This window comes from Miniopterus schreibersii, assembly GCF_964146895.1.
Source record: "Miniopterus schreibersii genome assembly, chromosome: 19".
NCBI lineage: Eukaryota > Metazoa > Chordata > Mammalia > Chiroptera > Miniopteridae > Miniopterus > Miniopterus schreibersii.
The window spans coordinates 15,214,462-15,286,550 of NC_138119.1; positions in this window are offsets into that span (position 1 = coordinate 15,214,462).

Consider the following 72,089-nt stretch of genomic DNA (forward strand, 5'->3'; position numbering starts at 1 on the left):
CCAGGGCTTTCAGTGCTACGTCTAAGTTGTCACACCCTGCCAGAAAGCCTCCCTAGCATGTCAGTGAGTGGTTAAAGCTTTCTGGGCCCAGCTCAGTGCTTCACCACAAGATAAGATTTCTGCAGGCAGAACTTTGTCTTCAAGGTTTATGTTTTGCTTAAAACTTCAGCTCCAAAGGCTTCGGTTTGGGTCAGATTCTATTGCCGTGCATTTCCCTTCACCATTCAGGGCTGGCCAATCCCCCTTTCTGAAATTCTGGGTTTCTGCTCCTTTCACTTCTCAACCTTAAGTGTGTTGATACTGATCCATATACCCTCTCTCTCTTCCAGAACACTTTTGAATAAAATTGTAAAGAGGGATCCAAGCTGCTTTTTCATTCCACATTCCAAGGCATTCGTGAGAGGGAGAATGACTTCTGTGCAGCCAACCCCCCCCCCCCCCCCCCCCGGGGCTTGCAGAGACCGGCCTCCCAGGAGCAGCCATTGGCTTTCCAAATTCTGCTAAAGCTGACTGACAAAGCATGGGAAAGTCAGAAATCTGCTCTGTAAACAGTCCAACAGTAGGTGTTGTGCTTCTTCTAATGTCTATCATGCTAAGCAGCCCGTTTAAAATACATCTTTCTTTTCCTCTAGACTAAAACTCTCTTAAAGGAACAGTGACCACAGTTTTCACTCCGCTCTGTGCCTTCGTAGGCTGTCAATGTGTTTTGTTGAATTGAATTTAAATCCAACTTCTTAAACTCATCAGATTTAATTTGGCCTTTTAACACAGCCTAATTAATTGATGGCCCTTCCCTTTGAAGTTTCTATTTTAGGGTACTCTTTGTATTTTTCAAGCTTGAAACTTTTAAAAACAGGAGGTTGAAGAGTTCCATCCATAGCCAAAGTGATTGAAATGTCTTAATTCTAAGGTAAAAGTGTACATCTGAAGGCCGGGTAGAGACTTGTGTTTGGTTTTTCAGGATAAATTTGCCTTGTAAAAGATGACCTAGGATAATGAAGAAAAGCTTCCATCTATCCTTATTGAAAAGAAAACCTCTGGGCTTAATGAAACACAAGATGTCTCCCTTGCACGAGATATCATGCAGCTGGATAGAATTCTCTGCCTTTTTTTTTTTTTAATCGAAAAATGCCTTGTCTCTTTCTCATCCCTGAAGCACGGGTAGCTGCCAATTTATTCAGAATCTGTAGGCATGTGGTAAAGCTCTGGTTTGATTGCCTTGGTCAGGCTGGATAGAAGCAGACCCAAGCATTGCTCTGCTAGGCATAGTTTCTCTATCACTACCTATTCACTCTGCAAGGCCAATCACCTTGAAAATTACCTTCTAGTTTCCCATCACTCACATTACCTTAGCTAGTCAGTGTCTTAGCTACTTGGAATTTACATGGACTATTTATTAAATTCAATCACACCCATGGGCCCTGGGATCCATGAACATTAAATACATTTATAGTTGATCATCTGGCTAAGTTCTTTCCTGAGAGGAAAAGAAAGAGTAGAAAAGCTACCTTCTAGGAGTTTCCAGATTGCAAAAATACAGCTCTTGTCAGCAGTCCATGATAGTCATTGAACAGGGCTCTGCCTGGCCTTGAATGAGATGAAGAAACTTGGAGAAAAGTGTTCACCCTTGGTTACCAAAAAGTTGTGTGACTTCGCACTTAATTTTTTTTGTCAAGATGAAGCATAAACAGAGTAATTTTGGAGTTGATTAGATTTCTGATCCTATAGGATTTTTAGGTCTGCATTCGTACACACAATGGCAATGCTTTGTTAATAAGAGATTCTTGACTATACCACTTGCTACAAACAGTTTTTTCAAGGGTAAGTGGACTGTCCCAAGTAGACAAAGATTTATTTGAACCAGTTTGGTTATTCACAATAAAAGAAAAGTTTACTGTCTGCATATCTTTTATCTGTGGGCAACTTTAAAACACTTAAGATAGCTTGTGAACATGTCTAACACAACACCTTTCAACTCAAAAACTCAAATAATATGTGAGAACTTATTAATGGTGATGAAGCCCAACTAAGGGTTTTAAAATAAGTAAATGAGGCATGAAATTATAAAATTGTACAAGTAGTTTACAAGCACACATATCATTACCTAAATACCATCCACCTACACGTACTCCTTACAGGTGCTCCTACAGCCTCTTAAACAGGAGCAAGAGAAGCTTTATACTGTGGAAACACAACAGGAGCCCAGCCTGAGAACTGGTACAGTAGAAGCAGAAAGGCATCATTCAGCAGGATGTCGTATTCTTCCTTTGCCTTGCATTGGATGGTGTGTTATTTTTCTTATATTATTGTGGCCCCATCAACTAGATTATGTAGCACATGAGCAGGGATGACACTTAATACCCTTTTTAAGGCAAAAAGTGAAATATATTATCTCATGTAACGAATGCTAAAGCCAGGGATTTGAATTCTAGCAATCTGTCTCCCCTCCATCTTTATCTCTTCTTTTCTCTATCTTTCTTTCCTGCATGCCAGTCTCATTCTCTTGGTCTGACTCTAAACATGGTTGCTGCAGCTCTCGGGCTCACATCTCAGCTTTGAACAAGAACAGAGCTGAATCAAACACTGATTTTTGTATTTATAGTAAAAATGCAACATGACTCTCAATTGTCCCCCTAAGAGTGGTTGCATCTCGAAAGGCTTTAATTCATAGATGAAATGTCAACATGAAAATCTAGAGTATTTAAAAATATATACAAAAGATATTTTTTGGTCGACATAGTCAAAAATATATAAATTTCAGGAATAATATAGTAATGAGGCAAATGGAAATCACATATACTTCAGGTAGAAATGTACAGTTATGCAACCACTGGGGATAACAGGTTTCCTATAAAATTAAACATACGTCTACCATAAAATCCAACTTTTCCATCCTAGGTATTTATTCAAGAGAAATAAAAGCATGAACTCACAGAATATAGTTATACCAATACTCATTGAAATTGTATATGTAATAGCTCAAAATCGGCAACAACCCAAATGTCCATCAACAGGTGAATGGATAAACAAATTGTAGTATATTCATACAATGGAATACTATTAAGCAATGAAAAGGAATGAACTATTGATACATACTACAACATGGGTGACTCTCAAAATAATTATACTTAGTGAAGGAAGTCAAATAGAAAAGTATGGCTCTACTTATTTGAAAGTTTAGAAGGCAAATTAATCTATAGTGACAGAAAGCAGATCAATGGTTGCCAGGAGGAGATGGGGTGGGGAGTAGTAGGGAAAGATTATAAAGATCTGTACATTGGAAACTACAACACATTGTGAAGAGAAAGTTAAAAAGACAAATAAAATGGAGATATATACCATTTTCATGGATTAGAAGACTCAATATTAAGATGTCAATTCTTTCCGAGTTAATCTATAGATTTAATGCAAAACTAGTCAAAATAGCTTTATTTTTGTAGGAATGGAAGAGCTGGTTCTAACATTTATATGAAAAGGCAAAGGATCTAAAATTGTCCCTAATAAAATTTGAAACAGAAAAATCAAGTTGTAGGACTTACACTACCAGTTTTTAAGCCTCTAAAGCTAGATTTATCCAGATAGAATGGTGTTGGCAAAAAGATAGAGATATAGATCAATGGAATAGAACTGAGAGTCCAGCAATAGACAAATACATATTGGGTCGATGTTTTATGACAAAGGTGCTAGCTAAGGTATTTCAATGGGAAAGGATATTTTTTATCAACAAGTGGTGCTGAAGCAATGAGATACAATGAAAAAGATTAAACGTGACGATTATTTTCATCATGTAGAAAAATTAACTCAAAATTGATTGTGGACCTAAATTTAAGTGCTAAAATTATAACCCTTCTGAAAGAACATTTGAGAAAATCTTTATAACCTTCAGCTAAATAAAGATATCCAAGAATGAATAAAAAAAAATCTGCAAATAATAAAAAACAAGTGATATATTAGAACCCATCAAAATTAAAAAGGTTTGCTCTTTTAAAAAAAAAACAGTATTTAGAAAATGAGAAGGCAAGTCTAGGGGAAAATATTGCCAAAAGATGTATCTGATAAAGAACCTAAACAATATACATACAAATACTTACAACTCAATAATGAAAAGACAAGCAACATAAAAAATAAGCATAATATTTTAGCAGATCAGTCATCAAAGTATATATGTAGGTGACAAATAAACAGAAAAAGATGCTCAAGGTTATTATTCATTAGGGTAATGCAAATAAAACCACAATAAGATATGAATACACACCCAATAGTATGGCAAAAATTTTAAAAACTGACCATACCAAATGTTGGCAAGGATATGGAGCAACTACAGCTCATATACATTGCTGGTAAATGCAAAATTGTACAATCACTTTTGCATGTTTAACTATACAAATAACATACATACACTTACCAGATATCCCACAAAATTTACTCTTTGCTTTTATTCAAGAGAAATAAAAACATAACCCACCCAAAGACTTGTACTCAAATGTTTATAGAAGATTTATTTATAATAGTCCCAAGCTGGAAACAACCCAAATTTCCATCAACTAGAAATATTTTTAATCAGCCCCAATGCTGAAAAGCAAACAAACATGTTCAGACCTGATTGGAAAGCCTACAATCCCATGTTTTTCTGAGTTTATAATCATAGCCAAATGTCTTAATTGTCAATTAAAAAGTTTTTATTTTTACTAAAATTTAGAAGACTCCTGTAGGACCCATTAGTGCCACTCTTACAATAACAAGGCTGCTGTCATGGGTTTTACTCTTCTCAGTAACTGCCATACACACACCATAATGCTAAAAGCAGTTTTAAGAACGACCTCCAAACAAATGCACTCTCCATTTAGTTTGTTATAACCGAGCTTTCCTATGTTTCCCTCTACGTGTCCTTTCAAGTGGACACCCACTCCCTGGACTCTACAGAGAAACCCCAGCCTATTTGACAAGGTTTGAGTAACCAGTACCTCATGTCTTTGTTTGTGCACCGTAGCTCAGCAGCATTTTCTGAATCATCTTGCTGAGAAGCCAACTAGAAGAAAACATGAGAACCAGTTAGGAAGCAAACTTTTCCTTTGATGTGTGTTAGTATGAAAACCTAGTATCTGATGTGGGCAGATTTCCATCTTTTCACTCACACACACACACACACACACGCACACACATGCACACACACAAAAACTGCCTTTAATACTTGAGAAAAAAACTTTCATCTTTAGCTGATCCAATGATGGGAAGCTGTTTGGCATGGATTTAATAAAACCCTCGTATAAAACTAGCAGAGTGCCAGAGCTTCCATATAGAGTGTAACTTGAGCAGTTATCCTGATCCTTGAAGAGCCATCCAGCCTTCCAGAAAGAGGCCAGTAAAAAGTGGGGGGGAGTAAGGCTAAATTGGGAATGCCAAAGGCCAAGCTTGTAAATATGCCTTCAAAAATTTTACTTCGGATTTCAGTTTTCACATACACCCACTGAAGATGGGGCTGCTCGATGTCATAGTGAATTCTTGGGATATCCAGAACTGCTTTTTTTTTTTAAATGGTACATTTAGGCTCTAAGAGGATGAAAACTAGTAACACATGAAAAAGTGACAGAGCAATTTAACTTAATCATTGGTATTAACTAAATCCAAAAGAAGCATGCATAATTCAAGTCCTTAAATAATCCAAAATTTTAATTTTGCCCAAACAATTCACACCATTTTCCATGTAGTCTTTTAGAGGAAATGTTTTCTCTTTAATTTAAAAGTGTCCAGCAGAAGGGAGAAAGAAAAACATTAATTTCTTAGAAAATATACATACTTGGAAATTTGCTTTTGAACAGTTGAATATTGGATTCATGTTCACGAAAGGGAAGCAAAAATATTAACTAATCCACTTTGGGTTATTAGGCATAAAATTGTCTCTAAATCGCAACACACAGCCTTTGCCTTTCTCTCTGTGCTCTACATTTGATCTAGAGGAAGACCACTGCACTCTACTTTGGAAAAGTTCTTTGCATCCCACACAACCCTTGTTCCAATCTCCCTTCACAGAAAAAGCACCACCAACTGGAGAGATCATTGTCATACCTCACCCCAGAGGAAAGGTGGTCTAATAATAGCTTGCTGACCAGCAGGGTTTGCTCCAGTCAATACCTCAGTTATTTAGAGTCCTTCAGAGATTAGAAGATGTTCAGGAGAAGGCATTCAAGAAATCGGAAGACATCCAGGGTATAAGACATAGCAGATGACTCAGTACATCAGAGTGCCAAGGAAATGAAGCAAGGTTCAACCAGGTCAAAGGAGAGACTTGGCTTTCAGTTACCTAGTGAGAAATGACTGTGTCAAATTAACAAAAGGGGAAGGATTCTCAATCACATATACTTTATCTACCAGAGATTTCCATTGCCACTAAGGCTTAATAGATATTAACAGCCAAGGTGTGTGTTTACTCCAAGCAGAAATACACTGAAATGCCCATTCCAGTCTTGCAGAAGCAAAGGTAAAAAATAACTCATTGTTCCTGTTTCTAGAGCTATGTCCTAAATCTCATCATCAGAGGGCTGGAGAAGATGAGTATTTTGGTTTTTAGCAAAAACCTAATTTATAAATTTCCTTTATTTCCTTGGATCCACAAAGCTCTGGCTGGTTAGACTTTAAAGCACAAGAAAAATATACCTTTTATAATGTGTCTGTACCAAGTTAAATATGCTCAGGGAAACAACACTAATTCATCTTGGTAGGAAAGCTCCTTTGAATTAATGTAATACCTGAATTAAATTTTTCACAAGTGGGGTTGTATAACTTTTCTACACTTAAATTAATTGGAGTTAGGCTAACAATATGCTGCTTCCTAAAGTGGCACTCAGGGGACCTATTTAGTGAATGTAGAAAATTATTTTAATTATACATACCAATTATTTATATTTAGATTGCAGCTGTAATTTGTTTGGAAAAATTTTTTTCATTAAATTGCTTTAAAATTCTATCTACAATCTTTAAAAAGCCATGAATGTATTTGACAAGCTCTTTCTTCTCACCCCATGGAACTTAAACCATGTAGGTTCCTATCCAATGAATCATCAATTACAATTTAAGTCATTCTAAATTTTTCTGAAATGACAACTATCATGATTATGAAGAATTAGGCTTGGCCAAAGAGAACGCAGACTCCAAAATGGACTGTCTCAGGCAAATCTGTGTTCTGTTTGATTTCCTGAAGTCACGGGAGCATTCCCAGGAACCCTCTGAGCTTTCTCAATTAAGGGAGCAGTAATGCCCCAAATCATCTTGAGTACCTGGGTCCAGATACGTTTGGGCCTAAGAGAGAATAATCTTTATGGATCTAATGTATCTCAAAGGTGTAAGGTGCTCTCTGTTATTGTTCGTTTGTTTTATTTTTTGTTTTTTAACTCTGTGTATGCACAGCACACATGCATACACACAAACCTAAAAGAGTTATCATCTCCTTGTTATTTTCTCCTCAACACTAGGATGAAACGTCTGATGGCTTACACGAAGAGGTGGCTATTATGAAACTTGTGGTACAGATGTATGGTTTCTTCAAACCGTACAGTTTGACTAACACGTGGTGAGAAGCTACTTAGCATATGATGAGATGCTTTGAGATGGCCATATAGGCTGGATTATTTCCAAATATTCTAGTAGAGGTAAGAGTGTGAAGTTTCAGGGTAGCCCAATTTAAAGAACCATTTCACTCTGGCCTTGAAGCCACTTGAGGAGAGTACAGTCTACCAGCTACCCTGCAATTGTTCCTAGTGTTCATTCAACCTGTGTTCACAGAATTCTCCCATCCAATGCATCTTTGATAGGACTTGAAGGAAAGAGAGGGAAGAGAAAAAAGGGGATTTCTGTAATACTTTCAACATAAAGATAAATTTTAAAAAAGAGAAACTCTCTTCTTTCTTGGACTAAGCCTGGGGCCAAGTGGGCTTGGAGCTTGCCATCTCATGGAACATAAGAATGAAGCAACCACTTTAAAAATGTAGAGTTGAAATATGTAGAGCAATTAATGTCTATTGGCATCTGTCAAGCCCCTGGCTGGTTCTACCCCTAACTTCTTTGGTTAGGAGAACCAAAGCATTAGCTTCCACTCACCCCTTTGCTTTTTTTTTTTGGTTAAAGCCAGATTTAGTTATGTTTTCCATCATTGCACAAGAAGGAGCTGATGCAGATGGATAATATCTGAATCGTCAAGATCCATTCCAAAATTGAAGTTCCCAATGTTCTGGGGATAATTACATTATAAATTGGGTGTGGTGTGTCTCATGGCAAAATTGAAATCTGAAAAAAATAAAATAAAATAACAAAGAACATCGATCAAGTGTGTGGAGAATTATTTTTAAACCTACAGTGCTCCATCATTGGCACTATTTTATAAGATAAGTGGAAGGATAGATAAATAGGTAGGGACTTATGTAGAGATGTTGGGTGATGCTGATATTACTGAGATATTTGTAGCCCTTGGAGAGATGGCTTAAAAGGTATAAACTCTCCCTGCCGGAATGAAACATGGAATATTGTCTTAAAGCCATTGGAATGGAAGGTATTGTGAATGTCCTCACTCATGTCTAACTCACATGTTTTTCCTTTCTACATTGTAAGGGCATACTCTAACAGTACAATCTCCTAATAAGAGGTGCTAAGTATCACTTTGGCTGATAGATTGCTTTTAGCATTTGTAGGTGCAGTGAAATTTAAAACTACACAAAGAAAATCTGTAGTGGGTGGTGACCTTTCAGGGATGGTGTTGAAATCTGGTTCATGATTAAAGCAGGGTGTGGTTAAGAGGGGCAGGGATGGAAAATTCTCTTTTGGCAACTTGGTAGAGATGTGGGGTTAAACTGTCAAAACAGCTACAAAAATCCGTTGCCAGAAGAGAATAATAAAAACTCTAACAACAGCTTTAAGCTGTGCCAGGCACTGTGTTCAGGGCGTTATGCGTGATCTCATTTCATTCTAAAAACAATGTTGATTTCATGCTGCTATGAACCTATTACAGATGAGGAGGTGAAAGCAGGGAAGTTAGATAATTTGTCCGAAGTGTCACAGACAAACCAGTGGTGAAGGCTAGGTTTGAAACCAGCGCTGTCAAATTCCTTGCCTCATGCTCTTACCAACTCAATGTTAGCTCATCACTGTTACCACTCCTCTAATCCAGAGCAGATTCATAAACACCTCTCTGCTCCCCACATGCACAGGACTTTTCTCCCCCTTGATGATTCTCAGGTCAAAATTCTTTGTTTGAAAATCAACATGCATGAAATATTGACTCACAACCATGAAAATGTGTCTTAGTTTTTGGAAATTTCCTTCTTCTCTGGATTATCACAACAAAAATATTTTTTTCTCACCTGATTTTGTATTAAAGAAAAAACCTCAATACCATCTAATTTTTTAAAGCATAAAATCTCAATGTTCTTTCCTAGCTCTGTCAAGGAAATTTTTTTGCAGCAGTGAAGATTTCCAAAGCCTCCAAAACCTAAAGAAGGTAAAAATAGGATCTGTCCTGGCTTAGCATTCATCTTTAAATGTGTTTGGAGATCACTGGTCTGTTGCTCAAAGTCTCCTGATACCATTACTGTTTAAGAGGGTAGCTTTCTGGAAGAGTCGCCCTCCTAGCTGCTGTGAGATGGGTTAAGTGCTGCTTGACCCTGGCTGAGGAATGACAAATGCGTGTGTTCATGAGGATCTCACACAGACACTCAGGGGTCTATTTCTACCTCTAACAGGAAAGCATTCTTAGTCTAGGCAAATAATGATTAATATTGAGTTGTCAAGAGAGAAGTGAACATCTTGGACAATTGGAATCAATTTCATTACTATATTTTTCCTGTTATTTGTTAATTTTTATAAAGCATCTTTAAACATTGGGGTCCTTTCTACATTAAAATTGAGGCACAGAAGGTTACCATTTCTCAGAATTAAAAATTTATATCTTTCAAACATATTAAGTTTAAAATAGATATAAACTTATTGTTGCCAATCACAGTTATTACACCCAAGTAACTTATTTTTCCATTCATATATCTTCTCACTTTAGGGCAAGAAGTAAGTATTTTCTCAAGACTAGTATGTGCTTTGAGCATAAGACTTTTGGAAAGACACTTCTCTCAAACATCCAAATATCCCAAAAGGAAAGTAAGAAGCAGCTTTTAAAAACCTGAACATGAAGGTGGTTAGAAGGAACTTTGAGGAAGGTAGCTCTGATGTTGGGAGTGTAGAATGCAGTTTTACTCTGGCCAGCAGAAGCCTCTGTGAAGAGAGAAGAGAGAGGCCCCTGCACAAGGTCCTCAGGCCAGCCAAATGTCTGAAGAGAGACCATCTTTCTGGTGGTCTCCCACCAGGTGAAGAGCATGCAGCCTGCCTCTAAGAATCGTGACTAGAGAACATTCCTTCTCCCAACTGGCCACAGCTGTCACGTTGGTAAGCAAGAGAACTTAATTTGTCATTCAACTGTGGTCACATTCTGTAGAGCAATAACTACCCAGGGAGCTATCACCATGCTCTGAATGAAGGCAGTGAAAAGTCTCTCACTGTTGCCATGGTTATCCTCCTGTCAGAACAATGGGAATCCAATCACTATTGTTAAATAGTGCTAGACTGGGTGGTCTCTACCCTCTGGAGTTATTTTCATGTTTCCTTTTAAAGGCTCCATCAAAACTTTCTAAAAGATGTGTTAGATTTAAGAAGGGAAATAGATAATAGGTTAATCTCACTAATATGAGATTTATACTTTGACACACCCTTCATAAAATTCCTTCTTCAGGTGAAAGATATAGCTGGGAGTATATAGTATAGAGAAGTCAAACCCAACCTGAAAATGTTGATAAGTACAGATAAAATAAAGAGTGAAGGTTTTTAGTTTCATCACTTCATTTGTCTTAAAAAATTAAAAGAGAAAAGGAGACATGCCAGGAAATGACCAGCTTCACAATGATAGAATGTTGTATTCTAGACAGCCTTTCAGATACTGAGAACAACAGTTCTCTGACCCATGGTAGACACCCAAATGATTGCCTGTCTATCTGACACGAATCATCAACATTCATTCAACAAGTTCGTATTTTAGTATTGTGTACTGGTGGATAATTACTTACACTGCAAATAGGATTTTCAAATGAAAAATCTGGACATAAGTCATTAATTGAGGTTCTCTTTAGGGAAAGGAATGATGAAAAAGAAACATTGGAAGTCCCATTACATGGCCTTAAATATATGGATACATGTTCCAGTCAATGCATTTAAAAGGAAAAAAAACAAATCTGCTCTAGAATTCTGTTCTTTGCATTCTGGAACTTTTCAGGAGCTTCACCTTATCCAGGCTTGGTGATAGACTAAATTGCTCCCCTTTAGTGTGGACAGTTCTCAAAGGCTTGGAGAAGGAGCATGAGCATGAGGGTCTGTGATAAGCCAAGGGGCAGTTAGTTGAGTTGAGTCCTTTTCATGAAAATGAAAATATGTATTTGGCTATGCAAAGTTTCTGATGGACACACAGGGCTATTTGGAATACCGATAAAGTAGGCAGAGCCTCCACCTCAAACTCAAAATAAGACTCTTCAAACTCCAAAAATATTTGGTTAAACATGCTAATAAAGACTCTGCATTTTGAGATTTGGGTCTTCCAGGCCATCAACAACAGTGAGTGAGTGCCCACTGGGTACAGTGTACTAGTGAGTTCAGGATTCTATGGGGAGATACAAGGAAAGCAAATGATCTAGTTCATGTCCCCTGAGAGCTTATGGCCCGACAGAAAAAGGATTACCACATAACTGCTTACAAGAAATGCTAAACTAGGGCAGGCTTTCAGCCAAACTGCTAAAAAACATTCCCAAAGCTATGTGATCAGCATGCTTGTTGGCTTTCCTTTCAAGGATCCCTCCCTGCCTGCTTTGTGTCTTACACCAAATCTCATGTGGCAAATCTCAGGAGCTAAGTATTCTAGGACGCCTCCCACAGGACATACCAATGTACTCCCAGAGCATGGCCAAGAGCTTATGTGTTCTTTACTTGGTGTTTATGGTACCTCCCAGACTAGTAGAAAAGTCATTATTATGTTACCATTGTAAGGATGTCCTGGCTGAAGAAAGTCAAATGCAGTGGATATTAACTGGTTTCTGAGCCTAGAAACCAGTACAGCAGCGCTGATGGCTCCTCTTTCTAACTATTTCAGATGACCACAGCCATGTCAGTGTCAGCTGAAATGGCAGATAGTCCTGTTTTCTTTTTTTTTTTAAGCATCCAATTTATTTACTGGTTATCTTAGTCAAGTTAACTTGGACTAAGGAAAATCAAGATGACAGTGACTGTGCAAAAAGGAAACTTGTGGCTCCAGAACAAATATCAGAATCTTAAATTTGGGAGGGACATAATAATCATTTGGACCATCCTAAGTGGGGCCATCCTAAGGCTATTGAGACTTTTCTCCTATCATCCATCTGTCTGTCTATCAATCATTTATCTATCATCTATCTATCTATCTATCTATCTATCTATCTATCTATCTATCTATCTATCTACCTACCTACCTACCTACCTATCTACCTATCTATCATCTATCATCTATCTATCATTTGTCTATATATATCTATCAATCATCTATCATCTATCTATCTATCTGCTATCTACCTACCTACATACATATCTATCTTTACATAACCTATATGTGTATATCTGTGTGTGTGTGTATTCCATGTATATACAACTGTGGTACACAGTTACATTGGTGGCTCCCAATAAAGCATGCACACCTATGGTTTTCATGGCCTTGTATAGACCCCACCCACATTGACTTTGGGCTCATTGAGACATAATCAAGCATGATGCAAACACAGGCTTGATAAGCACTTGCATTCTGGGGCTCATCATCTTGGAAGTTTTCTACTGGAGCCTTGAGCCACAAGGTAAAGCAGTCTATCCTGCCTCAGAGACCCCCAAGAGAGGAAGATACCTTGTCAGCCCCAGCTCTAACAGGCATCCAGTGAGGGGTCCCCCTCTGAGAGAAGAAGCAATCTGAAACAGCTCCACCCTCGTCCAGCTAAGACTAGTTAATTCACAAAATCATAACAACAATAAAATATTGTTGTTTTAAGCTACTAAGTTTGGATAAGTGGTGTGTTACACAGTAATAGATAACAAACATCCATGTGTGTGTCTGTGTGTCTGACATCCAGAGAAATTCCTGACTTCTCTCTTATATTTTCGTTTTTATTTGATTAATTATTGCATGTTTGGTAAGTAAAACAAAGTAAACTATACATGTTCATTTTAACATAATTAACAAAAAATTGTAAAGCAAACACCTATGTAACCACTACCCATGTCAAGAACCAAAACATTGACAACACCCAAACTCACTCTGTATGCTCTTTCCTCATCATAACTGCCCCATCAGTAACTATTGCCTTGATTTTTGTGGCATTAATTGCTTAGGTTTTCCTTACAGTTCTGTCACTAGTGTACACATTCTTAAACGTATGGCTTGTTTTGCCTGTTTCAGGTTTCCTACAAATGGAGTAACTCTGACTGCATTCTTTTACAACTTGCTGCATTTGCTGGACTTGTACTTGTGATATTCACCCAAGTTGGTGTCGGGGGCTATAATTCACTCACTCCCACCGCTGCATAGCAGTCCACTGGGTGAACTCACTACAGTTTATTTATCCCTTCCACTCTAAATGGATGATGTTTGGACTGTTTCTTCTCTGGATTAGAAGTGCCCTCAAAGCTGGAACCTTGTCCTACACACTTTAGCCTCCCCATGAAACCATGCCTCCTTCCTAAGGGCTACTATAAAATCCAGGTACAGACAAAGCTATCAGCCTGTAGCCCTGGACACTGTGGAAAGGTTACATTCTGAATCTTAGGGATCTCACTTGTAATCCACTAAGAATGACTAGCTTAAGGTCACAGTAAAAAGTTTAACTATTATACTTAAGTTGAAACTAAAAATAACCACAAGAGTGCAAACATGGTATTAAGCAATGTCAAGATGGTTTAAGGAAAGCAAACTTGGAATAGTCAAGTTACATTCCTGGGTGTATTGTGACTATATAGTAATGTGTCCAGATGGGCATGCTGTAGAAAATGTCCTGTTGATCATGTGCATGAGAATCCTTTGCGAGAGCTTGTTAAAATGCAGATTCCTGAGTCCTATTGTAGACCCACTGGATCATTTGAGACTTGGATCTCAAGATTTTTATGAATGGAGTCACTCTGCAAATTTATTTTAATATTCCTAAATTATTCTATGTGCATTGGAGTTTGAGAACAACTGCCCTAAATGTATAAGGTCTGGCATGCTCAAGGGAAATACTTCTCACTTTACATTTTAAGAAAGCAGTTGCCCTAGGAAACAATATATATATTCCAACATCATTACTGTTTCACAGTCCAAACATTCCTTGTGACTATGCCTTTTGTGTTGCCATAACCGCCTCTAAAACTCAGTGCTGAAAATCTGCACTTTTAACAAGTGGGTTTGAATGTTAGCAATAGTCAGAACCATTTAGAAGCATGTCTGGTGAATGAGGTAAAAGACCAAGCAGGATAACATGGCTTGAGATCCTAAATAGGATCTGACTATGAAGCAAATTAAACTAGTTTTTTTGGGTGGCTCTTATGAAATACAAAGATGAATAAGTCTGACAAAAGGTATGCACATTTTCATAATCACTATATTTCTTTGTAATGAAAAATTGTTAAAATATTACATTTGGCTTGTAGAAACAAATATTCAAAATGGTCTGTTTCTAGACATTCCTGAAAATATAATTATGCATTACTATCGTACCAGAAACATGTACACAAGGACACTGATTTAACATGATGCCTCAAATTTCACCCACATTGATGACTTTCTAGCACAGATGTTTCCAGATCAAGTTCTAACAGTATGAAATCAAGAGAGCAAGAAGCCAGACTGGAAGGGGCCCATGAGGACTGCTTTCTTGATTTTTGAATACTTTCACATTGCTATTGCTGCTCAATCAAATGTAAATCCATTATCTTAAACATCTATTTTCTTTGTCCTGATTTCTGTTTTAAACCCAGGTTCTGCCCTAGATTCTTGGTTTCTGAGTCCTTCTGCCTCCAATAAGCTCAGTTATTTGAGCAACAAACCACAGGCTCACATTCTCTTGGCACTGGGGAGAGAGCAGCAATGGCCAGCCATCAGCAAATCAGTAGATTTCTTAGATTTATGGAATAAATGCCATTGCAACTTTCAAGGACTTTTGAGTTCTAAACAAGTTCACAGAAACAATCTCAATGCTACAAAACCAATCAAAACATCTCAAAACAGTTTTTCCCCAGCTAAATTTTCTTTTGAAAATCTTATTGAATGTCAAATTTTCTAAGCCATAGTTTCGTCATCTGTAAAATATATATTAATCGTGAGATTTCAAGGAGTTTTTGAAGGAAGTAAATAATTCCAGTAAAAACTTAGTGTGTAGCACACTAAATGCTCAGAAATGTTAGTGACTATTACTATTATCGTGTAAAGCAACCAGCACAGTACTTGGCATATGTGGTTGAATAAATGGTAGCTATTAATACTGTCATTTAAAAAAATCTTACTGGTGAAATAGTCAGAAAGATATTTTAATCAAAAATTTAATTGACTTGACCATATATACCCAGCATAGACAGACACAATGCCAAATTCTTAGTTTTTGGACACTGCCTGAAGTATATTTTATTCTAAATAAATATTTAAAAGCATGGATTCTTATGTTGAGTTTTACTTTCTGGTTGGGATTTGTTTATTTGTAAAAAATGTCACTAAATGCTGAGATTTGCTAAGACTTTAGTTAAGTACTTTCCCATCAGGGGAAAGAAATGAAGGAATTAACTGAGGCCTTATGCATTTATTATTATTATTTTTTTACTTTTAATTTATCTTTATTGTTGAGAGGCCTTAGTGCACTTAAATAAATGTTTGCAAGAGCTAAAGAATGCTTAGTTTATTCACAACTAGTAAAAATTACCCAGGGAGCAGAAAGATGACCCAAGCATCCTATGTTCTCAGCCAGACTCACGTTTTAACTTTAACTTGAAGGTCAAAAATAGTTTAGTAAACTTCTCATTTCTGTTTTGTTTTTGTTTTTTTAAATACTGTGCCCTGCTGCACTTCTTAGCTCTAACCAGAGCAGGGGGGAAAAAATGCCAAAATATCATGAGATTGGTGGCTCTCAGGGATACTTCTCGTCAAGCAGGAAGTGCCAGAAATCTTGTAGAATGTCCAATACAAATTTTCTTTTGCAGACTCTAGAGGTTTGCATCTGGATACACATCTGCACTTTCTGGGTGCTGGGCCAAAATGAAACATTCAGTTTATTCATTGCTAATAAACGTGTCAGCAGTTTCTTTGCTCTCACATCTGTTGTGAAAATGTTATCTCTCCTGAAGTGTATTTATTTTGTCTTTAATACCAGCTTTCATGGATTACAAAATAGAGATATGCCCTCACTTAACAAATGCAATAGCATATGCTGGAAAGGGCCCCACAAGAGCAACGAGATAAATTAAAGATGTATATTATATCCTGGATCCTGAAAAGGAAATCAATCTAAAGAATAACGACTGTCAGGAAGGCCATACTAATGTAAACAACTTGCCTGTTAATCAAGTTCATCTAAAAATCTATTCGAGAAGCTCTATGTGTCACAGGAATTCAACTGAAGAGTTTTAAAAATCTATTATCAGTTGTTTCATTATAAAGCCTGTCTTCAGTCAAGTTGATGACTTCCGTTCCCAAGGAAACTACCCCCATGCACTTGCTTCTCTTTCTATATTCTCCAGAATACCTGCCCTGCCCACTTTTCTGACATTGGGGCTGTTAGGAGACCAAATGAGGATTTATTAGGATGTTTTAGAGAGAAAACTGTAAACTATCATATAAATGGTAAATGATTGCCAATATGTCTTCCTTTTTCTATTCTTTTATTTTATTTCATAGTCAAGAGTCCATTTTCACAGGTGCATACCATCCACAGCAATTCCTTGCTTGTGCTCACCAATACTCACCCTCTTAAAATATTTAATCAGTGGGAAAGGTTATCTCTCTCACACAGGTGAGGAACAGCATATTTGGAAATTCATTAGCATGTAGTTTAAAGAAGAAAGTAGGAAAATCCTGACATCAAGTTTGTGGTCAGTGTGATTAGGGCTGTCAGAGGTGTACATGTGTCCTTTTCAGACTCTCCCTCTGAGGTTATGGACATTCCTAATATCACATACCACCCTCTGGAATCCAAAGCCATCTTCTGCCCAATTGGACAATGGCCAATTTGCTATAGTCGAGGAGGGGATGGGGTGGAATTCCCCAACCCTGCCACTCTTTCCCTTCAGCGCTACAAAATAAACCAGGAAACTGTGTACTCATATATGAAGTTTTTTGCTAAAGGGTTAGGTCAATATTGGGGGTAAATATAACATGAATGAACAGTGATTAGTTAATACAAGGGAAAGCAAAGATGGAAATAGAATAAAAATTTTAAAAAGTGCCAAATAGTTGTCTTGTAAAAGTTCAATAAAATCAACTCACTTTTGGCGATATCAGCCAAGGGAAAAAAAGAAAAAAAGGCACAAATAATAATGTTAATAATAAAAATGGGGACATATCTATAGAAGCATCTCAGTTTAAAAAAGAAAATAGAATATAGTTTATACCTAAATGCCAATAAATTTCAGGAGCTAGGTGATATGCACACATTAAAAAAATATATAACTTAATAAAAGTCACTTAGAAGAAATAAAAATCTTCTACTATTAAAGAAGTTAAATCCATGGTTAAAATCTTCCCACAAATAAAGCATCATGTAAAGATACTTTACAAATAAGTCTAATCAAACATTCAAGAAACAGATAATTTTAATCTTACACAAAACTTTTTCAGAGGGGAAAAAAACGGAAAAATGCCCAACTCACTGCTTAAGGTGAGTTGTATCCAAGACATTCTTGAAGAACTTTGTCAAAAGGACTCATCTTACCAGATATTGATCCTTAATGTAAAAGCTCTAATAATTATGAAAGTGTGATATTGGTGCAGGGATAAACACATAGCCAGTGGAATGAAGTAGAGAGACCAAAATAAACTCATCTAAATATGGAAACCTGATATATAACAGAGTTGTCATTGCAGATTAGGAAAGATCAGACTTTTCCGTAGGATATTGATCTATTTAGTTATTCATAAGAAAAAAGTAAGGTTCCATTTCATACTACACACACACACACACACACACACACACACACACACACACACGAAGTCCATGTGGATTAAGAGAACAGTTTTATAATTTCAGGAAAAAAATAGCAGAATATGTTTATCAATTCAGGGAAGAGAAGGATATCTTTTTTTTTTTAATCCTCACCCGAGGATATTTTTTCCATTGATTTTTTTAGAGAGAGGGAAAGGGAGAGGGACAGACAGAGACAGAGAGAAAAACAGCTGTGAGAGAGACACATTGATTGGTTGCCTCCTGCAAAAGCCTGGACTGGGGCTGGGGATCAAATCTGCAACTCAGATACATGCCCTTGATGGGAAATCAAACCTGCGACTCTTCAGTCCGCTGGCTGACACTCTAACCACTGAATAACACTGTCCAGGGTGAGAAGGATTTCTTAAACAAAATACCAAAAATAAAAAAATATATCCTTATAGAGAAAAAAAAGATGGATGTGACTAAATTAAAATTAGGAGTCATAAAAAAATATATAACATCATAATATATATATTATACCTCTGATGGTTTGTGAGTTGTCTTTTTACTTTCCTAATGATGATATATACACATATACATGCACATATATGTGCATGTATATGTGTGTATATATGTATATGTGCATGTATATATGTATATACCATCATTAGGAAAATAAAAGGACAACTCGCAAACCAGCAGAGAATATTTACAATGCATTATTGACAAAAGCTTGAAATCTAGACTATGTAAAGAACTCCTATAAATAAATAAAAGGACAGGCAATCCAATTTTTTTAAGTGGCAAATACATCAACAGGCATATATCAGAGGAGAAAATCGGAACGGCCCATATGTCTATTTTTAAAAGTGTTCAATTTCATTAGTACCTAGGGAAATGTATTAACACCATAAATGAGAATATTTCACACATGGTAATACAAGTTAGAAAAAAATGTTGGAGAAATCCAAGTGTTAGTGACAATGTGGAGCAAATTTGGTACAACCATTTTAGAAAACAACTCAACATTACCTACCTAGTTGTGCTGAAGTTTCTTGTAGCCTATGACCTAGCAATTTTTCTTGTAATTTTATATCCTATAGAAACTCTTTAATAAATAAACCAAGAAATATGCATAAATGTGTTCCTAACAGCAATTTTTGTAAAAGCAAATAACTGGAAATAACCTAAATATCCGTCATCAAAAGTAGAAAAGATGAGTACATGATAGTATTATTATAAAATGGAATTCCTTACAGCAATGAAAATTAATTAAGCAACATGTGTTGATAAGCATTAGTTAAAAATAATAGTGAGCCAGAAAAGCAAGTCACAGAGGCTATATACATGATACCGTGTTTATAAACCTCAACAAAAGCAAAACTAAACATATGTTCAAGGTATAGGCAGAAGTGATAAAATTATAAAGAAAAATAATGGAGTAACAAACATTTTGAAGTAAATAGGAAGGCAGATGCAATCAGGAAGAGCCTATGGGGGCTTCAATGATATTGACAAGATTTTACTTCTTAAGCTAGATGGCATATACACTAGTGTTCATGCTATTAATATTCTTTAAAGCTGCGCAGAGTCCATAAATTCAAGAGCTATAGGAATGAAGAAAGCTGATTGCATACATAATGTCATAACCATTTATTTCAAACATAATAAATACAGGAAGTAAGAGAAGTAAAAAGCATCAAGAATTTAGAATGTATTAATAGAGAGAGGATAATATTTATCTCAGTTCAGGGGAGCTTAGCACAGTATTGTGCATAGGGACTGGATAAACAAAAACATGCCACTCAGTGACCAAGGGCAGCGAAGCAGTGACAAAGTGTCAAGATTATTTTGGCTTCTTGGAGAGCAATTCTGATGTGAAGTCAAAAAGGTATTGGATATGAAGTCCGTATATAAATACCCAAAGAGAGAGCTAAAGAGGATAACTGGACTTAGAAGGTAGAGTGAATGGGCAATGAGTAAGGGTGAAGTAAAAAAAGCCTTAATTCTAGGAGAAATGGACATCACTAAAGGGAATTTAGGAACTCTGCCAGTGGGAAAGCTGCATCAGAACTCTGATGCCCTTTAAGAGTCCACCGCAAACATTTCTATTCATAAGGGATCATATTTTCTATTTATGTGGACCTGGAGTGTATAAAATATGTTCTCAAGATGGCCTTTTATAGGGATGAAGTAAATGGACTAAAGAGTGACATGTGAGCTTCTGCCTCCAGAAGTAAGATGATCCTTTGTAAGGTTTTAAAGGAGAGCACAAAGGCATTTGTTAGATGACCAAAGAAGAAAAAAATGCCTAAATCACAGTCAGAATATCTACATTGAATGTTTATTTTCAAACCAATTATAACTGGGCATGAAGCTTGGCTCAGACGAATAGACATGTGACCTTGGGAAGTCAGGCTTTTCTCAGTGCTCCAATTTTCTCATCTGTAAGAGAGAGGTGGGCCTCCTCTGCTTTCTTCATTTTCTAGTCCTAGCATTGCACAATGCTAAGACTCATAAATTCAGTGATTTAATTCTAATTGAGATTTCTCTGTTCAGACCATTTTCTAGAAGCTAAAAGAGAAAAATGTTCACAAAGACTTTTACTTCTCCAAATTTTCCATCTCCCAGTTTGGCTTGAAGGGACCTGCTCTCTACAGAAGAGCCATGTACTGGCAGCTCACTTGGCAATCACCTTCTTGCTTTGAAGTCCTGTCTACCTCCACACCATCATTGGGCATTGGACACTTTATTTCTAAAATATATTTGTGGAGCTGGCACACTACTTCCTTAGCCTTGAGTGGCCCTTTGTTTAGAAAGTCCCTTTCAAAGTTAAAGGCAGGAGAGGACTTTTTGTTTCAGTAAAGAATGTTTGAAAGTAAGGGTATCACTTTTTTTTCTCTTTCATCACTTGGAAGCTTTGTTTTTATGGCCTTCAAAAATGAAACAATTTTTATCTTAAAAGCAAATATTCTCCTGCTCTTAAAATGCTAGCGTTTGAAAACCAATATATACTGGCAAATAACGTGGGAAATAGACATGCAGAACACTTAATAATGATTGAATACATAAAGCATTTTTCTTCTGTTCTTATGTGACAGCTGGATGAGTTTCAACTTCCTGCTCACTGCACAGGCTCTAAGCTTGCAATTGTGGGGTTTTTCCTTTTCTTCCTCCTCCCCGCCTCCCCATCCCCTTCTAGCCTCCTCCTTCCTCTTTGGGAAAACACAAATGGTTTTGATTACATAATAGCTGCAAACTTTATATCTCCCACTTCAATTCTTACACATCATAAACAGAAGAGTGAACTTCAGACTCCATTAAGGCAAAGGTTGGTCTGGATTGCTGGGAGGCCTTTCATGTTGGTATGGTTAAAAAAAAAAAAAGCTTCTGTAGGAGAAAGGAATGCATTGGGGTTTGGCTAGAGAGTGTACTCTGACTACCAACAATTCATCCTAAAGAGTGACAAGACCCCAATTCTAGCCAAGGCAAGAATGAAGCCTGGAGCCCAGGACCAGAACTGCTCCTGCAGGATTCATTCAACCCAACAAGAGTTTTAATATGTGAGCACCAATAAACACCCAGTGTTAAGCAAGGGTAGTCAGAGCCTGCATAAAAACACCATGATATGTGCACACCCTAGTGATTCTGATTCTCTCTCCTCTAATCTGGTGTTTTCTTTTGCATTTTCTTTTACAAATGAAGTTCTGCTACTGTCATTATACTCAGGCAAACAAGAGTAAGGCATCACTTTCTTTTTACCATCTACAAATATTTATTGAGCACATACTAAATACAAGGCACTGTTCTAGATTCTTGGGCTACAGTGAACAAAACAGACAAGTTTCTCTATTGGAAGTGAGAAAGGCCCTTTTAAAAAGCACTGTAAACAAGTGTATTATACAGTCTTTCAGAAGGTGATGTGTATTGTGGAACAACAGAACAAGGAAGAGGTATATGGGAATGCTGGCTGGGGTGAAAGTTGTGATTTTAAATAGGATGGTCGGTGAAGCTATGTTAAAAAGGGACATATGATCAGAAATTATTTTGACTCTTGGGAGAAAGGAAGCTAGTGATGTTTCCATATTTGAAAAAAAATACATTACTTTGGGTAATGACCTGTTCTGCCAATTTCCTTGGTAAATTTTTATTCTGTGTGGTGATGTGACTCTAAACGATTACTTTTATACTTTACTTCCAATATATTTAACTTATTATAATATAATAATTTTATTCAGCCCCTGCTATGTAATAGGCAGTGTTTTAGGAGCTGAGGATACATCATTAAGGAGGCAGGCAGGATCTCTGAGATAACAAAGGCAAACATATAGAAGAAAGAGAAGATTTCAGATAGTGGTAAGGGTTCTGCAGACATAAATAGACTAATGACTAATAACAGGTGGGTGAAGAGACAGACCTAGATAAGGGTGGTCAGGGCCAGGATCTCTGAGTTAGATCTGACATCTAAATGAGAAGACTATGATGGACAGGAGAAGGACTTTCTCAGCATAAGGAACAGGAGAAAATGCCATTGACCTGTTGTACAAACAGTAGGAAGGCTAGTATGACTATGGCAAGAAGGAGAGAGGCAAGAGATGATATTAGAAAGTATACACTGTTATGAATTGAGTCATGTCTCCACCCCCCAAGAAGATGTTGAAGTCCTAACCTCCAGTGCCTGTGAATGTGTTATTTGGAAATAGGATTTTTGTAGATGATCAAGTTAACATGAGGTCATTAGTGTGGACTTCAACCCAATATATCTGTGTCCTTATAGAACGGGGAAATTTGGACATGGAGACAGATACAAACAGGGAGAACTCCATGTGAAGATGAAGGCAGAGGTTGGGATGGTGCATCTACAAGGCAAGGAACACCAAAGGTTGCCAGCAAATCACCAGAAGTTAGGGGAGGGACATGGAACTGATTCTCTTCCACAGCCATCAATAGTAACCAACCCTGCTGATGTCTTGATTTCAGACTTTTAGTCTCCAGAACTATGAGGCAATAAATTCTTGTTGGTTAAGCCACCCAGTTTGTGGTCCTTTGTTACAGCTGCTGTAGAAAACTAATACAGGCATGGACAGATGCCCTAGATGTTTAGATATTAGTCTATTGCAATGAGAAGATACTGAAAGGCTTTAAGCATGATTTGATGAACATCTTTGAAAAGGTCATATTGATGTTGCCATCTTGTCATGGCACTACACCCAAGGAGAGCTTGATGTTTCCCCCAAAAGAAGCTCAATAGAACTTTACACCATTAGAAAGCAACCATTATATGTAGAGTAGTTTTCTCAATTTTTGAGTGTTAACATTTAGCATTCTTGACTTTTAAAAACATCACTTTAGATATATATATTTTTTAAAGTATGGATATATATTTTAGGGTTGAAAGAAATCCCTTTTGCAGGAGAAGATGTTTGGAATGTGTGCGTTTGCTTATATTTCTATCTTGTTTACTAGCAGAAATGTAGGCTGAGTCAAAGCTTTCACTTATTGACTGAGTAAACTTCATTAGAAAATGAAAACAAGCCTTTAATTCATATATTTAAACATGTTTATAAACACATCTAGATGTATACATATGACATACAAATATATGTGCCTGTGCTCATTGTATTAGCCTCTCTACCTTCTGTGTATAATAAAACTTTTTGTACTAAAAGGTTAATTTTTAAAAAGTACTGTACATTTTAATATAGTTCAAAGTTTTTGGAAAATAATTTAAAACATTAAATTCTATAACTTAGTTTACTGTAGGGCATTGTTATAAATATATCTCCAGCTAAAATTAGATGGTATTATTCTTTATTTACTACTTTATGTCTGGACAGTTCCAATGTATGCATCATTTCAATATACAACTTAGTGATGCATGTGCATTGCAATTATATTACACATTTAAATTATCACCGTATCAGATATCTATTGCTCCCCACCTGAACATCTTTTCAGCCTCACCTCAGATTCCAGCCTTGGAGGCTTCCACTCACTTGAGCTGACAGCATCTCACCTCAAGTGTGACTTGCTTTTGCTTTTTTCCCTAGGGCTTCTCTGATACCTCAGCATGGGATGCCAGCATTATGCCACTTGGCAAGCATCCATGGGCAGCTGACCCTCAAACAATGGCAGAAAAGAGACCATGTGTAAACACTTCTGCTGTCGGCCCCTGGATGTACAAATGTGAGAGTCATTCTATGTGCCTCTCAAAAGATCCCGGTGAGACCATGTCCTGTTTTCCCACAGCGGTGACCAACTTGAGAATACACCTTTGTTTTGAGCTGCACAAAGCAAGAACTCCAGAGCTTTGAAAGGATCCCCCTTGAGTATTCAGCAGAGTACTGATCAGTGCAGGCATGTAAGGAAACATTTTGAGCTAGGGAAAAAACTACCTGAATAGTTTAGTGGTAATAGTACCTGTCAATCACATAGGGCCAGGAGGAATATCTGCTCTTCACCCCTAGAAAGCCTCATAATTACAATGAACTGGGAAGAGTACTCAGGAGGGTCTTGCCTCGGTTGTAGTGAATAATTAGTCCCAGATTAAATTCTCTGGTCCCATCTAACAAATCTGAAATGTGGCATCCAAAACGATCCAACTGTTTCTAAGTAATTCGATTGTACTCCAGAAGAAAGCTCAAGAATATGTATAGGAATACAAAAATATCCGGTACCCCAAAATATAAAATTCAAAATGCCTGTTCCCCAACAAAAAATTACCAGGCATGCAAAGAAGCAGGAAAATACAATACGTAATGAGGAGAGAAAGGAATCTAATGAAATTGACACAGAACTGACACAGATGTTTGAATTAGCAGACAAGGATATAAAAATGGTTATTGGAACTGTATTCCATATGTTCAAAAGTTATGTAGAAACATAAAAGAAATTTTTAAAAATGAATCAAACTTCTAGTGATGAGAACAAAAAAAAATCTGAGATAAAAAATACACTGGATGGGATTACAAGCAGATAGGATCTTGCAGAAGGAAAGATAAGTGAACTTGAAAATAAAGCAATAGAAACTGCCCAAGATAAATCACAGATAGAAAAATGAATTAAAAAAAACACACAAAAAACCGCATCAGTGAGTTGTGGGACACTTTCAATGAGCCTAACGTAAGTGTATCTAAAAGAGATGTTGGGGAGGCAGAAAAAGTACTTGAAGACATAATGGCCATTTTAAAACTTTGGTGAAAACTATAAACCCAAAGATCCAAGAAACTCAATTAATTCCAAGCACAAGATTACTAAAGAAAACAACACCCACAAAGTCCAATCATAATCTCTGTGGAAATAACTTTAACTACGAATTCAATGTCTTTATTAGATCTAGGGCTATTCAGATTATCTATTTCTTCTTGAGCAAACTTTAGTAATCTGTGTCTTTCAAGAAATTGGTCCATTTCACTAAAGTTGTTGATCTGGTGAATTCTGCCAATCATTAAAGAAAAAAATAATACCAATTCTGCACAAACTCTTTCAGAAAATTGAAGAGAGACTACTTTCCAAATTATTATTTGGTTCCAGTATTACTCAAATATCAAACTACAAAAAGACATCATAGGCAAAGAAAATGAGAGACCAATTACATTTATGAGCCAAGATGCAAAAATTTTAAACAATATTTTATCCAAGTAAATGAAACAATACAAAAAAAAGGATAATATATCATTAACAAGTAGAACTTGTTCCATGAATGCAGAGTTGGTTTAACATATAAAATTAATCAGTGTCATTCACTATATTAAACTATAAAAAAACAACCCTACTATCATCTCAATAGATGCAGGAAATGCACTTGACAAAATCCATATCTATTCCTGATCAAAACTCCCAGTAAACCAGCAACAGAAGGAAAATTCTTCAACTTAGTGAAGGGCATCTGTGAAAGACCTGTAACTAACAGCATCCTTAATGGTAAAAGACGAAACGTCTTCCGCCTAAGTTTATGAATAAAACAAAAATGCATGCTCTGCCACTCCTAGTCATCATTATATTGGAGGTTCTAGCCAGTATAATATGGTAAGAAAAATAAATAAATAGCATGCAAATTAGAAAGGAAGAAAAAACCATATTCACAGAAAACATGTTCTCTATATAGACGATCCAATAGAATCTATGAAAAAGCTACCAGAACTAATAAGTGAGTTTAGCAAGATTACAGGATACAAGATCAATAAACAAAAATCGAATTATATTTCTATGTACTGGAAACAAAAAACTAGAAATTTTAAAATTTGAAAAATGCATAATTCATAATAGCATAAAATATTAATTATTTAGGAATACAACTGACAAAAGATTTATAAAACCTGTACGTTAAAAACTACCAAATATTGCTGAGAGAAATGAAAAAAATACCCAAATAAATGAAGAGATATATTGTGTTTGTAGGTAGAAATATTCAATATAGTTAAGATCTCAGTTCTCCCCAAATTGCTCTACAGAATCCCACACATATTTTCATTCATTTTACACTGTAGTTTCAAAGGTTGCTCTAGCTTCAAACCCTCTCCTGTGAGGTGAGGAGCCCAAGAATATAGAGGAGATTGGTTAGCAAATGTCAATAATGTACTTCAAAGGGGCAGGGATATGTAAATTGAAAGTTGTTATTCTTCCTGTAATAGAAGAATTGGTTGAAATGTTGAATTTCCTCTAATGAAAGGTTTTAATACCTTTCATTGGTAAAATGGGTTACTGCCAAAGAAGTCTAAACAACCAGTGATTTGGTGGATGGTAAAGGTTTCTGCAATAACACCTGAACAGCAGGGGTGCAGGTAGTTTTCAAAGTAAAATGGGACTGAAAGCAAAGGGTCATGCACCTTGCAGTAAGGTGAGACATCAGTTATGCCCCATGGGCTGTTCAAAGAGGCACAGCAGATGTAAAGAAGGGGAAGCTGGAATGGAGCCACATAACACATGCCTTCATTTCATTCATGGAGCACAGAGCAGATGGCCCCTTACTTTGATGAATGATCAGAAGAGAAGCCCATGGATGCATAGAGAATAGAAGCATACAAAAGGCTTTTAGGGACCATGTGTCAAGGAGAGCTCCAGATGGGGTGGTTAGCTCCCTCTTCTCACCCTCAGATCAAAATCCAGCAAGAAATCCTAACTGGGAAGGATGGCCAGTAAAGACACAGATGGGATCAAATGGTAGATGGTATGGGATAAACACTCTCCTCTTCATCATGCTTCCATTCCTGGCACACAGATCTAATTCTTTCTACCCTCTTTGTCCCCACCATTTTTTCTCTATGAAAATCCCTACCTTCTGTACAATCTGAACCCAGCTGTCCTTCAGGACTCTGCTCAAATTCTACATCTCTTTAGTTTTCCTAGTCCATAGTGATAGTTTCTTCTTAATTCTTAAATTACTCAGTTTATATCAGCCATTGTTTCTTTGATTAATAATACACGCATTATACAATATTCTTTTTTATAGATTAAGAAACCTCTAGTTTTAAGTAACTTGAGGTCTAAGACCATCTTTTAATTCATTAAACTTCTGCTGAGCACAGTGCCTAGAATATAGCAGATGTTACTATATTCTTTGTGCCAATCAAGGTCATAACATAGATATCTTGGCACAGTTGGTATAAAAATCAGATCTTTAGCTCCTGAGAACAAATTGAAATTTGAGAAACACTGCTCTCTGAGAAAAGCCATATGGAAAGCCTAGACTATTTGGAAATTACCACAATATATATGACAGGTATTTCATGTCCAATTGGCATGACCCATACAAATAAGAGAGCATCTTTGGATAAGATCCTGAAAATAAACAGCTACAATTGGGGGCAACTGGCAGTTCTTGGCCCTCCTATTACTCTTGATACTGTTCTTTTGTTCATTAAGACTTTTTGGGTTACTAGTGACAGAAATCAACTCTAACTGGCTTGTGCTATAAGAGAATTCTTTCATTCACAAAGCTCTGGAGCATATTTGAGCAAGTCATAGAACTGACAGAAGAGCCTCAGGGTCTCTAACCAGAAACCAAAGCCACGGATTCCTCTGACAGTTGCCTCTACTTAACTTTTTTTTTTTTTTAATGTATCTTTATTGATTTTAGAAAGAGGAAGGGAGAGGGAGAGAGAGATAAAAACATCAATGATGAGTGATTGGCTACCTCCTGTAGGCCCCCAACTGGGGATTGAGCCCTCAACCCGGGCATGTGCCCTGACCGGAAATCAAACCCCAATCTCCTGGATCCTAGGTCAAAGCTCAACTGCTGAGTCATGCCTGGCCGGGCACCTCTACTTAACTTTATTCAGCAAGCACATTCTCTCCACATATCTGCTAGCAACCCCAGGTAAAAGTTCTCTAGTCTTGGAAACCTCAGAGAATAGACTAGTCCCAAGGAAAGAGTAAAACTGATGTTCTCAGATCATGTGCCCTTCTTGAGCCAATCACTGTAACCAATGAGATGTAGACCTGGAATACCCATCTGTTCACCCTGTGACCAGGGGACAAAGTTTGTTACAAGAGAGGAGAAACAGAAAGCTCATTGTTCCAAGAAAAATAATAACTTTCACAAGCTAGTAAGGGTGTGGCATTTATCAAAATGTCTTCATCACAATGCCCTCTTTTCAGCCAGGCTGGGAACATTGTATTGTTCACTTCCAGATGTCACTTACACTTTGAGGGCTATCAAATTTCCCAAGATTCTGTGAGCAAAGTGAGTCTCTAAGTTATCTAGGAACCTCTAGAATACAAGTCTATTAAGGAAGAAGATGATGTAATTCTGTTAGTAATTACTGACAATAGTGGCTATCAGGATGGTTCCAGAAAGAAATATATTTCCTTACCTTGTAGCTGCTGGAAGTCCTATAGAGGAGACACACAGATCACAAGAGGATCATTAAGGGAACAAGTGTCATGGAGCGTCATTCCTTTTGAATGTTGCTGTCATATCTGCTGGAGAAAGTGCAAAGATAAATGAAAAGTAGTCTTATTTTTCTTTGTTCTCATTCTCTGAAAAAACATTTTTGCTGCCATCACATTAAAACAGCAATTTTCAACCTGCGCGCTGCAGGACTTTTTAAAACATGCAATACCTGACTAGTCAGGGGCACCGAACTCTCTTCCTTTAGATTGTCAAATAAAAAAATGGCAACAGCCAACACAATAGCCCATGGGTGTAAATGAATCAATTTTATACCTATATTTTGTCAGATTGGCAAAAAATATATTTTTGTGTGTGCTGCAGAATTTTAGTAATTAGTTTGTGTACCTTGAGATGAAAACGGTTGAACATCACTGCATTAAAAGATAGCAAAGATTCTAGAGAAAGTATAAATTTCTTCAAACATATTATTTTTTTATGTTTTTCAAACATAAAATTTATTTTTACAAAGATTAAAAAAACATGCCAAACTGATTGAAGACTCCTGTTGGGAACATTAAAACATTTATGGTGTAGCATTGTAATTTGTATCTGAAAAAATAAGCATTTGACCATGTTAGTTTCTAAGCATATACAACTGTCACTGAAGAAACAATTAAGAAATTCTGTTTTGCATTCCTTTGGAGGCTCACTTTCTGCTTTGGAGAAGTACCCTAGCTATGGTGTATAGCCCCTCCATTGGCTGTTACTCTGCTTCTTGGCTTCTTGGATAGAAACCTCTAGCTCAAACTAAATCATTCCATCTTTAACCATGCTGTAAAGCAAAAGTTTGTCAGCTGAGGTAGTTTCCTAGCTGTTACACACATGTTCAAACAAACAAACAAACAAACAAAATGAATTTTTGTGGATTCATTCTTATCTGAATGGGTCTCCTAAGAACAGATTACTCTGAGTTTCTGCCTTCCTGCTTTGGTGCCTCCTTCCAGGGACTTATCTCTGTGACTCCCTTTATTCTCAGAGTAACCCAGAACTTCCTAAGGTTTCTATTCAGAGTTTTCAACTGTGTTAGTCTCTAAGAAAGTTTAAAGTCTACCCACTACCAGCATCTTTTCCCTCTGTGTCTGCACATCATGAGGCAGATGTAGTGCTAAATCACTACCCTGTTTATCAAACAATGACCCATCCTTGGGACTCTGTGTTGCTCTAAATCACAGTCTATGACAAGCCTCATGTAAATGGCCACATTTTTGTTCATTAGTCAAGATTAATGGAAGGAATGTCTCATTTAAGAAAAGTATTCATACCTAACAGCCTCAAGATTCAGAAGTCATGACTGAAAACTAATTATAAAAAGAATGAAAGGGGCCATAATCCTTAGGCTTTGATTTTTTAAAAATCCCAAAATTCCATGGAGTGTTCTCCAAATTATTAAAAATCCCTTTTAAGGAAGTGAAACTCAAATGAGCTATTTCTGTACTCCTTTCTCATTCCTTCACTGAAAAAAAATTTTTTTTCTTATTATGTGAATAAAACTTCCTCTGGAGTGTTTTCTCCCTCCCTTTATTGAAATATATATGAATCATCATTGTACAACTTCATCAATACTCTCAAAGTAAACACGGTCATGTAATGAGGAACCAGATCCAAAACAAGAAATCATCTCAGCCCTTAAAAACCCTTTGTGTGTCTTTCCAGTAACTATATTCTCTTCCGTGGGAAACAACATTCTGTGTTCTATCATTTGTATTTTGGAAATGTGTATCCCTGTCCAACATATATTCTTTGTGTCTTGCTTCTTTTACTCAACATAATGTTGAGTGAGATTCACCCATGTTGATTCATTCTGTAGTTTGATTATTGTCATTGCTATTTAGTACTTCTTACATCCATAGAATGCAACTTATTTGTCCATTCTGTTATTGATGGACATACGGCTTTTTTCCCCCAGCTTTCACTTGAATAGTTCTACTATATTTCTTCCTGCATTCCCATGCTTCCATCATGATTTCTCTTCTGCATGAAGAACTCCCATTAAAATTACTTTTAGTGAAGTTCTGCTGCTGATGAAGAATCTCAGTATTTGAATGTCTTTATTTTACCTGAACTTTGAAAGACAACTTTACCAGGTACAGAACTTGAGCTAGGAAATTCTTTTCTTCCAGCTATCTGAATTTGATTTCCATTATTTACCAGCTTCCATAATTTTGATTGAGAAGTGAGTTGCTTTCTTACAGTTTCTTTGAAATCAAAGTCCTTTTTATCTGGCTTTAAGATTTTTCTCCTTCTCTTAGGCTTTCAGTAGCTTTATTATGATTTTCCTTGGTGTCACTATATTTTCCTACTTGACATTCATAATACTTCTTGAATCTATGGCTGGATGTTTTTCAGCAGTTTTGAAAAATTATCAGCCATTGTCTCTTCAAATATTGCTTCTGCCCCATCCTCTCTCTTTCTCCTTTTAGAACTACATGTACACATTTGTTATTCTTTCTATGTCCTATGACTGTAATCCTCAGTATTTTCCCTTGTCTCTCTATATTTTATTCTGGATAATTTTTACTGACTTATTTTCCAACTCACTATATCTTGGCTATGTCTAATCTGCTATTAAACCCAACCATTGATTTTTAAAATTTAGTTATTGTATTTTTTATTTTAGAATTACAATTCAATTATTTTTATAGATTTCAGTTTTCTGCTGAAACTTTTCACCTTGTCTCATATTTTCTTGAAATTATTCATCATATCTATTCAAAAGCCCATATCTGATAACTCTAATAAATGTTTTCTATAGGTCTCTTTCATCCCCCCCTCCCCACCCCGTGTTATTTCACTTCACTTTTGATCATTTGGTTTTGCCTACTGGAATGACTGATAATATTTTATTAAATGCTAGTGTTAAGAATAAAATATTTTTAAATAGTTTGAAGTTTTTATGGTGTTACCTTCCCAAATAGAGCATTTACTTTGCTTTGAGTAGATCATTAGTCTAGGCAGATCACTTTATTCTAATCTAGAATTAAACTGACTTTAGAGTTTGTTTCAATCTCTATAAGGGCTGATTCTATTCATCCTTATTCCTAATTTGTAACCCTTTAGGGGTCCCAAATGAAAGCCTGATTATTTACCAGATCCTTAGCATTTTCACAGACTCTAATTCTAATTTTTGCTCCTTCAGTTCCATAAAACTGCTAAAAGCTGCCTTCAGATTCTCAATTTCTTGTCTCCTTTTAAATTGGGAAATAGCTCTATGGGAAAAGCAGCTCCAATGTTAGGCTCATCTCTTTGTTCTATTATTTTGAAGTTACTGGTGCCATACACTTCTCCAATGCCATCACAATTTTTAAAAATTTATCCAGATGTTTAAGTTGTTATTGTAGGACTGTTGGTCAGATAGAAGCTATTTGATCATAGCTGGAAGGGAAAGTTAATACTCCTCTGGAGGTTATCATCTTAACACTGATTATATCTAGACTGAACTGAGCAGTTTCTAGTAGAGTGTTTAACTCACTAACACTAAGGAATGACAAGGTTCAAATTAATACTTAGAAATAATACTTAAGAAAAAAGTCTTTTAAAAGCAACAGTAAATATATGTGAAGTGTTATTCAGACTTCTAATGGGCACTTTCTTTCAAATTTAAACTCTTTACATATTTCACTCTTCTAAATAATGCAATGATAAACATCTGTGGATGTATACTTTTGTGTCATGATTTCCTGAGTAAACTTCTAAAAGCATAATTTCTTGGTCAAAGTTATAGACATTTTTAAAGTTCTGCCACATTTTGGCCTATTGTCTTTAGAAAAATTTGGCTATTACATGGTAATAATTAGACTTAATTTTCTGTGTATCTAAAACTAGGTATTTTCTTTTTAATTTAAGAAGAGACAGGAAAATATTTTTATCCTGGAAAATACTTTTCCCTACCCATCCAGCTATAAATTTTTATAAAGGAAATTTTTATTTTATTCTTCACACACAGCAAAAGATCTCTCTGAGCATGATTCAAAATATATTAAATTTCATCCATAAAGGTCTTTGATTTCTGGCAACATGTTTGAGTTTATATCAAAGAGGAGGTTCCCATGAAATTCACGTTATAGCCTTAAATGCTTCAATAACTGCTAAAGTAAAGGCCTGGTGAGCAAAGGCTAGCAATCAGAAAAGTACTTAGAATTTTGCACATAGTTTGACATTTCCAACATATTTGGGCGGCATGACAGTGCTCATGCTCTTCTGTTGCCACCCACTGGAAAACTCCATTGGAAATGTTTAATAAGAGTCAGTATATGGCTTGGTTCAGTTCACATAGAAAAACCTGGGTTCTGCACTTTAGAATGACAGGACCAAACATCATGTGGCTACCTCTTAAAAAAGCTACAAGAATAGGGGTGGCCTAAGGCACATCAACCAGAGAGGCTGCCTTCAAATTACCAGTCACGTCCATTATGAAGTGCTGAAAGGGGAAAGAAAAACAAATAATAAAGTTACAAAATAAAGTTTATTTTATCAAAATTAAAACTGCTTCCTTCTCTGCACTTCAGAGTAATCTTGAGATGGAACAGTCTGAGGATTACATTGCTATAATCCCTTAGCAGTTAGTTCCACAGCAGGAGGTGCTGCTGCAGACAAAATTATAGGGTTAGGAATGTTCACAATTCAGTGACCTGATTGGCTGACTATTCCTCAGGGCTCTTGAATCAAATATTTATACATCTAAATGGGAGCAAAGAAAGGAAAATGGTTCATAAAGAGAGTCCCAGAGCATGTATTATTGAAATAACAGATGGAATATTATATTTTTGAAACATTCTTTCTATAAAGAAGTCTTTTGAAGTGTGTTTTGGTAGGATAAGCTAAGCCAAGAGTGTTGGAGAGAGAGGGAGAGAGAAAAAACGGTTTTATTTTCAAATATTTGGTGTCAGCAGTGTACAAAGTTAGCACTTCCCCAAAATGGCATGTCTCAAATGCACTGTGGGGCAACGTGTTTGCAAAGTCTCTGCTTTACACAAATGTCCCAGGGGGAGGAAGAAATCATTCAGAAAACACTTGCTCGTTGCTGCTCAGTTTGTGCCTAGTCTCCCACACCTTGTCCTCTGAAATCTTTGCAGAGGGGGTATGGCCTCTCCCCACTGAATTTTTCATGTTTCCTAAACTGATTGGAACCTAAGCTAACACTCAGGGTATTGTCTTATAAAAGCTGCTGGCCACCTCCTACTTGCTGAGATTTTGGTAACAAACAGATTAAGACTGTGGATTTTATGCCACATGGGCAATATTGCTGAGTCATCTAGTTAGGATTTGAAGAATAAAAGTGTAAGCATGCAATACAAGGCAAAAACCAGTAAAGTCAAGCAGAAGGCCAAATGAAAAATTTATCACACTTGCTTTATTTTCCTCTACATGGGAGCCTGTACCCATGACAGAATCAATAGTTCAGAATGATTCTGTTGTCTTTCCAGGAAAAATACCCCATTACTAAGCAGTCAGTTAAAGTGCTCCATGGCCAGTCCAACCTCTCCATCATTTGGTTTTCAGGACATGGTTCAAGACATGCTAATCTCAGCTGTGGACTGGATCTGCTATATGATGATGTGATTTATGCATGACAATTGGCAGCTACTCTGGCCAAGGAAAGAGAATTCACAGGAACCCAATTATTTTAACTTTGTATACAGACATGCATCTGTGACGGGCATCTGAATGTAATTCCTGGTCGATCTATTCTTATGAGGAACAAAAGTAAGAGTATCCTGGGAGAAGGGGTAATGCTAATGATGCAATAAATAAAGGAAGTTCATTCCTGTTGAAGTCCAGGCTATTGATATTTGCTGATCTAGGCACTGGTAAGAGTTTTAGGATTTGATTTTTTGTACAGGCCTTGAGCATCAAACTACAGCAAGTTGGCAAAGGGTAAAAAGCCAGTAACCTATGGCTTCTGAAAAATCAGAGTGCGCAATCAGATAGCAACCTCTGCCAAAAGAAAGAAGTGATAAGAAAAAAAGAGTCAGCAACTCATTTCCACCCACCTGTGGGGCCACCTCAGAGCAAAGTAAGAAATATACTCTGCTCAGGGAGTTGACTCAGAGAGCCTCAGAAGCTCCGGGCTCCAGCCAGCAGCAGAAAGGACTCTTGGCAGAGTTGCTTCCTGCACCTCTTTTGATCATAGGGCTCAGGCTTGGAAAGGTTTTCACCAGTCTTGCGGTTTCCTGGTCGTGCGTCAGTACATTCTGGCTGAAACACTTCACTTCCTCTGGGCCAGCCCCTCCACCAGTGGCTCCCGGCTCCATGGTTCACTCTCTACAGCTTTGAACTAGACTCCAAGGACACTGCTGGCTACAGCAAGAACCTTGAATGAGAGGCCTACAGCTGGATGCAAGCCCTCTCCTCTTTGCAACGGGGATCCTAAGCAGAAAAAAAATAGGCTTAATGGAATCACACCCTAAGTCCCTTGAAGAATTGAAGAGTAGAATATTATGTGTGGTTCTCACACAATCTCTCTTAAGAGATAGTCTGCAATAGAATCACCTGGGCAACTGGTTAAAATACAGAGGTTCCCAGTCCAGTCTCAGACCCTCCAAAACAGAATCTCTGAGTGGAAACTGGGAGTCTGTGTTTTTAAGAATCTCTGTCACAATGCTGACATACAGTCACTGTCTAGTATAATAGACCAAATTTCATAAATTAGGAAACTCAGGCCCAGAAAATCTGAGTAACTTTGCTAAGGTGAAAAAGGCCCTAACCATGAAATGTTCCTGTGTGCTTTGACCCCATGTATCTCTTCAAATAGTACGCATTCTGTGACATATGGCCCTTTTCAAATCCTACTATCCTCAAATCAGGTAGTATTAGAAAAATGTGTAAATTCAGAACGGCTTTCAGAAAAGATAATGCTTTTGTTCATCTGTTTTTGGTGAGGAGGTTTACATCAGGGGGCCTAAGACACTGGCAGTTTGGAAAACTCACATACACGAAAAAGGAATTCCTCAGACACGTTAGTGATAATCACATACAGTCATTCAAAAATTTCAGGGTTACTTCTAGAACAAGGTTTCTGATGGGTGATGTGGGAGGAGTGGTGTGGTATAGGAAGGGTTGAACAGAAGACTAAAGAATTTCCCAATGAAAATGGGTGATTGTCCTCTTGAAACTGGATGATATTAGAAACACTAGATTCTGCAATGGATCAGAACTATCATAAGCTGAAAATAGCACCAGAAATAATATATGCTTTTATCATTCACATGCTTTTACAGACCAGAGTTTGGATTGTGCCAGGAGTCACAGACTATCTCAGAGAAGTCATAATCCCGTGTGATTAAGTACTTAGTGGTAAATGCATGAAAGAAATGTTTTTAAAGAGTACAAGAATAAAATTGTGGTTGCTAATACAACTTTTGGAGTCAGATATACTATATGAATCAAAATCCCAGCTCTACCATGACTAGTTGTGTGGCCTTGAGGAAGTTATTTAACTTCTTTGAGTTTTAATTTCCTCATCTATAAAATGAAGCCTGCCTGACAGGGCTCTTCGGAATATTAAAGCATAGCAGGGAGGGGGGGGATTGGTGAGGGGGTGCTGAGATTATTGAAGAAAACAAAAGGCAAAGGGAAAAATGCAGGCAACCAAGATGATCCAAGGAGAATACATCTAGACTAATAAGATTAAAAGAGTAACACACTAAAAATATTTGTATGATAATTAACCTAAAATCTCAAGCTAAGTTTTGTCACCCATCCCCAGAGTCCAGTGCCCATAGACACACTCTACCAGTCCTAGGAGTATGTACGGATTGTTGAACATGGCTAGAATACATGCATTAGATCAGCTTCATGAAATTAGGGATTGATTTTTATCTGTTTTGTTCACTCTCATGCCCAGTGTTTAGTTGTGGAATGAATGAATGCATTGGTGGGATTGAATAAAAGCCCAAAGCCTTGATATTTCAACAAGGGAGGAGGCTGATGAATATATAATGAATATATAAATACCTCTGTGCCTTCTGGGTGATGGTCTATACTGTGTGCAGCTGTGCTGATTCTGTAACCAACAGATGACAAACAATGGATGAGGAAAGTTTCCCTGTTATGTTACTAAAATGCCTTCAACTCTATATTGATACCAATGTACCTGGGGAACAATTGCCTAGAGAGAAGTTCTGTTATTAACAACACATTGCTGAATAGATAGAAGGTGTTACTGTTATGATCTCAAATTAGATGACATGTCAAGAAGACAAAAGTTTGCCCTGAATGTTTTAAAATAAAATATTGCTACAATGTAATAGAGACTTGCTGGATAAGTATTAAAAGTAGACAGAAATTTAATAAATCCTTCTTGTATTGCAGTTGAAGTTCAAAGCCATTAAATTTTAGAAAGAAAGGAAGGGAAGATGCAAGGAGGGAAGGAGGGAAGAAGGGAGGAAAGAAAAGAGGAAAGAGAGAGAAGGGGAATAAAATAGGGAAAGGAAGGAAGGAAGGGATGGAGGGAGGGAGAGAAAGAAGGAAGTAAAATCAACAAAGAGAGCATAGGATGAGATACTTAAACCAAATTGTAAGTAAGCTGAAACCTGAGTTATTTTCTAACTTATTGTCTCTTAAAATATCCTTAGCACAAGTCAAGTTAGGGACTATAAAATGAGTCAAACTGTCACAAAGAACAAAAGTAGTTTCCACTTCACAGCTCTCTGCAGTGTGCCCAGAGCCTTGATCAGTGGGAGTGGCACGCATGCTGGTTATGAGCTCAAGCTTGGGGTAAGAGAGATGACAATTTCGCACCTCACTAGTTCTGTGATTTCAAACAAGCCACTTATCCTGACTGAGGCTATTATTTTTGTTTTTCTGCAAAAGGGAGTTAAGAATATACACCTTGCAGGAGTTTTGTAAAGTTTGATCCAGAATCTGGTACACTCTTTGGGCTCAATGAATGATGACTACCATTTTCATCATCATCATCATTAATATTAATGAGATGTTGAAATATCTCAGATTTGTCATTTAAAAATGTGTTGTATGATTTGGTCTGAAAAATGGAGCTGGGTAATATAGTTACGGCTGGGTCCCCTGGAAGAAAAATCTGAACACTCTATTCCCCTGCAGCAGTTGGGCTGCATAAGTTAGCTTTTATATAGCCTTATGCTCACAAACTGCATGCAACTTTTACTATCCTTTGCAATCAACCTCTGGTTACACCGAATTTTACCTTTTGCTGATGGAGCAATGAGAGCAAAATAAAATAAAATAAAATAAAATACTTGGCCTTGGATCATAAGATGAGCCGTAATTATCGTAATTCCCCAAATCCCAGTCCCAGGTTCAGCCAAACAAACTAGGGTTTCCATGAGGTTTAACAGTGAGTCAACCCTGGAGACATCTGGGACAATTTTAAAACAATCCAAGAATACTTTGTGTTTCTTGTTTTGTACAAAAGAGTGAACTGAAACTGAGGAATAGGGAATGCAAGGCAGTGTCGTGAAGGGAGTAAGGAGTCTTTTAGGTTCTGCTGTAAAAACAAAGTTGATTTGATTCATGAGCTATAGGAAGATTATTCTGCCAACAGAGAACTAAAGAGTGAGGTCAGTTTCAGAGAAAAATGATTAACAAAGTCTATGTGGTTACTAAGGTGGTTGCATGGAGACCTAAAATTTTTTAAATAAAGTAAGAAATGCAGAGTCCAATTCTGAGAGGTCATAGAATAGAACAGAAAGAACACAGACATAGAAATAAAGAGCCCTGGCTCTGTCCATCAGCAATTAAACTGCTTTATGGAAATCACATACATTATTCAAGTGAAGATCTCTAACCCCACAGAATGGTTATAAGGGCACAATAAAAGTGTCTTTTAAAAGAGTGTTTTAAAAACCTCTTCCACTCAAAAAAATACCTGTTAAAAATGTAGCCCTAAATCCTTCCCCTTTTTTTTAACCTACAAATAGGTGTTTATTAATCACTAGGTGTTAGTTATTATAAAGGATTCAAAGACCTACCTACAAAACATGTATTCCATGCTTGGAAAATTTAGTTAGAGGGTAAAAACATAAAAGGATATAATTATATAAAGATAAATCAAAACATAATTTGATAAGTTATTAAAAGATTTCTATAGGAGACTGCTGTAGAAATTCATTCATGTTGATGAGAAACTGCTGAAAGCTGGAATAGTCAAGGACAGCAAAATAAAGGATGTTGGATTTGAGATCAGACATGAAGGATGTAAATTGTTAAAATGGAACTGTGGGGGTTTTTATGTTATACTGAAGAGTTAGAAAATTACTTTATGGACACTAAAGAGTATCTAAAATTTTTTTCATGGAAATGAATCTATAGGAAAATTCATTTAGCAAAGGTAGTTTGGAAGGAGAGTATAAGCAAAGAGACTCATAATACATTTGTGATAGTTCAAATACAGTAATGATTGTGAGAATTAAAATGAAACAAAGTTTGTGAGAGATCTTTTGAGAGATTTCTTGAAAAAAATCTATAAAATCTGACAATTGATTAGGCAGAGAAAGTAAAGGTCTGGAAAAAAATAAGGCAAGAGTGACTGTGGTTTTAAGCTTAAGTTTAGAAAAACAGGACACCATACACTGACCTAGGATTTCAAAAGGAGAATGTTTTGGTAACTTTCGAGAAAAAATTTTCAGTTCAGTACTTAGGGAGTGGTAATAGCTCTAGAAATTAGTACGGGCAGATATGCTCAGAGATGTCATAAAAAAATCAAGGGTAGGCTAGAGAAAATCAGACCAGGAACCAAAAAATTTAGGGCCCTATTCAGCAAATCCCAACTGTTTGTAAATATGTTATATACCTTGCAGACAGGACATCATCCACAATGACATAAGCAGCATATCTTCACATGACTTTAGAAAAATGAACAGCACAATTTGCTTATATGTTACCAAAACCCAAGTGCCCTAATGTTGTTCAACGTGCACGTGGAATATGACAACAAAATAACTTTTGTTATATTACATTCTAAGAATGATGACTTATTATCCTAATAGCTGATAAAAAAAATACCTTAACTATTGTGGTAGGCAGAATAATGGCCCCCCAAAGATGTCTATTCCTTGAAACCTATGAATATATTACCTTACACAGCATAAAGGACTTTGCAGAGGTGATAAATTTAAGAATCTTGAGATGGGGAGATTATCCTGGTTTATCAGTTGGTCCCAATATAATCACAGGGTCCTTTTTTGGTCGAGGGGGTGGTGGTTAGGAGAATCAGAGTTAGAAATAGATTTGAAAATGTTATGCTTCTGACTTTGAAGATGGAGAAGGTGGCCATGAGCCAAGGAATGCATGCGACCTCTAAAAGCTGGAAAGGGCAAAGAAACACATTCTCCCCTAGAGCTTCTAAAAGGAATGCAGGCCTGTCAACACACTGATATTAGCCCAGTGAGACTCTTGCTGAACTTCTGAACTACAAAACTGTAAGATAATAAATTTGTGCTTTTAAAGCCACTAAGTTAGTGGTAACTTGTTACAGAAGCATTAGGAAACTCATACAATAATATTACATATATTTTCTGAGTAATACATGCTCATTGTAGAAATTTAGAAATTATTAAAAGATGGAAGCAACCTAAGTATCCATCAAAGGATGAATGGATAAAGAACTGGTACATATATACAATGGAATATGATTCAGGCATAAAAAAGTGAAATCCTGCCATCTGCAACAACATAGATGGACCTAGAGGGTATTGTGCTGAGTGAAATGAGTCAAACAAAGGAAGACAAATGCCATATGATTTCACTTATATGTGGAATCTAAAAATAAAATAAACAAACAAGTAGAACAGAAACAGACTCATAGATACGGAAAACATTTTGATGGTTGTCAGATGGGAGGGGGTTTGGGGGAAGGGTGAAAAGATGAAGAGATTAAGAAAAACAAATTGATAGTTACAGAATAGTCACAGGGATGTAAAGTACAGCATAGGGAATACAGTCAATAATATTGTAATAATTATGTATGGTATCAGATGGCTACTAAATTGATCAAGATATAAATCAATATCAGGATGATATAAATAGAGAAGAATTAGAGAAAAGAAAGACCTAGAAGGTTTAACATCTAATTAATGAGTGTATGTTTGACAGAGAAACAGGATAGGAAAAATGGAGAGGTTATTTCATTGACTTATTTGGATAGAGAGTTTTTTTTGAGATTGCTCACCAAGTATCTATCCAGTAAAATAAAAAAGTGTCAAACCAAGGCACAGTACTGAAATATTTTAGAACACTGGGATTAAAAGACAGTACTAAAAGTTTGGAAAGAAGAAAATGAAAAAAATGAAAATGAAAATGATCATGTAAGGATAAAAATAAAAAATAAAAAAGCTTTAAAAAAATCCTGAGAAGATCCAAGATGGCAGCAGACTGAGTGGAGGCTACACTGACACTCTCCCGGGACTAATCTGGATTTACACCTAAAACATAGAAAAACCATCCTGAAAACCAACTGAAAACTAGCTGGAGAGCACCCTCATAACCAAGGAGGAAGAGTGGAGACCTCACAGAGACGGGTAGGAAGTGCAGACACGAGAGGGCTGGCTGGGCTCCCACAGGCAGCAGCTGAAGGTCCAGAGGGATATCTCAGCTGTGGGGGTTCCCACTGAGGACTCTGGGGCCTAAACCCCGAGCTGGGCTACCCAGCCAAGAGCACCAGAACTGAGAAAGATGCCCACATAGCATTTGGCTGTGAAAAGCAGCTGGGTTTCTGTCTGCCAGGGAGAGGCAGCTGGAACTACAAGCACCCTCTTAAAGAGCCAACGCACAGTTTCCTGTGCAGCCACTCACCTTGGGTTCCGGCAGAGGGGGAGCAGAGTAGACTGGAGCTGTGTGGGGAGAGTCTGGGGAGAGTCATTCCCTAGACTGTGGGGGACATGTTTCTTGGGAGGTAAACTTTTGGCTTTTTCCTGAGGGGGCAAGCAATTGCCCCACCCTTCTGGAGAGCCTCTTGCCCTGCCCAGAGGAGTTTCTACAGCCTGAGGCTTGTTAAGAGGCTGATAACAACCAGCCGCCCCACCCTGTGGAGCTTCTGCAGCTTGAGGCTCATTAAGAGGATCAGATTAACAAATCTGCAAACTGAGGCAGACCTCAGGGTGCTTTGAGTTTTTGCCTGATCTGTTTGGGACCCCAGCTTTAGAAAAGCAGACTTTGGGGTGCATCTCCATCCTGTCTAAATGCACCCAGCCCCAGCAGTGGAGACTTCAAGCCTGGGGTTGTTGATAGCCCCAAACAGGGTACTCAGGGCCAGTCACAAACTGCATCTGACATTGGCCTGTACCAGAGACCCTCCAAAAAGACTGAGAATCCCAGCAGATCTACCTAACATTTAGCCAAAATGGGGATACCAAAAAACAAGCCCCAAATGAAAGAACAAGAGAAGTCTCCAGAAAAAAAGTCAAGTGAAACAGAGATTTTAAAAACCCTGAAAGAATTAAGATGATTCTCAATTAATCTAAATGCCCCTCAAAATAAAATTCAACACCATTTAAGGAAAAAAATAAAAATTCACAAACTCATCTGTAATATTCATAATGTCCAGCAACCAAAGAGGTCTAGATAGGCAAAGCAGCTTGGAAATATGACACATACAATTAGCCTGGGGAAAGGTCGAAATTCAAAATCTGAAGTACAGTTTCTATTGAATGCATATGGCTTTCACAGCATTGTAAAGTCGAAAAATAGTAGATCAAACCATTTTAAGTATGGGACTATTTGTGTGTGTGTATAGTAATATAACTCTTACAATTATATAAAAAAAACGAAAAATTTCAAAAATAGGTTAAAAAATTTGAACAGACCTTTCTCAAAAGAAAATACATAAATGGCCAATAAGCAGGAGTAAAAATATTCCACAATATCAGTAATCAAAGAAACACAAATCAAATCCACAATAAAGCATTCCTACACATGCATTTAGAATGAATGGCAAAAAATTTTAAACTGTCAATATTCTTTTTTTTTTAAAATGAAATTCAGTGGAAACTCTCAAACATTGATGGTGGGGTGTAAAATGGTACACCACTTTGGAAGACAGTTTGGTAATTTGTATTAAAGTACACTTACAATTTGACCCAGTGATTTCATTTCTAGGTGTTTACCAAAAAAAACTGAAAACATATGTCCACAAAAAGTCTTGTATACAAATATTTATACCAGCTTTATTCATAATGACTCCAAAGTGGAAACAACCTAAAGGTCCATTAACAGGTAATAAATAAACAAATTATAAATCTACTCAACCCCCAAATAGAAGAGGAATGAATTACTGACACATGCAACAACATGAAGTTTCAATAACATTACGTTGACTAAAGAAAACCAGAAACATATATAAAATCTAGAATAGGCACAATGGATCTATAGTGGCATCAAGCAGGTCAGTAGGTGCATGAGGCTGAGGAAAGGGGAGGAAAATTGACAACAAATGGGCATGAGGAACTTTTTGGGGTGATGGGAATCTATATCTTAATTCAGGTGATGGTTATATGGGCTTATATATTTATTTGCCAATGTCTATTGTTCACTTAAAATATATGCATCTTATTCTATGTAGTTTATATTTCAATAACATTGATTTTAAAAGAAAAAAATTAAAAACATAAAAATCACCTATGTACCTCTCACTCAATTTTGTGAAAATTACTTCTAGTTTTTCCAAAGTTTCTATGCACTATTTGATACCATTTTCTCTAACTGTACCACTTATAATCAGCTTATCATGTCATCAATAATTATTTGTAGACATTAAGTAACTTAATGAGCCCTGCTTTATTATTTTAATAAAAAATTACCTTAGAGTTTAGATTTTCAAGTTTTCATTTTTATAATTAATATCCCAATGATCATCTCTGCACTTAAAGTTTTGTCCACATTTGTATCATTTCTTTGGGAAAGAGTTCTAGAAAAACAGTATTAGGTTAGGTTAAAGGATAAAAGAAGAAGATATTTATGTCACTCCTATTTTTCTGGAAATTGCCTTATAAGAATTCTACTTAAAAGCTTAGCCACATTGACAAATCTGGCCTGTGATTCTTATTTCAAGATATGTTTTGATTAATGAGGCTCTTAGGAATTAGGGCAAGACCTCAAGGAACAGTTAACAAAAGATAGCTGCAAAATGCCCATTGAAGGTCTGTTCTATTGCTGCTAGACTCTGCTTTGTGAAGTCATATAAAGATTCATCTATGAACATCAGTTGTAGGAGCTGGAGTGGAGCTGAATTATTCCAGTGACTCCTTATGGTCACTCCCTTTATTTCTTCAGGTCTCACTCAGATTTCTCCTTATCAGAGGTCTTCCCTAGCCTCCCTTTGTAATTTGAAGACCCTCAACCTCCTCAAAGCGCGCACACACACACACACACACACACACCCACACACACACACACACACACACACACACACACACACACCAATTACTCCTTCTCTCCCCTAAGCCCCAACATATATTTTTGTTCATTACTTATCATAATCTGACATCTGCCACACACACCATCTTCACCCCCAGGAGAAAGTAAGCTCCACGAGAGCGGGGATTTTGTTTTGTTCACTGTCGTATCCCTATTACCTGGGATATAACACGTAGTAGGTGAATGACTGCCTCAGAGTAGCCCTCAACTATTTGTTGAATGCATGCTTGAATGATTGGGGATTGAGGAACTTTAAGTTGTTGACAGAAAATCCTGGAGGAAAAAACTAGATTTGGTATTGTGTTTGTGAAGAGAAAAACAAAACAAAGCAAACAACTCTTAGGGGAAGAATGTCTACTGGAATGTTTAAGTTTTAGCTAAGAGTCATGTTTAAACTATTTGCTATAAGTTTATGATGAAAACTCAGCACCTACTTCTCATTCCCTCTACACAACCTTTAGTTAAATCTACAATGTATGTGTGGATTTGAGGGTGAAATATGAAATGGGCCAAGCTCTACAGCAAGTTTGACAAGGAAATTCAGAGTCAAACAGTAAAGCACTTATAAATAAATTTAAGAAAAGGCAATTCCTGACTCTTTAGTTCTTAGCCATAAAGTTGTAAACCACTCATGATTATGGGTACACTATTTTTCACTTACACACACTTAGGTATATTTATTATATTCTTCAGAGTCACGCAAAAGATACTAGAACAGAATAAATAACCAAAGGCACTGAAGGTAAATGATGACTTAAGGTCTTAAAATTCATGAACCATTCAGATAGTAAGTCCATAAACTCTTGAAAGGTATATTGGAAATAGACAAAAATCACAAGTAATAAAGAGTATTCAACATGACCATATTTTCTATTTAAAGTTTTATATTAAAAGCTATTTAGTTCCTCCTTTATCCTGACTAGGTAGGCTGAGAACACCACAAAACGAGTATTTCCACGGGAAGGCATTTTCTCATCAGCATAATAATACATTTTATAGATTCCTTGATTATGGTAGTAGTAAAAGGTACAGATGATAGCTTATTAATTCAAGATTTCTGTGTGATGAAATCAACAGTTACCATATTTCCTTGATTCTAAGATGCCATTGACTGTCATATGCACCATTAATTTAATAACAACTATGAACACAAAAATAAATAAACAAACTTGCTAAGTGCTCACACTGACTATGAGATGCATTATAACTATGGAAAAAGTCAATTATGGGCAAAGTTCATCTTATCATTTAGGAAATACTGTACTTTGAAAATAGAAGATTGAATTCAGCAAGTTCATTGCTTACTGGTCTTGAGACCTGCATCAAAACATTGGCTCTTTGTAACTCTCAGATGTCTGGCTCTAAAAGGAGACCATTCTCTTCTTCCCTATAAGGTGAAGGAAGGAAAGGACTGAGGAAGAAAAGAGCAGATCAGGTGATCTTTGAAGGATCATTCTAGCTCTAAGGTTGTGGTTCCATGTTTTTTTTTCTCTTTATTTTTTCCCATCATCCCCTATACCCTCTTCCACCTCCATCCACTCCCCTCCCCACCCCCGCAATCACCACACTGTTGTCCATGCCCATGGGTTCTTTCTCTCTCTTTTTTCTTTTTTTCTTGATAATATAGTTATTGAAAGGGAGAAGATCCTAATTTGATTAATTCATGCAAATCCTTGTGTTAATTTTCATTCTCATCTAAATCTTTATCAAAGTTCTTAGAGCATTACTACCTTTGTAACCCCTGATTTTCAGAGGGCCCTTGAAGTTGTTGATTTTAGGACTTGGTAAGTCATTCTTCATAAAATCTTCGACGACAAGCTCCAATAGCTAAAGTAGACACAGCTTCCAATGAACAGGACGGCAGCTCCACTTCTAATAAGTTAATCCAATGGTTTTTGTCATGAGCAAAACAAGAAATCATGTTTTTAATCATACTAAAAGGTCTCTGCATTTTGTTAACATCTGGAGTTCAATCACTTCTGTGCTAAAAACCGGGGAATGCTTCAGCAGGGCATAAATCTTGCCCCTCATTGTACATGCGATCCAGATGCTGGAGGAGAATTAACGTTCGTTTGTAACACATCTGGTGGCGGCAGCTTTGAGTAAACTCTAATAGAAAGAGTGCGGAACTAACGTGGCATTACACCTTTCCTCGGGCCAGGGGTTCTAGACTGAAGGTAAAAGCCTGCAGGTGTCCCTTGGGGCTTAGCAATAAACTGCACTAATCAGCTCTGGCATTGTGTTAAGTGCAGGGTGTTTTGAATTTTCCACAGAAATTTCACAGCCCAGTAACTCTACATTCCAACTGTCTACTTTTGACAACTCTTTAGATTTGCCACCATCTTGAAACACCAAACAAAGGAAAGGCCCAGAGTCACTGTCAGGGTTGGGCTATCCCAAAAGCTGGAAGGGGGCAGATCATAACCAGTGTAGTAGTGAACAAATGACAAGACTGGCCTAATTGTAGAAATTAGAATTGACTTGGAATCTGCCCTACAGGCAATCTGGTGGAGTTGAAAGAGCCTTGAATTTGAATTGGGACATCTGAACTTAAGTCTCACCTCTGGTATGTGTGCAGAAGTTCAAAATTATCTGAGTTCCAGCTTCCAAATAAGATGATGGCTTTTTGTAAGAAAAGGATGAAGTCCAATTTCTTAGAATAACATTTTAATTCACTTTGTAACATAGTCTTCCTTTCCAACCTCCTTTATCCTCAACATACACTTGGGTTTTAAACTACCACAAATATCTTGCTTTTTAAAAACCTGTACCATACTTTTGTGCTTTGGAGCCTTTGTCCATGCTCTTGCTACTGGTTTTCACGCTTTACTTCAGTTTATTTGCTGACCTTTTATTTCCCACATAGCTCTAAGTCTCCCCCATAAAGCACTGGTACATGTCTCCATTATTGAATTTTCCATGGAGCATCATATATTGCAAATGGTTCTTTGTGCCTATCTCCTTGGCTAGACTTTGATCCCACTTCATGAGAATCTGTGACAGAAAAGGTGATGTCTATTGGAAGCATTCAATAAAGTCTGAGAGATACATTTCATGCTGTTGCAGATGGCTTCCAATTTAATCAGACTTCTATGAGAAAATTATTTCTGATATCCAAATGATGGGGCATGCAAAAGCTGCTGGACAACTGGAGGGTTTATATTAGGATGTAAAAGAACATCTAGGTAACTATAAACATGTCTTGTGAGGGCACTGTGCTAAGATGCTCCCCCATGAGAGTAAACAAAGATCAGAATCACATCTCCCCATTCACACTCTGCCTGGCTCTTGTGCTCATTGAGGGTGAAATCTTCCACCTTATTCAAAGTTTTCTTGTTTAAGTTGGTGCAGACTGTATGGTGGAATTTTATGAGTTAAATGTGCATATAATGTGACTGCACTAATCATGTGTTTTGAATTTGGTATTTGTAACTATAAACTAGAATGCCAGAAGAAGCTACTCGCCAGTTTAGACTTGAAAATTGCCACACCACCAAATGAACCATATAGAAGAAGGGAAAAAGACATGAACACTGATAATTGTTTATCATCTCATTTTTTTTTAAAAAAGGTGACCTAAAAAAGTAAGATTGACAAGGGTATTGACGTCTTAAAGAGACAGACCTCTAGTGGTGATAAGATCCTGAAGTAACTTCACTTTGCTTTTGGATAGCATTTATGTTTTCCCTAGTACTTTCATATATCTCATTCATTCATTCATTTGTCTTCTCTGCCCACCTGTGAAGTAATGCCCAAAGTCAAGCCTAGGGAAGAAGAAAAATCAAAGGATGACTATACTAATCTAAAAATAGCCAGACAGAATTCATCAGTTGTTAAATAGAAAATTTTTCCAAGTAAACTTATAAATGCTTATTGTGGAAAAGAGCTTAGATTGAACAAGACATATTCAATTCAGGTTTGACGGATAAATAACGAAGAGTAGACATCTTTTTATCTGTTTAAAAGAGATCTGAGGCGTTTTTTAGATAAACTATTCATTTAAACTCTTCCAAGACATGTATTTTAGGCATAACTCTTATATAAAACATAGAGTTATGATTAAGCATGATTTTTTAAATAGGTGAGTTGTCCACTTATATTTATGGGAGCTAGTCTTGTTTGGTCTTACTTCTGTCATTCATGTCATACTTTCTGTTTTTATTGCTTTCATTAAAAAGTTTGCTCTACATGACCTATTTTCTTCCCTTTGGTCTCTGTTTATGTGTTCCTGATTTTTAAAACTCTTAATAAAATGGGAATGATAGTTACATTTTATAATGCAAAGAAGTATATATCTGACTTAATGGGATACTTTTATCAAATCTTTAAAAAATTTGTAATTCCAATGATATTTAAACTGTTCCAGAGAAAAATTTCTACTAATATCATGGATGAGACATAAATGTTTATTATCATTACTTTCATTTGACCCTGTCCTTAAGGTATTAGCCAAAACAATTCAATAAGAAAAATAAACTAGGGTCTAAAAAAGGAAAGAAGGTAAAATTATCATTATTTGCAGATGACATGATTGTATACCTGGAAAAAGAACAAGGGAATACCTTTTTTTAAAAAGTATTCTATCAATAAGAGAACTCTGCAAGGTGCTTGGGTAAAAAATTAGTGTACAACGACAGCCGTTCCACATACAAACAAAACCCAACTGGGTGATCTACAGAAGAAAAGATCCCATTTACAAAAGCAATAACAACAAAATCTAGGAATACACTTAAGCAGAAATAAATTAGATCAATGTGAAGAAAATTTGAAAATTTGAAAATCACAAAATACACACACATGTTCATATGCATATACATCACACACATGCATACATACACACTTGAACATGTACTTGGAAATGAATATACAAAAAATATTTAACAACTCAATGTCACCTCAGTTAATTTATAAATTTGATGTATTTGTTTTAGAGGATAGGCTAATTGACTCTAAAGATCATCCAGAAAAATAAGCAAGTAAAAATAGCCAGAAAATTTCTGAAAAACTAAAGCAAAACAAGAAAACTATTTCTACCAGGTTTTGACAACTACTACAAATCTAATCAAAATAAAAATTTTGCTATTTGCACATGAATTAGACAGCCCATGAAAGAGAAAAGAAAATACGGAAACAGATCCAAATATATACAGTAATGTAGTAAAGATACAGGGAACATTTCAAAATGGCATTGAAAATATGGATTTCATAATAATTTGTGATGAGAAACTTGGGTAAACACCAGAAAAAACACACAACTGGATTCCTGTCACTCAGCAGAATAAATTTAAAATAGATCAAACATCTAAGAGTAAAAAATGAAATCACAAAAGTAGCAAAAGAAACTATGAAAAAAATTTTTATTCTCTCAAGTGAGAAAAGTTTCTCTAAGTATAAATAAAATCCAGAAGCCCTATAAAATGCATAAATTGATTATATATAATTTTTAAATTTTTATATGGCAAGAATCACAATAATCAAAGTCAAAAATCAAACAAAAAATTGAGAGAAAATGTTTGCATGAGAAACAAAAAGCTAATTTCTCTAATATGTAAAGAATTTCTACTAATCAATAAGGATAAAAACCAACAATCCAATAGCCTAATGAGTGGAGACTGTGAACAGACAGAGCACAGAAAAGGAAATGCAGACAGCTCTTCAATATATAAAAAAAGTTCAAGGAATGCTACTTTAAATTTAATCTTCCAGATTTAAAATGCTATTTTTAAATCTAGAAGATTGGCAAAATTCAGAAAGTACGATAACTCTGTATTGGCCAGGGTTCAGGGAAAGAAACATTTCCACATACAGACCGCATGCACTGAAATCAATAAAACCTGTTTGCAGGGCATTTTGACCATACTTATCAAAATTACAAATACAAGTACCCTTTAACCAGCAATTCCACATTTAGGACTACGGCCTACAGATTTACTCACACATGTGGTAAAGTGATATATAAACAAGATTATTTACTGCAACCTTGTTTATAAAAGCAAAATATGGTAACCATTTAAATATCCATCAGTAGAGTACTGCTTATACAAATTGTAGTGCATAGATATAATGGTATATTATAAATAGAAAGTAAAGAAAAAAGTTTTATGTACAGATATATGATCTCCAAGATATGTTGTTTTTTAATTCTCACCACCTGAGAACAGGATATCTTTTTTATTGATTTTAGAGAGAGAGGAAGGGAGAGAGAAACATTGATCAGTTGCCTCCATGCCTCACCTGGATTGAGCCCACAACCTAGGTATATGCCCTGACCTGGAATGGAAACCTCAACTTTTTTGGTGCATGGGATGACACTCCAATGAACTGAGCCACCTGGCCAGGGCTCCAAGATATGTTTTTAAAAGAAAGAAGAAAAAAAAAAGGATAGAGAATATTGTGTATAATATACAAATATTTGAGTAAAAATTGGAAGAGAGATAGAAACAAAATAGATATCTTACCCCTGGCCACTATAGCCTACATTTCAATGGCATCAGATTACTACTTATTATTCTCCACACCCACCTTGTGTGAGAGCCACCATACTTCTGATTACTACATTCTTCCTTCTGTAGAATGTCCTTCTATTATCATCATAATTAGCTAGTTAATATTATTAATAGGAAGAGAGCAAAGGGAAGGTGAGATATTATAAGCATGGTCATCTGGCAGCTTCACCAGGAAGCTACAGCTTCACACTCCCCAGGAAACCACCAGTTCATTCCCTGTAATCACTGGGGCAAGGGATCAAACAAATGGGGAGATGGGCACATGGCCAGTCAAGTCAGGGTGAGGTAGGAAAGGTGCTTGCCTGTCAGTCTAGCCTGAGAAAAACATCATTGGCTAGGAGAGTGGACCTCATCAAAGCGCATGAAAACTTGGAAGGGTAAGACCCAAGAGAAAGAGTTCCCCCTCCCTTTTGCTCTCTCTTGCTTGCTCTTACTTCTTTGTTCCAGCTCGCTCTCTAGCTCTGTGACCAGCACTCACCTGTGTGCTTGTCTCCACAGCCATGTGACTTTAAGCAGCCGCATAGCTCATGGCCATGCGGGACCCACATGCAATGGACTGCAGCTGGGAACACAAGCTAAGCTAGCCAGATGCTGGACTGGACTTTAATATGCAGCAGAAATTCTGGGTAGTAGCCTTAATTCTAGTCCTACTAAAGACAAGATTGGACTACTTCCATGGCCAGACAGAGATGGTACCTTAGAAGGAAGCCCCCTTAATTTCACATCATCAGTAAAGCTTTCCATGACACCCCATCCTCCCAGGGGGCCTCAGGAAATTCTTTTCCCCACGATACCACAAGAGTTCCACTTCTACTGATAACACTTCATCTTTATTTTTGCTTGTTAAAATTCAACCCATCTTTACATAGATCCTCCTGTAAATTAATCTTTCTTTTCTTTCAGCATTACCATCTGATTCCTAGGGGTTTTTTCCCTAATAAAAGGTAGTAAAATCTATTAAGTCTACATAATGCTGGAAGAAAAGGGATAGGAAAAAGGAGCAGCTACTAAAAACAAGTCTGTCAGACACTTTAATTACCTATGTTATTTAACTGTATAGCAACCATATAACTCTATTATTCCAGTCACAAATATTGAAACTAGCTTGAGGAGATTAGAGAATGTTCCCAGTGTCCCAAATCTAATAATTGGATGTGCAGAGGTTCAGACTCAGGTATCCAAGATCCCAAAGATTTTCTTGTTCCTCCATACAGCCTCATACTTATGAGATCTCTGCCACTTTTCTCTAGAGACGATCTTTGAGATCTTCTAATTCAACACCTTTGAATTACAAATGAGAAAAAGAAAGCTGGAGAGGTTAAGTGCTTTGCAAACTAGTTAGTGTCATTGGGATTAGATGGAAGATCTATAAAAGCACATGTGTGTAATTAGGACTAGGGATGTAAGGTCAACCTGGTACTTTACACTTTTATAGTAGAATTTAGAATTAACAGGATAATTGATAGTCTTTAAAATTAAAATGTTATCACATACCACAGACTGAAGAGGTTCAGGAATGAAAAGCATAAACATCTGAGAATGAATGTCCATCTGTGAAAATTAATGTCTGTCCATGACATTTATAAGAATGCTTTAGTGTAATTAATTCTTTGCCAAGCATCTTTCTGTGCTAACACAAAATGAGTTCTTGACATCTGATACAAAGTCCATGTGCCCGATGATAAAATCCGGAGGTCTCCAGTGCTTGCTTGCCTCCTCCCTCCAATATCTGGCTCCCATCCCACAGCCTCTACCACTCTGGCTCAGGAAGTAGGCAATTTCCTGCCCTGGCTGAGCCGGATATTAAGACCTCTTTGTTCCTTATCTCTGAGAAATAACACCTCTCTGTAATAGTCCAAGTGGCCGGCTGACTCATGGTCATACCTACCAAGTAAAGGACTGTCTGTTGTTCTTTAACATTAGTGTTGATGGAGGCCAAACAAGTTGCACACATTCTAATTGTAAAATGTTGTGGGGCGCTATGTAGCACACTGGATTATTACAGTTTGTAGTTTGTCTGACATGAGGATAAAGGAGATTTTTAAAAGAGCTATAAAGCTAGAGGATCTTCCTTTCTGTGCCTCCCTGCCCCCCAACTCATCCACAAACAAGCCTACCATTTTATGTCAATTTTCATCTTTGGAAGCATCCTCTCTCATATGGGACATCGTAAATGGATTCATTCATATTAGTACAGACTAAACTGAAACTTGAGGCTGTGTAACATGAGCAATTTGACTATTCTCGTTGGAGGCAATACATACAGAGATAACAACTGCTGACAACTTCTTGGTACATCCCAATGTATAAAGACACATGACATATCGATCTGTACACATAGGCTGTGTTCTCTACTTAACTGATGGTTAGTAACACCATCTGCACATCCACAGCTTGTCCAGTTTCCAGGCTTCTTCCATTTGGTGGAATGTTCTTAATACAGTATTCCTACTCAACACTTCAAAGCCCTTTCAAAACATTTCACTTTTCATGTAATGCATGCCCTACATTCCAGCTTCTTCCTTTTGGAGCTCTGATATCAGGAAAAGCTAAAAACAGTTCATCATGATAACCAAGCACTGAAAATAAAATTTAGAATAAAAATGTAGGGAGCACAATTTGCCCTCCTCCTCTACTAGCAGCATTAAAAGAATCAAAATATATTAGAGCTAAGAACTCTTAAAGCAGCATTTTAAGTAGTGGGATGAAAGGTTCCAAGGTAAAGGAAACTACACAGGGATGCTGACTGAGCCACCAGGAGAAGACCCAGATTAGATGGGCAGATCAGGAAGAAACAGAACACAAGATTAAATAAGTAGGGGGCTGAACAAATTTACAGACCTTGAAATTTCCACTGCAATTTGTGGATCAATTTTCTACTTTCTTGGAAATTTAGACATTAAATCATATAATTTAGGTTTGGAAAGAAACTCAGGATCTCAGGTTTTATTTCTTTCCTTCATAACACTTACTTTAGTTGTAATTTTTTATTTATTTAATTTAAAAATCCTTGCCATCCACTAGATTGTAATCTTTATAGCATCTGGAACAGTTGGCAGGTATACAGTAAGTACTCAAAAACTATCTGTTGAATGAATGAGGTCATCTGAATTAACTTCTACACAGAGATAATGTAGAAGATAGAGATGTTATCTTTTTTATAGCTTCTTGAGCAGTTGACCCTCCTCCAACCATGGTCTCTATGAATACCTCAGTGACAAAGCCTGAGCATCAGCAAGGCATCCCATGCCCTTGTTAGGCTGCCATTACTGAGTTGGAGCCAACTTGTTTTAGAAGAAGGGGCATGGTTACTAGGATATTTTAGGTCAAAGGACATGAGAATATTGAATGCTTCTGTTGTTTCTGGCAGGCACTAGGCTTTAGGTAAGATACAAGGAAAGGAAATATATGAGGGCCTTTCTTCACTCCTCAAAAAGCCTTATGGAATTAGACATTACACATTTTCCATATAAAGTAACTGAGGCTAAGCTTTGAGTTCTTTATGCAAGACAACATAGTATTGAAATTGATTTGAAACCAAGTCTGGCTTGGAAGCTCAGATTCTTCCTAACTTGCTATACTGCCTCTATTAAAAACTATAAAACAGAAATGCTACCCTCAAATAAGTCACAATATAGCTGGAGACAGATTTGTAAACACCCATATAATGTTTATCACAAGTATGTAGAATGCACTAAGCACAAAGAAGAAATCCATTAGTTCAGCCTGGAGTTCGGAAATGTTAGGAAGGTTTCACCAGAGAAGCCTTCTGACCTGGGTTGTGAAGGTGATTGTCAGGTGGAATCAACCTGACTCATCAGAAAGTCTCCAAGAAGAAGGAGTCCAAGAACTCAATGAAGACAGAAGACTTTCTCATTGGGACATAATATGTTCCAGCCAGTCTGGGGACACACCCAAGTTAATATGTAATGTCTTCAGTGGGGTTTCTAGAAGTATTTGTTTGCTTGATTCTTAAGTACCCCCTTAAATCCCTCCACCTATATGCAAATGTACACACACACACACTACTATCACCACCACCACCTCCACCACCACCACCACCACCTCCATCACCACCACCACCAACACCACATACATCACCTTGTCATGCCTAGCAGATTACTTCAGTGCCCTTTCCACTACACTCACTGACTCTGAGCATTAATAAACAAGGCACTCAGTTTATGTGATTATAAGAATATAACCAAAGGAATTTTAAATGCCAGATGTGGTTAATTTAACTGACTTCAATGTTACAGACACTTCTATAGCACCAAAACTTAGGACAGGGGGTAAATACAGACTAGGCAGCAGTAGAGAAATTTCCTGAACTTCTCAAGGGCTTAACAGAAATTGGCAATGCTCTTTGCGATTTGCTTTTAATGTGGGTGGAACCAGTCTCTAATGGAAACAGATACCTTCCTGTATGTTTATTGCATCTAAAAAAAAAAAAAAAAAAAAAAAAAGAGGACTGTCTGGCTATAAGCCACACAGACCATCTCACCTTCTTGCTTAGAGGAGACTCAACAGGGAATTTAAAATTAAAATTCCAGCTTGTTCATCACACAGAAAACTATCCAATACTAATGGGCTAACAGCAAATCAAACTTGTTGGTATTATAGTATTCAAACAAAACAACAGGGGTGGAGATGTTCAGTAAGTAGCTGATTTGTAATTATTTGCTTAGCTGTTAATAGGCACTGTGAGAATAATGACCTTTGGAAGAAAGCATTGCTACTCCTGAACAATGCCCCTCTCACTCAATAGACTTTGAGTCTCTGGCAGCAAACATTAAATTTTAAGTTTCTTCCACTCAACACAATCAACAGCAGCCAATGAAGCAGAGAGTGACTGTGTACCCAAGATGAACTGGATATAACACCCACTTTATGGCTCATCAATGATACTGAGGCTGAGGGAGGCACCCATCAGGGATTTGGGCACAATTGTACTACCAGGTTAAGAAAAATACTGAAAAATGATGGTGGGAAGTGATATTAACAGTGTGTGGAAAGAAATCTAATTTGAGAGTGGACCTGATCTCCTTAGTCTTGAACTTGGTATCATCAAATTCCCAACGCTCTTTGGTTTATATAACTGGGTAGTCTTAATGAGGTCATGGAAGATGACGTGGGGGCTTTAGAGAGTGAGTGCTGCTGCTCCTGAAGAGAATTCAGAGGATTTTTCAGAGCAAAGAGCTTTAACATGCTCAAAAGAGCCAAAAAGACTTCTCAAAAAGAGCTTCTAGAAACAGGAACACAGCAGTGAAGTTACATAAATGCCGAAAGCACCGGCCTCTAAGAAAGTGAATGAAGAAGAAAGGGGAAAAGAGACATCTTTAGAAAAACTCAGCTCTGTCTGGATTCACAGAAGGAGGCAGAGAAGTATTAACCCAGGAAGAGAAAGCCGAGGAAACTATGCCTTTGAACAGCCTGGTCTTTCTCCCAAGTGTTGACATTAACTTCCTTAGGAAAAATAATCTTGGAACTTTAGAACTAGAAGGAATATTAAGAGATCATCTACCTCTACCCATTATCATACAGCTGAGGAAACGGAGAGACCAGAGGTAGTGAATGACCCAAGGCTGCACAGCTAGTAACTGGTAAACCAGTACTAGAGCTCATCTTTCAGACTCTGGTGTTCTCTGGTTTAGGATCAGAACACTCTGGATCTAGAACATTCCTATACCAACTAACTTATATACCAAAGAGATTCCGGGAGCTCTTTACCCAGTTTTCTCTTCTGCCCTGTTTCATAGAATTATTAGAATAAAATGAAGACATAGCATGTAGCATTAAAAAAATAAAGGATTCCTACCAGATGGTATTTCCTAGGTTAGGAATGGGAATTAACTTTGTATCTTTTCCAAGTTTCTAGCATAGATATTACATAAATAACAATGAAATGAAATACTTCCATTTTCATAAACTCAAAAATAACCAAAGACTTTATACAACAGGAAAGCTATCTGGCAGGGCTATTTCCAAGAAGGGTATGTTATGTTTTCAAAACAGTAAATGTACTCTTTGAGATAAAGCAATACCCCTCTGCAACAGTCTTTGACCTAGTAAGAATTTGAAGTAGAGAGCTGGTTGGAGGGGAAAAAAAGGATAACATTTCCAAACTTTGGAACTTGACGAATAATTTCTAATTACTATGCAACACATTTCCCTATTTTAGTAGGAGGAAACCCTACTGAAACTAATCTTTCCTACATTAGCAAATTAAATAAATTTTTAAAGATATACAAGACCACTCAGTCATTTGCATTTCAGTCAATGCAACTGAAATCTTCTTTAAATATTATTATCATTATTAATCAACTCATTCATCAGGTATTTCAGTCAAGTTATAATTCAGTTTAAGGTTAGCATTTGAATTTTCTAAAAATAGAAGTACTCAACTGATACAACCTGATATTGTTCTTTGGCTACCTAGTTTTATGTGGAAGAACACATACCAAATATCTGGATTCATAAAATTTTGGCCTTTAAAAATTTACCGTTTCTATTCGTCTCTGTATTTTCTTAAATATATTTGTTAACAAATTCTTTTGCATCTTCTCCAGATGACGTTCTTCATTCAACATGTAAAAATGATACCCTCTCTCATTTCAGAAGTGGCAGTATTTCAATGGGTGTATTTTGTGAAATTTGACTAGCTTTCTGCCAGTACTGCCAGGGGTGGGGGTGGGGGTGGGGGTGGGGGTGGATTAATCCAAATTGGCACACTTGATTTTGCCTCCAGCTCTAGAGCATAGCAATGTTAGTTATTGCCATCATCAGAAAGTTCCAGGACCAAATTCCATCAAGTGAAATGGGACTGTTGCTAAGGAAATAAGATACCTAACAGAAATGAAGTTGATCCTCAAATTTGGTTTCCCTCACTGAAGAAATTCCAGATAGCATATTTTAATATACAGAGCCTTCATTGCCATCAAGACCCTCTTGGGTTCTTAAATTCCTGTGAACTAACATCTTTCAATTTGCAGACATTGAACAGTGTTCCCAGAGACAAGGGTTGTCATCCTCACATCTAGCAGTGCCATGGAAAGTTCTCACACAAGAAGTTTGGTGTGTCAAAATGTAGTCATGGGTGGACTTTGCTACCTAAGGACAGGCAGCAATATTTTAATGTCCATTCATAGCTTCCTGTATTTTTAAGTTTAGGAAAAACTTATTCCTATTTCACTCACAGAAAAGTTCTACCAGGAAAAAAAACCAGGACTCTACAGGATAAACGACATCCATATACTTTGGCCTGAGAAAACTGTAATAGGGACTTGCTTAGCCATGTCTCTAGTTCAGGAAGATAAGAGGAAAACAGAAGAATGGGGCATCAACGTGTGACCTGCACATCATTGTTCAAGGTGGTATGAGACCTTTCTTTATCAAAAGTCCAGACAAGTACATTTACTGGCTCTAGAAGTAGTTCAGTAAGAATCATCAGAATGCTTTCAGAAGGGTCAAGTACTGCTTCTGACAGCTCTGTGAGGTCACACTGCAGATCATAGGCTTTGGAGTCAGGTCTGGGTTTGAATTCTGACTTCCCCACTCACTGACCTTGCAAAAGTTACTTAATCTCTCTGAACCTGTTTCCTCCTCTGGAAAGTGGGGAAAACACTGACTACCTCAGTGGGCTGCATGGAATTAGGTGGGCTCATGAGTGGAAATACTTAGCACAGTGCCTGGCACAGAGAAAGATTTTTAAAAAATGGCTCTAGGGGATCAGAAATGTGACCAAAGGTTTTTAAAAGGTTATGTGGACTAAACAGAGAGAAGCAGTATGCTACCATCATACTGCTGTGAGAGGGCGTAATGAGTCCAGAAATCCCATTTATACCTTCTGGTTTTCTATGTAAATTGATTATTAGCAACGAAATAAACCAAATTCAGGATTAGAATAGAAAGTAGATTTCAAATAATTGGAGATGATTTGAAAAATTATACGGGTACAAGATATCTAAATGTATTATCATCAAACAATGGAAAAGTTTAACAACTAAAGAAGACAAAAAGAGTTGAAAGCACACCGGCCTTCAGAGTATTACTTGCTAATGATCACTAATAGTTTCAAAATACCCCTTACAAATTCCTTCACCTGGCTCGCTGGATAAATGGAAAATGACACAATAGGCTTCTCGCTGTCGTGTGAAATCGGCTGTTGCCCATCTTGTCCCAAATCTATTTGTTCAATTGCTTAAACACTAATTATAATTTTGAGGTATACATAAACCAAATTCGTATTTTTACTCCCAAAGAGGCTAAAAACATGTCCTGTGCTAAAAAAAAATTCAGTTTATTTTAAACTTTTGAGAAACATGCTACTCCCATTTATTAGGCCAATCTGCTCTAATCTTGCTTATATAGAGGATGGTAATAGAACCTAAGAGTCTGAATGAAACATGTTCAATAGTATATTTTTTAATATTTAGAAACAAATAAACAATAAAAGGTTACAAAAAGCTACTGGGGGACAAAAAGGTGTGACATAATCTTGGCTGGAGAAGAAACTCAGGCAACAGAAAAGGACTGGAGCAATCATTCCTTCCCCTCTCCTTACCCACCCTGGTGTTCCCCTTTCACAGGCAGGCATAAAATAATTTCCAGAGAAACATGAGATTTTTCTTTATCAAAGAGAGGTAGAGGTTATAAAAAGGTTGAGAAACACCTTTAGAAACCCACCAGCTGGAGAACTATTTAAACATCACTGAGGACAACACATTCTCCCCAAGAGGCATGCTACAGGAAGGTGATAAGTGGAGCCCAAAAAATTAGATTATAAACATCAGAATAGTAACTCAACTGGTTCCATCAAAGACTGTATTGCAGGGACTGTGTCAGACCTTTGTTGTTACCAGTTCTCTCAGAACAAGATCCTAGAATAAGGACTCACTTTTTTACACAACTGCTTATTCTACATTCATTTCAAAAGGAAAATAAAAAAAATAAATATTACTCTTACAATTGTCAGTTTTATGTGATTTAGTGTTACTCTTTTTTAAAAATTAAATTTATTGGGGAGACATTGGTTAATAACATTGTTTTGGGGTACAATTCTGTAAAACATCATCTGTATATTGCATTGTGTACTCACCACCCAAATGTCTACTCTCCTTCCATCACCATATATTTGACCTCTTTTACCCTCTTCAGCCTCTCCCCACCTCTCTTCTCTTCTGGTAACCACCATGCTGTTGTCATTGTCTATGAATCTGTTTGTTTGTTGCTTTCAGTTTTGTATCCCACATATGAGAGAAATCATCTGGTTCTTGTCCTTTTCTTTCTGACTTACTTCGCTTAGTGTGATACTCTCAAGATCCACCCATGTTGTCACAATGGCAGTATTTCATCCTTTCTTATGGCTGAGTAGTGTTCCATTGTATACGTGTACATCTCCTTTATCTAATCATCCACTGAAAGTGGTTTTCATGTGTTGGCCACTGAGAATGATGCTGCAGTGAACATAGGGGTATATATACCTTTATGAATAAATGTCTTCAAATTTTCCAGGTAGATGCCCAGAAGAGGGATTGCTGGGACATAAGGTAGCTCTTTTCTTAATTTTTTGAGGAACCTCCATACTGTTTTTCATAGCGGCTGTACCAGTCTACATTCCCACCAGCAGTGTATACTGGTTCCTGTTTCTCCACATCCTCGCCAACACTTGTTATTTCTTGTCTTGTTGATAATAGCCATTCTAATAGGCGTGATGTGGTATATCATTGTAGTTTTGTTTTTTTAATGTTTTTATTGATTTTAGAGAAGAGGAATGGAGAGGGAGAAGGGAAAGTGAGAGAGAGAAACATTGATGTGAGAGAGTAACATCCATTGGTTGCCTCTTGTATGCACCCAACCAGGGATCGAGCCCGCAACCTGGGCATGTGCCCTGACCAGGAATTGAACCAATGACCTTTTGGTGTGTGGGCCAACGCTCAACCAACTGAGCCACACCAGCCAGGGCTCGTTGTAGTTTTGACTTGCATTTCCCTAATAGCTAATGAAGTTGAGCATCTCTTCACATATCTGTTGGCCATTTGTATGTTTTCTTGGGAAAAGTATCTGTTCAGGTCCTCTGCCCATTTTATAATTGGATTGTTTGTTTTGTTGATAAGCTGTATGGATTCTTTATATATTTTGGATATTAGTCACTTATTGGAGGTATCATTTGCAAATATCTTCTCCATTAGGTTGGCTGCCTTTTTGTTTTATTGATGGTTTCTTTTGCTGTACAGAAACTTGTTAGTTTGACGAAGTCCCATTCATTTATTTTTAATTTTACTTCCCTTGTCCTTGGTGTCAAGTTCACAAAAGCCTCTCTGAGACCAAGGTCCATAAATTTAGTACCTGTTTTCGTCTATGTACTTTATTGTTTCAGGTCTTATATTTAAGTCTTTTTTAAAAATTTATCTTTATTGTTGAAAGTTTTACAGATGTCCCTCTTCCCCTCCACTGACTCTCCCTCCCTCATCATCCTCCCCCCCCCCCCCCCGGCTTTCACCATACTATTGTCTATGTCCATGGGTTTTAATCAATTTTGAGTTAATTTTTGTGTGCAGTATTAAATAGCAGTCTCTTTTCATTCTTTTGCATGTGGCTATCCAATTTTCCCATGTTACTCTTTTTAAAATGACTCTTCACTTAAATGAGTCGTGCACTGATATACCTTTTTTTTCTATAAAAGCAAAGTATTTTTGCTTATACAAGGAGTTCAACTGCTGTCTGCTACTACTTTAGTACTTTCCATTCAATTTTTATTTCTTTGCAATTAGATATCTGCTCAGTGTATTTTTAAACCTATATCTTGAATGAAGTTCCTCATTAAGGTTAAATTTTTAACAAAAATATTTTATGCAATAGAAAAAAATCACTTCTCTTCAGGCAATAATAACTAGCTCAAGGTGACTTGCACAGCTCTGAACAACTGTAGAAGTGGCAAGTTTTGATGTCTCATCTTCTGCCAAATTCCCTGAATGTTTCAGGAAAGTTTATATTATTAAAGGCAGCTCATGATTATAAGTACAAATTTATATTGTCAAAATTATCAGCTGATACTTCATCTTACATTAATAAAACCACTTCAGTGTTTACATTATAAGGGGAATGAACATATTGGAGGCAACTGAATTGTGCCAATACTAGGCTGTGGGTGATTGTGAAATGGGTTGCGACGAAGACTCGAGGTCTGGTTGATAATGCAGTTAGAACAAGGATGGGCTCAAGGCCAAACAGACACAAGAACTCAGAATCTCAAACAGCAGTGGAGGTGTTTTAGAGTATGTAAGAGAAAGGTCTATGCAGCTAGTAATGTGTGCCATCTGCCTGAGCGAAGGATACTTAAAGACAGCATTTACTGCCGTTGATGTAGCGTGTTTAAATGCCAAGGCTGGGACTGGCTGACCTGCTTGAACAGAGCTGCTATGCAAATAAAATACTGGACAAAACAGTTAAGCTTATTCAGAGATGGGCTGAAATAAAGTCATAAAATCATTCATGGAAAATGGAGAGCTTTTGGGTCATCTGTAGCAGCTGGGTCAATTTTCCCCTCATGTCCAGATTGGCAACTCCAAACTCTTTTGCTGTATGCAGATATTTTATCCCAGCTGACAGTTTGGGACTAGGCAACAACTGCATAAGGTGGACTTACTCTGGAGATGCTTCATTGGCAGTGGGTCCCTGACATCGAACTCAGGTGAGCTCTTTGAAAACCAACTGTCTAACTGGGGGTACTTTGCATAAGCCATTGTATCTGTAATACTGACCACTGGGTATTTTTGTCATCTCATTGTCTTGCAAGCCAAGACAGGTTCACATGAGCCAATTTTCCAGGGCATAAAGAAAAGAAATAGACAACAAATAGTAGGTGCCACTGGTGACTGGATAGAAATTAAGGAATAAATCATGACATGGAGGATTAATTTCAAAGGACCCACTATAGTTAGCTTGGTGAAGAAAATAAAATAAAAGTAGCATCTCCTAAGGCTTTAGTCCAGGCTCAATTATTTGCTTAGGATAGTGAATTCAGGGAATCACTCCTGGGCTTAATGATAATTTCGAGATTTTCTTTGGAACCTAATGAATCATTTCTGACATTTGAGTCTCCACATAATATAAAAAGGTACCCAACAATTTGGAAATGAGAGAAACAAATATTCTACATATCAGTTTGCTCTGAATCAATATGGACTGGGTAAATTTAAGAGTATTTCAGGATTTTTATGTCAATGTCTGTATCACTAATACGACTAAGGCTAATATTCCATTTCTCAATCCATATGATGTCTTGATTTCAAGAACATAAATTCTACTTAATATTTGAATATTTATTATGCCCAAAACACTGATACTCAGATAAATAAGAAATGTCTCTGTCCAAGGGGCAGTAATTGCATAAAAATGTAAATTAACCTCAAAAAGAAGTGGAGTTGTCACCTGAGGTAAAGTTTATTACTAACAGATACATAATTGTGCTAGTATGGAGGCAAAATTTGATTTCAATATACTATTTTCCCCCCTGGAAAAAAGGACGAAAGTTTTCATCAAACTAAAAATTAGTCAAAATCATTATTTTGCAGTTTGAACTGTAGATTCTATTTCTAAATAGGACCAGATGTCTATTATTTCTAAGATAAGGGAGAGAATACCTGATATGATCCAAAGTAATCTCTAGTGATTTTAGTTTGAAAAACTGTTTTTCTTGGAGTAACTGGCCATAAACCTGCCATTCAGATGGAGCTGGCTTATTGATTGGGAAAGGGAGAAGAAAAGGGGAAAGCTTCAGGAAAAAATAAAAGTAAAAAGAGGTCTTAAAATATTAAAAAAGCAATTAGAAATGTGAAAATGAACAGCAAAATATTTTTTAACATAGACAACTGAAGTAAACTCAAATTCTAAACAAACTTAGGACGAACAATTTTTAAATTACTTTTTGCCAAAGCCAAACCTCTGAAGATACAAATTGATCTATATTAAGCTAAAAAATAGGTAGGTAGATAAATAGATAGATCATGGATACCAGATCACCTAAAATTCATAGCCATAAAGTCGCCTTATTTTACTAGCAGTTTCTAAACAGCAGAATATGCCCTCTTAGTAATATAAGTTTTAAAATGTTGTGAGCAATCTGAAATAGTAAGAGCCAATATAACATAAAAGTCATCAAAGCAATTAATGGGAATTAAGCACTAAAGAAGTTAATGAAGTAAAGATTGCCTACCTATTTTCATGCAAGCTAGAATTCATTATTTGAAAAATTAAATACATCATTTGCGGCTCCCAGCGTTGGAAAGGAGAAACTATCTTGCTGAATATCATAATCCCAGAGTAGACACTTGATAAATGTGTGCTGAATGAATGGAGTCTGAAGATCCCAGAAACTCTGCCCTCCTGCCATCATAAAACCTGTAGCACTTGCAAGTGGCAATGTCTGGGCTCTACAATAAATCCACAGGGAAGAGAGTTCTCATCAATATTAAAAATGTGGGACTCATTTTTTTGGTGCTGAGTCAGAGGATGGTAATGACCTGGGGAGAAAAGAGAAGAGGGGAGGGAGGGAAGACTTTGTAAATAAAGTATATACATCCCATTCACTGAAACACCTAGACCAGCTTATGCACAACCAGTATCTGATTGGTAGAAGGGGTAGTACTTTATTCATTCTTATAAACAACTATAGTGGTTCCTATCATATAAGAGCTAGTCAAGCCTTCTGTGTCTTAATAAATGCCTAAACATGGATTTTTCTTACATATATACGCATGTTGGGTAAGGTGTGACATGCATAAATCAGAATCTAATCCAAAATTCTACTCACAAATGACAGATTTTCAACAGTCTGACCTTACCCTTCAGTTAATAAAAGCACTTTGTGTTTGAAGTATACCTATTCATGACATGCAACTCATTTTATCTTGTTTCCATATGGATGGGACTGGCCATGGGGAAAACTATGACAAATCTGTCTCCACTGAAAGTGTTCTACCAACCCTCTCTCTTCCCTAATTCATCTCCTGTTTCCTTGCCCCCCAACCAAGTGGCCCCAAGAGAGGAAGTGGCACTAGGGTGCCATTGGTGATGACTGCTGTTGGCTACATCTCCTTACTTGGGCACATGTCTGTCTAGCATGAACAAAGGTCTCTGCAGCCCTGTACCCAGTGCTGTGCCGCCTGTCTCCAGTATTCATTACGGAGTGAAGGTGAGGGCAAAACCTTCCATTCCTGTCCTCAGTCCCCTCCCCCAGCTGAGCACGGGACAGGCGGTAAGGCCCCCTTCGCTTCCCCCACTTGCACACTCTCACAAGCCCCCTTTGTTCCCTGCCCTCCGCCCCATCTATATGCTGCAGCAGCAGCCGCCCAGATGTTCTCTATCAAAGCCTGAGCCATGCCAGCAAACTTTGGCACGCATGAAAGTGCACTGAGTACTGGCCCTCCAGAAATACTCCGCCCCCCCCTCTGATTTCTGCAAATATTTTTAAATGTTAATGGGTTCCACTCACCCACAGCCTAGAGGAAGGTTACAGAACAGGGCTCTGTGTGTCCAGCAAATTAGCAGCCCAAGGATACTGCTTGGCGCCTGGGTTCTGTCCCACCCTCGGGTGTTGGCTGGGGTTCTCCAGCCTTGAACTGTGGAGGCCAGTTTGCCAGCACATAGCTTTCTAGTGACAGGGGTTAGATGGGCGGTTGACAGAAAAGTTGTTCCAAGCTACAATAAGAAAGGGCTCTATCTTGCTCAAGTTTCTAAGAGCAAGAGAGATCCTTTGAGCATCACAGAAATAAAATTTTGAAATGTTTATTTTTTCCTTTCCTCATCCTCTTCCTTCTCATCTTTTTTTTTCTACTTACTTTTTTTTTTTTCTGGTTCAACACATAGGCACAGAACAATTTTATGTGTGCACTGGTACTTTGGGTATCATGTCCCTTCTGAAGCACCTCAGTGACAGTAAATTGGTGCAGTAACAGAGAAGCCTTAGTGTCAATTTTTAAAAAATGGAAATTTGGATCTTTTCTATGGAGGTGGGAAAGTGACATGTATTTGGAGGGACAAGAGTGAACAGCGCATATTTATCACAGGAGACACATTTATCTTACTTGCATTGTGACAGCTGTTTTAGGGCCCAGCTGATTAAAAGCCACTCTTGAAGACTGTTTTTAATCCTGTCCTGATCATCTCACTAGTCACTCTGGGAAAAACTGCTTAGATGTTGTCACCTCTAGCCCCTTGTTTCTCCATGGCTACAGCTCCCTTGTTGTTTATGAGGTCACAATGCTTGAGGTCCGCAACCCACATGCCTTGCCCCCACCCACTCAGGGAGCAGAGGGCCTGGCTCTCAGGGCTTCGGTCTCCTAGATGCAAGCTTCAGATAATCACACCATGAACCACAGACCTCAGAATGTGCCAGTTACACCACAGCAGTCCTGCTTCAAGTGCAACTTTATTCTACCACTTTCTAGTGAAGAGCAGTAGAGAATTAGGAGAACCCCAGTGAGATCTGATGGCGGAGAAAATGCAAGGTCACCCAATCCAGACAACTCCTGAGGATCTTGTGATGCAAAACCACCTACTGACACAGCCGCCTGGGCACTGAGAACGGAAACCAAACCTGACTGCTTATGCTCACGAGATTTTCTGTTCCATTGTCTTCACTAGCATTTTTTAACTCTTCCAGGACTGTCCTACCAAAGCAAATGGTTTGATTATTCATTACAGGAATTTCCCAAAAGACCCACCACCTCTTCACGGGAAAGTATCAATAGATAGGTGAGTCCTCAGATTCTTTGGGTCCCTTGCCTCAAAATCTTCCTCTTGCTCTACCAATCCTGGACTTACAACCCAATTCTAATCAAGTCCCCACAATGAAAGGGCAGATATAAACCAAACTTCCAATTCTTAGCCTGGCCTGGAGGTTCTTAACCTCCTTTGTGACACGATCCCTCTGGCTGTCTAATGAAGATTATGAACCCCTTCTCAAAATAATGTTTTGAAACATATATATAGAAAAATAGGACTTTAAATGATGTAAATTACATTGAAATGAAACTCTCAAAATATTTTTAAAATTATAATATAAAAATATACTTGCTTTTTTATTAACACAAAAAGATAAGATCTAGCAGTAGGTCTAATACTACCAAAATTCGAAAGCAGTGATTATAATCCACACTTACAAATTAATGTGGTATGGAAATATATGTGATTTCTATCAGTGACAAAGTCAGAGATTCTGCTAATAATACTCCTGTAGTTGTTGCCTACATTCACAAAGGAAAGAATTGCTAAATTTCACTTTGAGGCCAGTTGAAAACAAATGTGACTTTTGCCATCTAAATGAATGGACACCCTGATTCTATCCAGGGGCTCCTCAGTGATCTCTGGTCCTCAAGAACTGCTGATGTAGGCCTTCATCTACAAATATAAAGAAGTGACCAAATATCAAACATATGAGAAAGTGAACCAAATGTTTAGAAAAGCACCAAATTCCATAAAAGAAGTAATTCCTGAGGAAAGAAAATGATTGATAGGAAATTGGAAAGATTAAAAAGACTACAGTTAGCAACTACAGATAGTTTCAAAAGGAAAAGGTATCAACTAACAAAATACATCAGTCAAAACAGGATGCTATAAAAAGCAGCAGAGATTTTTGAGGGAAATTATGATTAATAAAATACAGGCTGAACTGTAGAATGAATGAGACAAGATTAAATTAGTGAGCTGGAAGGATAAACTGATTCTATCAAAATTCAGTGAAAAGGGCAAATATTAAAAGAGAGAAAGGTACTTGCAAGTGTGTATATATATGTACATATTCACATATGTACATGAGTATGTGTATATATATTGAATTTAAAGTAAGATTGAATCAATATGTCTACCTACCTAACTACCCATCTCACCAGAAGTTCTTTCTAGCCTAGGCAGGGATATAAAGAATACAGCCTGGCCAGGTATGGCTCAGCGGTTTAGCGTCGACCTAGGATCCAGGCTATCAGGGTTCGATTCCCAGTCAGGGCACATGCCCAGGTTGTGGGCTCGATCCCCAGTCTGGGGCATGCAGGAGGCAGCCGATCAATGACTCTCTCATCATTGATGTTTCTATCTCTCTCTCTCTCCCTCTCCTTTCCTCTCTCTGAAATCAATAAAGATATATTTTTTTAAAAAATACAAATTTACCTTTCTTTGATATATGATTTCTGTTAGCTAAAGGCAAGGGTATAGTTTAGCCACATTACTATTTCATCTCCATTTTATTAATGGTATCAAAAGATTATCTGACCCAGAACTGCCTTAACCTTAAAATGGTTTACAAACTGCCTGTTCTTTATATATATATATATATATATATATATATATATATATATATATATATAAATAAAACAAGTAACATATATGTATATATACACATATATACATATGTCTATATATAGCAATAGAGAACATATATCTTTTAATCTGACTTCTCCTCCTGGATTTTTAAAAATTTAATTTCATTTAATTTAAATTTTTTTTCCCATCACCATTTATCCCCTTTATGCCCTCTTCTACCTCCCCTTCTTCCCCAGCAATCACCACACTGTTGTCCATGTTTAAATATTAAAAACAGCTTCACTATATCTCTTAGTCACATATGTTGAATCTTATGTAAATTCAACTACCTAAAAGAAAAACTTTAAAATATTCAAAGTGATTGGCTTACTATAGTAATGAGTAGGCTTCTTAAAAAAAATACTTGAGGCAAAGAGTGCATAGATCAAGAGCACAAACTCTAGAGTCAGACTGCCTAGGTTAATCCCAGTCACTAGGTGTGGCAAGTTAGAGAAGTTACTTAGACTCTTTGTTCCTCAGTTTCCTCATGTGCAAAATGGGAGGGATAATAAGAAGGTTGTTGTGGGGGTTCAATAAAATAATACATGAAAACTCTTAGAATAGAGACTGTCACAATAAATGTTAGCTACACTTACATCAATAAACTTTTTCCCTGGAAGACATCCTTCCCAGAACCATATTAGCATTCTATCATACAAGTGACTGTTTGGAGGGATCCAGCTCAAGGTTCACTCCAGGCAGAGCAAAGATTCTTTGTGAATAACAAGTAACACATAAAAAGTGACCACTTCAGATTTTTCTACTCAAGCCACTTACCCAATAGCTACTAAAGTTTCTAACTAGTCATTTGTTCAAAATGCTCCCACTAAAATCCTGTCAAAACTTTTCCTGGTGGTCTATGCCCAAAGGAACAGTACGAGTCCATCTGACTCAGTTAAACCAATTTTTCCCATTTAACTTAGACTTTTATGACAAATGGTATCCAAGTCGCACGTTGAGCAAATATAAAAGAATCCCACTGCGGTGGTTTGCTGCAGCAGGCTGGCAGCAGCTGGTAAGCAGTGCTTGTGCGCATCTCTTCCTCCACATTTCATATTCACACCACAGTAATAAACAAATAAAGGTGCTGGTGGCCTTTTTGTGTGTCTTCCCCACCCCCCACAGCCCTTTGTTAAACATTACCATCAAATCCCTGCCTCTAGTCAAAAAAAGCTGTCTTTGTGAAGTCCCAGAGTTAGAGTGCCCACATTATACAAAAGGAAAATGGTATAAAAAAATAAAAACCAAAACAAGTGAGTTTCTTTCTGTAATATTTGTATTTGTGAATCTAGCTGTCTATTCTGGTTTAAAAATTTGAGCATAAGTCTTTTCAGATGCAACAGTAACTAATGCAGTAATGAAATGGCTTGATGAGTCCATATACTAAATTAACTTGGAAACAGTGATACATGATGTATGTACTCTTAGAAATTCAGTCTGTTTTACTCAAAACTGTTTAAAAACAGAATATTTTATTTTGTTCTGGAAATTTTATAAAGGAGTTTTGCCAAAAGCATTAAATATTTGATTCTACTTGTTAAGATTTGCAGGAACTGCTTTAAATTTATTATAAAAAATAACAGCAACAGCAACACATTTTCCCCTTTCATTAAGGTGGTGCAAAAAAAAAAAAAAAAAAAAGAACTTTAAGAGCTTTTCCATAAAAATGCTCTGAAATATTCCATTAAAATTAAAAGGCAACTGCCATTTCACACGTGGTCAGATTTAACTATTCAAAGTTATTTTAGGTCTATCACTCCCCAAAGACCAAACTACCTGAGAGTCCAGCTGTGTTCAAAGATCTCCAGAACCCAGCCTCCAGAGTTGGATGGGCTGACACAAAGGGCTGTTAGGCCAGAGCAGGGAAGAATAATTCTGAGTCCAGTATTAGTATTCTACCCCCACAAATCCTCACTTGATTATAGGTTTCTTCACCAGACAATCGTTCTTCAAAGGTAGGGAGAAATCCACACCAGAGCCAGGAGCTTGGAACAAAAGCCCAATTCCAATTTTGACAGCATGTGACCCCATGTCAGCAACAGTGAATTGAGAGTCTTAATAGCAAGCAACCTTCCAAGGTTGTGAGAAATAATGGCATTTCAGTTAAAATCTTAAGCTCTCTATTCATCATTAAATATTATACTCCTTCTGGTATGGTTTTCCTTGCCTAGTTTTGTTTTATAGCAATATTCCTGCTTTTTAAACATAGTTCAAACATGTTGCCAAAGAGATACGTAGTTGCATGCATGAGTAACTTATTAATGTACTTCTTAGGGTGGTCCATTATATGTACGTTTAATTAGCCCTAGAATCAGATTGTTAAATACTTGTTTAAATGTCCCGAATATCAAGAAATAAGAGTACCCTATATTTTTCAGGAATTTACTATTGACTTTTGTACTTAAACCTTAACAATCTTTTGCCAGTATCCTTGTTAGGGTCCCCCAGAACCCCAACAAACTGTGACATAACTTATAAGGTAAACTGAAGATTACAAGATAAAAAAACTGTGGACACAAATGATACACTAACTAAATTAAAAGGCCAAAAGACTTGTCAAGGAGTATTAACATCTTACTTTCTGAACCAGTGTTAGAAATAGGATATGGGTGTGGGAGTATTTTGTTTGGTTTCTTTTTTTTGCTTAAAGTGAAAAGTATAGAACTTAAAGCCATACATATTTGGAGTATAATTCTGACCCTTCTATTTACACATTTGCTTGACCCTGAGTGTGAGTCACTCAAATTCAAGTGACTTCTAGATTTTATCCTATCTCCTTTCAGGTCCATCAAAAATGAGAGAAAAAAAACAGTATTTATATGATCTTACAGTTTAGGCCAGTTTAGGCCAGTGCCTTTCCTTGAAATATCCCTGTTAAGATTTCTTATTGTAAAGCATGGTTTTAATGTTATTTCAAGTGGAGGATTTCATCAACTTCACACACTCACTACTTGTGTGCAGGCCTCTGGCTTTTCTTCCACTTGACTCAAGGAAGGGGCAATTTCCAGTCTACTCGCCTACACATTTACTGTGAACTCAGCTCCGTTTGCTGGAAAGCCGCCATACATTTATGAGAGCCTAAGGGATATTGGACAGTCGTCTTTCTCTTGGTCCCTCCCGCCGCACCAAATACCCTGGCCAGGTTACTGCACCTGGACACTGCATTCCCTACAGAGCACCTTGTTACCAAAATTGTGGAAAACTTGGACCAAGTTCAGAGAAGAGCTACTAAAATGATTAAATGACTGAGGGGATCAATTTATAAGGAACTCAGAAATGTTTAGTTAAGTGGTAATTACCCTAAAAAAGGGGTGGTGGATCTGGCATTACATTTGAATTCAAAGCCATAACTGGCAAAGAGGCCTCCTTTCAGGCCTTTGTATTCAGAAATACTTTGAAGAGGGGGCAGAATCTCACTCTTATTTGACACTCAACCATTGCACAGGCTGCTTGGGTGGTATTCACACTCCAGTGTGATGACCTCTACTAATACAGAAGGCAGCATTACTAAAACAGAGAGCTCATTAAGAAAGTTGAAGGATGTGTCAGGAAATCTCTAGAATCATGAGAAGCCTGAGCTGTGAAGGGCCAGTTCCTCCATTCCCATCAAGCACCTGTCCACACCCCATCTCTGATCTCTGCTTGATGGATAGCACAATTTCATTAGAGCTGCCGGCTGAACCCAAGTGTACAGGTCTGTCAGAACTACACTGCTGGGAATGTTGGTTCCTTTAGAACAACAGT